The sequence below is a fragment of the Ambystoma mexicanum genome, chromosome 2p (genome assembly GCF_040938575.1).
Source record: "Ambystoma mexicanum isolate Mex_15411 chromosome 2p, UKY_AmexF1_1, whole genome shotgun sequence".
Lineage (NCBI taxonomy): Eukaryota > Metazoa > Chordata > Amphibia > Caudata > Ambystomatidae > Ambystoma > Ambystoma mexicanum.
The window spans coordinates 922833518-922905606 of NC_090923.1; positions in this window are offsets into that span (position 1 = coordinate 922833518).

A 72089-nucleotide genomic window follows, 5' to 3' on the forward strand; every position below is an offset into this window, starting at 1 on the left:
ATTTGAATGGACCAGATAGTTCTGTGTCCGATTGATTTTTTCAGAGTTTCTGTTCCTTCTTTGTAGAAGCGCTTGATTTACTTTCACTAATAGGCTCTTCTTTGCTTGTGGTAATTGATGAAGTATTAGCTTCTTTTGTTTTCTTTGAAGGATTTGCAGTCAGATCCTGTTGCATTTCTGTTTGAATTAGTTTTCTTTTACAACGTTTTCCTTTTTCTGGAACAGGATATGATTTCAGATGGGGGGTGTACAGTGAACGCAGTCTATTGTATTCTAAAATGCAAGGAATATCAGCGTTCACTTTACTTGCATCAAAGTTGATTAGAAATATGCTGTCAAGTGTACGTAAGCGTGATAGTGCTACATAGCCCATGCCTTCTTTAAAGACTGTGTTTCCAATATCTATCAATGCTTTGTCTAGGGTAAGACCTTGGGATTTATGAATGGTGACTGCATATGCAAGAGTTAGAGAAAATTGTTCTCTACGTACATACATGTCTTTGAAGAGAAGGAATCAAGCTGTTGAGCGCCGTATCCTTTTTACTTCTGAAAGTTTGTCAAAGAGAATATTAACAAACTGAATGTTGTTGTCATGTGAATTTTCTAAGGTATTTAGCCTTGTTGTGGCTTGCTGACACATGGGTAGTGTCATACCATGTACGTCCAGTTTGTCTGTGGAGCAAATTTCAATTATTGGTTGCATTTCTTTTTTTGACATTGTTTCATTGACTTTGAAACAGCTTGCAAGAGTTGGCATTAAGGCCATACAATGTACCTTTTTGTGCGCTAATTGTTCCATAACATCAGTAGCACATGCGTTATCGCCATAAAGTGCATGGATGTGCCGGTTTTTCAATATTGCTTGTGCTTCTTGAGATAGTACACCAATTCTAATACTTTTTAAAATGTTGGCGTAAGTGAGGTCTGCAGATATACGCATGTTTTCTGTTAATTCTCTTCATTGGAAATGTTGCAAAAGTTGACATTTCCTATGCTGCCAACAGTTTTATGGCAGAGTTTGTGTCCTAAGGTTTTAAAAATAGGTTCACCTTTCACTGGTGTCGATTGTAGAAGATCTCCGAAAACGATAATGTGTTTTCCTGAAAAGAGATCTTCGTGGTTTATTTTAAGTACTTCTTGCAATCTGAGGTGAATCAAAGCCAACATTATGTTGGAGATCATGCTCACTTCATTTATTAGTAGCATTTTCATTTGTTTTAATAGTCAGCGTAGTTCTATTGCAGCTTCTGCAGAAAGTTTGTAATAGTATAATTTGTTTTGGTGTTCTACTGGAAGCAGTAGTAATCGGTGTAAAGTGACACCGCCTATGTTGTAGGCAGCTAAACCTGTGGGGGCAGTTACAACAGCTGACAGTTTGTTGTTTGTCAATTGTTGAAGGAACTTGCTGAGGATTTTGATTAAGAATGTTTTTCCTGAACCAGCTTCACCACTGACGTACAGCAGTATAGGTTTGTAATTTTGGCAGGTACATTCTTTATTTTCGTGTTGTACACCATGTGCAATTTCTTTTGTTACTTCTTCAAAAATGGTGCTCTGATCTTTATTAAGTTTTGATTGTAGTACAGTTAAGTCTTCTATATGTTCTTCATAGTGACACATGGTGTTTTCCACTTCTGTCATAGCTAATTCTAACTCATTTGCTATTAGTGGCTGTCCTAGTGGTTCTTGACTTCCTGTTACAGAAGGTTGACTACTGTTGGAACTGTCTAGTTGGGCCTGGAGTTTATCTTCGTGTTGCTGTTCATTGTGCAACATTGTTTTGTACTGCGTAAAGTTCACATCGGTGATAGCGCTTTCATTTGCTTTGAAAGCGTCGTCATAGCAGTCATAGTTATCTAGTATCTCTTCCTCTTTTCTCCATGGTTTAAAAAGTTGTAGCAGGGACATGTAATATAGTTCTTTCTGTTGAGGAGTTTTTAATGACAATTTGACATGATTAATTAAGCTTTGTTTGCTGAGTTTCACTAAGATGCCCTCACAATCTGTCACTCTATATCTACCTTTGCTTTCATCGGGTTTTATATTATTTTTGTATGCAAGGTTTTGGGCTATGTGGTATAGACACATGGTTTCCAAAGTGGTACTCCTGTTCGGGTAGTATGTGTCTAGTAAATTGTTTTTTAAAATTTCTTGGCTGTTGGGATCATTTTTGGCAATTGTTTATATGTCCTCATATGATTTGAGAACTCTTTTTCTATATTTAGCAGGACCAAGACTTAGCCATACTATATTTTCAGATTTTCCATACAAAGCAGTACCGGTTAAACGATCTGCAGCTTCATAGGCACCACATTCTTTATGAGAGAGCATTTTTATGCCTAGGCTGTACAATTTCTGAGATAGTGTTTTGTCTGATGATAGGTAATTCCAGAGGTCTTGAAGCTCTGTTTTTTCTGCTTTTGTTAAGTAGGCTGTAACATATCGTGCAACTGCGGTGGAATTGTCTGCAATGTACTGCACATCTATGTTTGCATTCCATAAGACGGCAATGATTGCATTGCAATCATTGATATATTTTGATTCTTCTGTTCTTTTTATGTAATACGTGTTCTTAGGTGATTTACCTTTAACACTATGTCGAACTGAAGACATGAAGTTGTTCACTTCACCTGTTTCTGTAACTGGTCTAGGGAAACCAAAGCAGCATTTGGTGTAGTATTTCCCTTTGATTTTGTATTTGTGACAATATTTGCCACATTTGTGTCTTTGAAATTGTACAATCTGTCCATGAAGGTTGTCACGATCACGGGCCTGAATTCCGGGGGCCTGGTCTCTTGCCCCAGTCATAGCGTCCCAAAACACCATCTGAAGCACTGTGGGTGGTCTCGGGACGGGTTACAGGCAGGGGCAAGGTGGGTTAGAGCATGGCGGGTTTGGGGACATACCAGAAGCACTTGAGTACATTGCATTCATGGATTTATTCACTGAGTGGCAATTATGGGCATGCATTGGTTAATATTGGAGTCTGGAAGGCTTTCAGGGGTTAATACAATCACGATAGGTGCATCCTGTGTATGCAGTTCCTGTTAGCCCCTCCAAGATGAAGCACTACTTTTGCTGTAACAGGCCAGTCTCCTGGGCGTGGCTGGGCTGGCTCACTATAAATAGCCACGCCCAAACCACGATCCCTGCTTCGCGTCATTCTGCTTCAGCATCGTGACGCTCCTGGCATCGTTCCCTGCAAAAGAAAAGAAAAAGGACATTACAGTCTGCAAGCGCGCGGCCTTAGGTTCTTGTCAGCTGTTATCTGCACTCGCTCGTCACTGCAACGCCTCTAGAACCACCGTCTTCTTGGAATCAGCTGCAGTCTGCAGGAATCCTTCCGGCTCTTCAGACATCACCCGCTCATCAGCTGTTGTAGCCGCGGACCGCGTTCAGCTTCTTACGAAACAGCTTCTTCACGACATATGATGGCAATCTAGCAGCGTTCACGTCATTAAGGAAAAACAAACAAGAAGGTTAGTGAAAGACTCTGACCTTTCGTGCTCTCACCATAAGCACAAAAGAAACACAATTAAGCGCCTGTGAGGACGCTATGGACAAGAGGCGCTATAGCCAGCCAAAGGCATATTTGAACACGCATTAAGGAGCCTAGGCTCCAGTATTGGAACCCGATAGACTCCTAAAGACACTGCATTGACATAAAAGTGCAAGACTGTATCAAAGGCACAAGTTTTACGGATTCAAGGACCTTCACTAGAGAACTGTTACGTGAGCATTTGCACCAAAACCCTTGGGGAAATTCCTCATTAAAGAACTGTCACACGGCAGCAGGTCTGGGAGGGACCCCAGCCAGTGAAGTAACTGGTCCCATCTACAAGTGCCCCTGTTGTGATATAGCAGGATGGAGAACTTCCTGATACATTAAAAAAGGTGAGAGAGGACTCCAGAGGTTGGGTATCGAGTGGTTGTGGGTGGTGGGTTCTCCCTGAACATAGCATCAGCTGACATTTGTGCACATTCTCTTTCAGATACATGTTTCACTATCCAGTGCCCCAGTGCATACCAGAGCAGTAGCGGAGGTCTCCATGGGCCCCTGCGGAGCAAAGGTGAGCGTTACAAAGGTCACTATGTGTCCTTTGTGAAGGGATTTCACAATTGACATATTTTTGGATGAACTGCAAAACAGTGGCATCACTGTCCTGACCAAATCTAGGTGCACCTTTAATCCATAAAAGCATGTGGATATGTGGTGCTCCTCTGGCTTGCTATTCTTTTCTCCAAAAGAAGTGTTGCACTTCTCCAAGGGGAGGAACAGTTTTATTACAAATAAAGTGTGGCATAGCAATGAAACGATGGTGGAAATATCTTGAAACATTAACAGGATCTAGAGAGCAGAAGTTCTCCAGGTGTTAGTATATCTAATTTGCTTTTGTTGTTGTTTGATATGTATAGGAAATCATGTAAATCTTCCCAGGCTCATTCTGCACAACTTATTGTAACAAACCAAGTGGGTGGTCCAAGGCTTCTGATCATACAACGTACATCTCCGTGCCGTCGGAGCCAGTATTCTTTCGTACCACGCATGTTTACAAACAGATTTGTTCTGCTTGATTGTGAAATCTCATCTTTTTCTTGCACTTTTTGTATTAATTACGTAGCTGACATATTTTGAAAGTGGGTTCCAGATTTCAATATGTGTGCAACTCTGTAACATAGGGTTGCTAGTTCACTTTCAAAGAGTAGGTGGAATATGTATTCCACATTTTTTCTAAATCTGGGGTCTTCAGAATACATTTGTAATGAGCGGTATATGCTCATTGATGACCCTTTGGTTTGTCACATTTGGTAAGTTTCTAGTGCATCATCTATGCTCTCATTAGAGTGCAATGGATGAATTGTATAATGGTCCAAAAGAGTGGATACTGCAGCAGGATCCAGAAGTTCAAATTGACCAGTTTCTGATGACTCTTGAATTATTTCAGTTGTTTCCCTTAAGCTTTCTTCAATATTTATTTCTTTGTAGTATTCATTATTGTCTTTCAGATATTGCAAGGCTTGTCTAACTTTATGTAAGTCCACGAGTTGTTGCCAATTCTTTTTGTCTTTTGTTGGTATACCATTTACTAAAACAATTAAAGAATGCTCTATCGGATGTTGCACTCCTAGAGTGTGCACATTTTCTGTCAGATCTAATGGCAAATAAACTATTTTGCCACGAATGCCTTTCACCAATTCAGAGGTAGGTAATTTTGCTGTTTTTGGTTGAAGTCGTATTATTGCTTGAAATGGGTGTACTGTTTGAATTATGATGCTCTCATACAAATTGAGTTGTTGCAGGGGTTTTGGTATTGGGAATAATTCCAAATTATTTGTGATAGCACATGAAGGAGTTTGGTTGTTGTCAGGTTTTGTAGTGCAGTAACTGCAACATATTAGGGGTTCACTTATTTCGTATTTGTTTTCTGCTAAAAGGCAGAGAGCTAATTCAAGCCATTTGGAATCTTCATTGTCTTCTATTTTGTATGTTACATCTATAGTTTTTGTGTTACTTTTGTAAAAAGGTCTGCGGCAACACACACACACACATGGTTTGGTACTTCAGCAGATGTACTTTTAAATTTTAGTATTTCTTTTTTGTATGTGTGTAATAGAAGGTTGCCATGTGCAGAATTGTTGCTAGTCTGTTCTAAAACTATTGCATTTTGTAAGTGGCTTTCACTTCCAAAATACTTTCTCTGGATACGGTCGATTTCTTCTTGTAGGTATTTGGATGTACCATGCAGAAGAGTGTTATTTAAATTGGCTAGTTCTAAAGCTGGACTTTTAGCATAGTACAGTTTATACACTAGATTTCTTACATTTGAATGATGTATTGATATCATTTTGATATCATGGAAGGTGCTTTTGCAAATAGGTCCTGAAATGCAGGCTAATGAATGTCCTTGTAGTCCTGTGTATTTGCGCACTGGACAGGTATCCATATTTTGCAGCACTTTCATTTTCATTTTGTCTTTAGCTTTCACATGCTGATTGAGGAACTGGCATAAAGATTTGAAAGATTTGTTAGGAATGTTACACATTGACTTGCACGGCCATTTGTATACTGGACAGTCTGGTTCAGTCGAATGGAGAGGTAATTCTGAGTTTTCTGGGGATACTTTTGTAAGCAGTGTTTCTTGTTCCATGATGGTATTTTTGATCTTTTCATATCCTCGTCCACTGCTATGGATGGCAATTGTGTTTGTTTGATTTTGTTTGTATGCTTCTTCATTAAAATATGGTTCTGTGGTCATTGTGGGACTCCATTCACCTCCACAAATATTTAAGAAGTTATTTTTGTTGACATTCCTTTTATTGAGAAGTTTCTTTTGTAGTTTAGTACTTAGTTTCGTTAGTGGTTTCAGCCTATTTAACACTAAAATAAATAACTTCCTTTTGAGAAGGATTGCACTGTCTATGAGAGCTTGTAGGATTAATTTTCCACGGTAGGTTTTAAGGGTTGAGGATGATTTCGCTCCTCTTCTTATTAGATTCTGAAGGACTCTGTGGCGGAACATTTTTGCTAAAATACTTTTTTTACTATAGTTTCTAGCTAGTATATCAGGATTTATAGGAGCATTGTTAGCAGTAGTGGTAGCCGAATTCTTGTAAAGCATTTTCTGTTTCGTGCCACATTTTGATTGAGGAGGCAAAGATTCTGTAGTTGAAGCTTCCTTTATTTCGCTAAATGACTGTATTAGCTGTTTTGTTTCAATGTTTTGTACAAACTCTGGTAGAGATGAATGCTTACTTTGGACATTTTCATTTTAATTTGGTCTATTTCTGCGTTCCTTTCTACGGACTTGCTTTTTGGTAGGCATTCTTTGGGGTCTGTTGAAAAAAAAGAAGGTATGGTTTGGTCTGTTTTACAATGTATGTGTGCTGTGTGCATGAGTGTATGAGTTTGATGGGGAAGATGTTTGCGGCGGTGTGTGAATGTGCATTGGGCAGTTACAATGAGTTGGGAAGGCTATTTTTCTGTTTGTATATTACTGCACTGTGCTTCAGATGACAGTAGAAAGTGAGCTAGTGGTGAGGAGAAGCATTAATAGTAAACATAATGGTTTAAAATTAAAATAGCTATTTGTTTTGTAGTACTTACATTCTAAGGCTTGTGTATGTTATTTGTGTTCCAAAAACACAGGGATTTGTGTGCCATTCTGTTACACCCCGATGTTCACCTCATCACACTCCCCAGTGTCTGCCCCATGCCCCTTCAGTCTCCCGCATTAACAAGGACAGTTGGGGAGCTCTATGTAAGGCCAGAAAGAGGGACAAGAAAGTGGTTGCTCTTCATAAGGTGCTACGGCGCTGTCATGCACCTTTTTTCTCACGGTGGCAGCTGCCATGGAGAATAGCTGCAACAAACTACATTTCCCAGAAAACCTGCCATGGGTTGTAGTTCCCGACATTAATACGGGAGCCTCGTTTTCGATTATGTTCCGACTCCTTGTTGTATTTAAACCACAGCGGTTTTCAGAACACCGCTTCTGTTTATAGTTACAACCGGCATTTTCTGAAGTGCTACTTTCTGTACCTTAATTCCGGAAGTCTCCTGTTTTCTCCGTGTACCGACCTTGCCTGCACACGGACTCCTAAATCTTGATTCTACTTGGTATTGTTTGCTGTCCGCCTGTGTACCAACCTTGCCTGCACACGGACTTCTAATTCCTGATCCTGTCTTGGTTTTGTTTGCTGACCGTCCGTGTACCAGACCCCTTGCCTGCTCCTGGACTCCTGGATTGTGATTTTGTTTTGTTTGCTGACCGCCCATGTACCAGACCTTTTGCCTGCTCCTGGACCTCTGGTTTAAGACTTTGCTACTGCTACTTCCTGTATGAATACCATCTCTCACTTGACCACGGACTCTTGAACCCATTCCTCACAGTGCTTGCGTTCTCCTGGGGAATAACACTGGTAAGAACAATTCTTCATTTTGGAATCCTGTCTTCATCGAACTGTTACCTCATCTTTGGATAACATTGCTTCATTTCTAAAGTGCATTTTGGAACGCTTTGCTGTGGTGCACCATCCCGAAACCAGCGCGACCCTCGTTCCGTCCGGGGATAGCTACCCTACTAACCTTCCTTTTTTTTGTTTTATACTTTCGTTGTTGCCCAGGATTCATTGCACTATTCTTAGCTCCACCAGTGGTAAAGTATATTTCCTTGATTACCATCATTGGGCAGTTTTCACATTTAGCTAGTATCTAAAGTCTCTTCTGCTTTATAGGTTGCTCCAGGTCCTTTTCTGCGGCTTAAGGGGATATCACTCAGGTACTCTATTAAGGGTAATAGTCTTGGGGAAAGCCAGGGTTGAATCCGATAGAATATTCATCTCTTGTCTTTTCTTTACAGCTGGGTCCGTGGCGGTGTGTTCTCCCCGCTCTTTTGATTGATCGGTCCCCTTGTCTGTATAGTTCAGCAGGTGGTCATATCAGTTTAAAGAGTTCATTCCCTCACAGAGAGGAGGCTCAGGTGGAGGCTCCAACCCGAGCTCTTCAAGCAAATCCCCAGCACAAGAGGACCGGTCTGTTTTTAACGCACTCCCCATACCGGTGAGTAACACATTCTGCCTGTTAATCTTTGTTTAATAAATGGGGATTTGTGGGCAGAATGGTTCAGAAATCGATGTTTTTTTTTGGTGCGCAAATTACATAAATAACCCACACAGTCTCTTTGAGGAACAGTAAGAATATAAAGGGAGTACTGTACTTATTTTGTTTTGTGGAATGACCAGGTTTCTTCGGATATGTTGTTTGCAGTGTAGATTCTGTTGATTTTCAGGAGAGTGGTCTTCACTGCAATTGTAAAAGGAAGAAGTTAGTAATTTTGTCTGTTTAAAGCAGTGATGTTAATGTACACGTTCATTTTTCAGCTTTCGTGGGAGTATTCTCGTTTGTTATCTCAACACAGTGTATGCGTGCATTTCATTTCACTATGTCCAGCTTTTATATGTTAGTTGCAGTATGTTAGTTGAACCTGCTTTGCAAATGAGTCCAATTTTCAGTTCATGAAATTCCCTTGTTTTCTTTTCAGCTGTGTTGTACATAGCAGAGAGGTTTGGAAGTGATAGGTCATTATAGTAGATGGGAAACATTTGAATACTTTCATATTATAAGTAGGAATGTGAAAAATCGGGAGCACCTGAGAGGGAGATGTCACCACAGCAATCAGGAACGTTTATTTTTCTCATACGATCGCATTGGAAGAAGCATTAATTTAGGCAGGAGACAGTAAAAAATTGTGATTTTTTTTAATGGAAAATCGAGTTTCGCGCGTAAATCGGGAGGTTTGGTACGTATGTATAGGTTATGCGGGGGATAGTAAGAAGTAGTGGGATTTTTCAATGAAAAATCGGAAGTCTTGCGCTTAAAGCGGGAGCATTGGTATGTATGTATTGGCCATGCAGATTTAGTGGCATTAATTTGTTTAAATGGAATCACAAGAGTTGCACATGTACTCTGAATAAAATATGCATACTTATACTTTGTAATCATGCATGTGGGTATGCATGGAGCTGTAAGTAGAAATCCGTGACACTTGCACAGTAGTTTTTATAGTAGGTGCTTTGCAATGATATGAGACTTGTATTCAGAGTGATCAACAATACATTTGAAGTGCGGAACTCTGATGACAGAGTTAGATGTAGAGGTCTTGGATGTGATTGGTGGATGGTTGCGTAACTGCTTAGCTGTGTCCAATGAGGGAATGTATTTGCGAGTGATGTGGAAAGGGTAGGACTGGCTAAGAGTTACGTGCCGCACGGACACCGCGCTTGTCCGCGGGTAGGGCGTGCCACATACAGGGTTTTACAGCAAATCCAGCATGCAAAGGGGACTGTAGGCATCAGCCAATCGGATGTTGACATTGTTGATTTGTGTAGAAAGAAAGTGTGTGTAGTGAAGAGGGCAGAGGTGGAGACAGTCAGGGTGTTGGTGCTCGGAGATATTTTTGTCCATGGTTTACAGCACTATTCAGAATGTAGGCATGTGGTAAACAATTTCGATGTCAGAGGAGTGGAGGTGGTGTGGAACGCTGTGACTGATTGCAATGTAGCGGCAATTCTCCAAGTTTGCAGAGATATGCGTAGGATGACCAGTCCCCATGTGGTAGCTTTGCACTATGGTGCTTGCCATTTGGGCTACGTGAGTTGACCTACTTTGTTGAGAGATTTGGAACAGTTGGTTTAAGCAGTCATTAACATCTTTCCAACTACGAAAGTAATTGTTTCCGGCTTACTCCCTAGAGCAAAATGGGACAACAGTTCTGTGTTTTGTCCTGATCAAAGTAGTGGTAGGTGTGCCATCAATCGCAGCATGCGTGCTTTCATGTTAAGAGCTGGTATGTTTCCTGCAGCCACGAGAACATTGTTTCCAGTAATGCAGCTTATTTTGAAGCAGATGGTGTTTCTTTATCTTTTTTGGGAAATGCCATGTTCTTTTGGAATGTAAGGCTTGCTTTGGAGAAGGTTATGTGATGATTGTAGGAGTAAACTAAGAAGAAAAAAACCCCCAAAAAATACAAAATAACAGGTGTCTGTCAGGCATCTGCAAAAAGACCAAACAAAAGTCTCTTTTCAGAGCCCACCTTAAAGGGGAATACTATTTATATGTACAGTCGCCACGCTCAGATTTTCTACATGTCCGTGGACATGGCGGTAGTCTGCAGGCAGCGCGTATTACATACAGGGATTCTGGGGTGGAGGGGCATGCAAATGAGAATGAGCGAAGCTAGGGATTGGTCAGTAAAGTTCAGTGGGTGTATTCTGAATGGAGAGATTTAGTGAGAAAGTATTTTTCCTGAGGGGAGAACAGACAGCTATGACTGTGTGTGCTCAAAAACAGATGATCTGGATTTTGGGAGACTCATGTATACATTGGTTGAAGGTGCATGCAGAACGTTGCGGTATATCTGCAGATCTTGGATTCCCTCATGTGGAAGTGCACCTGCATGGAGTGTGTGGAATGAAGTGGCTGGACTTGGTACCTCTCTGTGCTACTTTACAGACGGAGCGTCATCCTGATATAATTATCATTCATTGTGGAGGAAACAGTTTAGGGCATGTCTCTGGAATTTCTTTGCAATTTGCAATGAAGAAAGGACTTGAGAAGGTCATGGACATGTTTCCAAATTGCCAAGTAATTTTTTCTCTTATTGCACCAAGACAAATATGGCTGCGTTCTGCTTTATTTGGTCCACAAATGGAGAAAGCGAGGCATAATATCAATAAGTCTGTTTGTGCCTTTCTAAGAGATGTTGGCATGTCCTCTTTCCACATTGAAAATATTTTGTTGTGTAGCACATTCATTTTTCGCATAGATGGAGTCCATCTTACATATGCTGGCAATCAGATTTTTCTTCGAAATGTACAAAATGCATTGCAAGCTTTTTTGGATTCATGGTTACCTATTTTGCATTACCTTTTGACGAATCCAAGTTTTTCAAACACACAAAACTCCACCAAAAGGCTCTTTTGAGAGCCACCACTTACTCCCACAGAAAAGTGCATTGGTTTTGCTAGGACTGCATCCCAAATTTTGATCTGTCCTAGGACTGTCTGCAGCCTTTTAAAAAATGCGCACGGCCCTGCACTGTTTATTTGACACTTCTATTTTTAAACTGTGAAAGGTGGCTCTGAAAAGAGCCTTTTTTTGTGCTTTTATATTTTTTGGATTTTTTTTTTACACACGACACACTAGGAGAGGAGGGGAAAAGAGGGTAAGGAAGGGACACCAACCACAGAGATAAGAAAGGGCAGGTGGAGAGAGAAAGATGTAGAGTGGGCCTTATTTAGGTAGGTAGCAGTTCTTCTTGTGCTCTGTGATCGTAGTCTCGAAAGCACTTCGAAGACTCTCCCCCCTGCAGAGTACTGCCTCGCTGTACATAAACAATATTGTGACCCTCGAAAGGTAAGGGTCAACAGCATCACAAATGGCCTGTGAGGCAGCTGGAGGGATGCGCTCTCCCACAGGAGTGTCTCTTGTGGTGAGAGGATCGGAAACGGAGGATGCTGCGGAGGAACTCAACCTACTACGTTCTTTACATGGTACCACCTTGCGAATGTCCGCACCCTGGAACAAAGTTAGGTGTCGCTTCATGGTTGTCGTACCAAAGCTGTACGCACCAGGTCTCCCACAACTCAGCACCAAGTTCACTGTTTACAGGTGATCAGGTTCGCATGTGATTTTGGTACGTTACCAAAAACGCTAAACAACTGCCACACCCACGACTCCCGGCGAGTGCTGGTAGTAGGGAGTTCCTCCACCTCATTCTCTTCATCCTCTTCTTCCTCGCTCTCTACATCCTCACACGTATTCCCCTCTGCAGGCCCTTGGGGAGGTGGTGGCAGTGGAGGGTTTGGGGGTGGTGCTGAGGCTGATGTAGCAACTACAGCCATGGATGCTATTAGGGTTGGTGAGATAATCTCTGCTACAGCACTAAAGGCAGCCAAACTCAATCTACACTCGCCAGAAGTACAATGAAGATGAGCTCGGGGGTGTTGCCTTTTATAGGGGTGGAAGGGTGCACCTCGTGACCATATCTATCACTCAAAAGCGTTGAAAAAGTTCCAAACAATATGTTGAAAGCTAGGGCCATTGGATGGGACATGTGAAATGGTGATTTTGTATTGTAAAATAATTTGGCATGTTTGCATAAGTTCTTTTGAAATGTTGCGGAAGCAGACAAAGTGCGCAAATTAGGACACACGCTCAGCGTGGGTGTGGTCACATGATGATGTTGTGAACACATCCGCGAAGGAAATGGGTGCCCGCAGGACACCAAATGCACAGGAATGGTTGTGCGCATGCGCGCAGGTACAGGGTGTTAGTCCTGGGTGTTAGTGTTAGCAGTGTACGGTGGTGAGGCGAGTTATGGTTGCTTAGCCTACCATAACTGGTGAATTTCAGGGGTTTTTCGGTTTTACTTAGAACCATAACGTTCTGTTTATAAAGTTTTTTTTGAGTGAATTTCACAGGTTTTTAGTAGCACAACCTAACCATAACGTCCCTTTAACAATTTCTTTTACTGATATATTGTATATGCTGTTTATCTGCCCATCATGTATAATTATTTTGTATAAGCCATTGTATAGACTGTATATCTGCCTATCCTGTTTTAATCATCGTGTATAATTCACTGTACACATGGTTTACCTGCACATCCTGTATAATTCACTTTATATTGGATCCACTGTAACTAAGTTGAAAGCTTTCTTGTAACCTCTTGGAAAAAGGCACCCAGATACGGGTGTGCCATACAAATAAATAAACAAACAAACATATCCATAAACATAGTTCAACATCCACTGCTGCATAACACCAAGTGCATGCAAATGTAACCTGCCACAGAACACCTTACTCAATGACACAGGCTGCATGTAGGGGTCAGATCATGCATGTCCCTAAAGATGATGGATGTATACCAATCTGCCAATGACATTGCGTGTACCCGTTGCACACATAGAGGACCGCAGTGCATAGTGTATTGATGTGTATCCCTTGCACACCCAGTGAAGCAACCTAGGCTTAATGTACACATTTCATCCCCTGCAGGTGATTCCGATACCCGCTGCTCACATGGCTGATGACCCCTGTGCGGAATGCACAAACTCCAGCAGAGCTGGCATATAACAATTCCCACTGTCTACCCGCATATGTGTGGAAAGGACATTTGGTTTGTTGAAGGCACATTTCCGGTGCCTAGACTGTACCGGTGGGGCACAGATGTATGCGCCAGATAAAGTTGTAAAGATAGTACTCACCTGTGCCATGCTGCACAACATCTGCTGCCGGAGGCATGTGCCACTACTCCCGGAAAGTCCATTTAAAACAGTACTTCCAAGACAAACAATTTGAAAGTGATAATGGAACCACAGGACTTCATAATAAATCTCATTTCAGTGTACCTATTAGTGAGAGGACAGCTGAGGCAGTGGTCTTTGAAAGAAGAGTAATGCGTGATTTAAAGAATCTGGAGTCACAGGCGAATAAGAGGTCTATTTTTCATAACATCAGTAATCGTGAAAAGGTAGCCACGAGGGCTCTTTTCGAGAATAAAGCGATTATTATCCGTAAAGCAGATAAGGGAGGTGCAATAGTACTCCAGAATCGTGAATCTTATCTAACAGAATGCTATAGACAACTTCTCGACTTACAGTGTTATACACCCTTACCAGGTGATCCCACGCTAGAATTACAACAACGAATCAGTGTAAAAGTTATGAAGGCTAAAGAACGCGGTTGGATTACAACGAAAGAGTCCGACTTCTTGTGCGCCGTGAAACCACAGATTCCGCAATTTTATACGCTGCCTAAGATCCATAAAAATATATCACCCCCACCAGGAAGACCGATTGTCTCCGGGGTGAATTCAGTCCTAGAACCTCTATCTAGGTTCACTGACTTTTTTCTCCAACCCCTTGTACGTAAAATGCAATCTTACGTACAGGACACGATACAAATGATTAACGAGGTTGAAAATCTAGCTTTTGATCCAAGCTGTGAATTACTAGTGGGTCTAGATGTAGTGGCTCTCTATACTAGTATACCCCGACAAGCCACATTAGAAATGTTGGAAGAACGTTTATTGTCTGAATACCCGGACTCTGCAGTACCCATGTCATTTGTGCTATGGTGCGCCGAAATGGCTCTCACTGAGAGCTATTTCCATTTCAACGGTGAGTATTTCAGGCAAATTCAGGGGACAGCAATGGGGGCCACCCTAGCTCCAAGCGTGGCTAATCTCTATATGGAGCAGTTTTAAACCTATAAAATTCTATCTCCAGTTAATACCTTTAGACACAAGATTAGAACATGGAAAAGGTATATAGACGATATTTTCGTCATATGGCATGGGACTGTAGAAGAATTAGATGAGTTTTTTAAATGGCTCAATGTACAAGATCAGTTCTTGAAGTTTACGATGAGTCACAACAATGTTGAACTGAACTTCTTAGACATTACAATAACGTCGAACGTTAACACACAAGTGCTTAGTGTCAAACCGTTCCATAAGAAAACTGATAAGAACTCCCTTCTGCACTATGAGAGTTTTCATCCGAAGCACGTCAAAGATAATTTGCCGTTGGGCCAGTTTTTACGTTTGAAAAGAAATAGTTCCTCTATATCGAACTTTAAAGAAGAAGCAGAGGACCTCAGTAAAAGACTATCTGCAAGAGGCTATCCAACCAAACTGACTTACCTTGCCAAAAAGCGAGCCTTTAACAACAATAGGCAAGCACTATTGGAATATAAAACGAATGCCAAAACCAAGGATGAAGAGAAATTGGTATTTGTTAATACCTTTAGCCATTGTTCTAATCAGATTAAAAAGATCATGCTGAAAAATTGGAACGTTCTTAAGTTTGGGGAAAAACCACTCGCAAGACCTATAGTTGCGTTTAAAAGGAGCCATAACTTAAAGGAATTAATCACACGTAATGACGTGAGTTTGAAAAATTTAAAACAGAGCACACTCCCCGAGAAATGGGGCTTCCCGAAACTAATTGGCCACTCAGCTTGTGGCCACTGTACCTGCTGTAGCTCTACCTCCAGAAGCACAGAAGTGAATTTGGGTTTGAAAACTCCGTGGCGACAAACACATTTTAGTAATTGTAACTCCACGATGCTTATCTATGCAATCTGGTGCCCGTGTAATCGATTTTACATTGGTAAAACGGAGCAGAAAATCAAAATAAGAATAGGCGAACATAAGAGCTGTATTAGGAATAGGATCCAGAATGCCCCCTTGGTAGACCATTGGGTGGAGTTTATACACAAAATAGAAGATCTACGGTGGAGTGTCCTTTGGAAAATCAACCCTTCTGGTGACTCTAACCGCGATAAAGTTAGATTATTGCTTAAGGAACAACGCATGATTTTCCTTACCAGTAGTTCAGTAACAGGTCTCAATGAGAGACTTGACTGGCTAAACTAGGTTGACATTGAACATAAGATTCCAACACAATGATCTACTGTATAAATTTGTAGCTATATGCTCGTAATAGCTAGCCGCAGGATGCGGCCAATGACCTCTGTTATCAACAGTGGGCCAATCATGTTTACTTTCCATGCTTATGGGACCTCCCACATGAGTCGTTCCGCACTTCTGGTATATTTCTTTCCTCTTTTTCGTCTTTTTCAGATTATGCACTGTTTGAAGTCTTAATCTCTGATTTTTAACAACCGCGCAGCACCATGTATTTCTATTGACTTCACCTCGGTGTTCAGTTCCCGTTATACGTTTGCATACTCGCGGACTCCCCTGGGGGTTTAGGTACCTTTATTAGGCGGGCTCCTTTAAATCAAGGCAGGGAACCGTGTAAAAACATTTATGTGAAAACCGGCATCAATATAGTGATGTCGAGTTAGGTCGACACCATGGCTAAATATCCATTAAAATCAAGCAAAAACAAATTGTATCCTCGCAACAATACGAGGTCTTTGTTCTCAGATGTTTAGAACCGCTTTAACAACAGCGTGTTAAACTGCTGAATTGAACACATCCAGCGCGAAACGGGGACTACAAGTCCCTTCAGCCTCTGAGCTCTAGACGCCCTTGGGCGTGCCAGCAATTACAGCTGCCCCCAATTGAGTCAAGCACATAGGTTAATGTTGCACACGCCTATTTAAACGAAAGGGCTAAGCAGTGTTTTCTTGCTGGCCCCTTACCGACGAACACAACGCAACACCGAATTGGGCTGCATTCCATCTGAAGACCCGCCAGCTTACGGGCCGTGTTTAAAACGACTTCATAACGGTAAGCATCGCTTGTTGTGAGTCCGATGTGCACATCGGCCATATGCTGTTTGTACTGAATTGGAAGTGAGTTAATACGAGGGAGGGAGGGCAACATATTGTTTGTTTCCTCATATTTATAAACGACGGGTGTGCACTAATTATTAATCCGTTTGTAAGACGGCAGACGTTTGTGCATAAGACCTCTCAGACGGTTATACCCTTAACATCTTATCAGAGTCTGTTTTGTTTGCCCGTAGACTTATTTGTGAGCTCGCTATGGATAGTGCCTCTTAATCCGGGAATGATCTGATAGTTGCCTATATTTGAAGCAAGGTTAACTTGACCTAATTGGACATATTCATTTGTTCTCCACCCGTGTAGATAGACTGGACTGGGAGGGGCAACACGGAAAAATCCTCTCCCCATCCTTTTCCCTACGCGCAGAAATACATTTGAGGTATGCACGACGCTTTTAACTTAAGGTAAGACAGAGTGACTGCTTGAAGGTATTTACTTTCAGGGCAGCATTATTTTGGAATTAGAGTCCACCGCGTTTCTAAATCTCCCTTCTCCTTCTTTTCCACTTTCAATACATAGTTTATCAGATACCGTTTAGTGCCATCACAGTGGATTTTGCGCAGTAAGCAGATAGCGGACACGGGATATTATCCAGACATCCATTGTATACCGTCCTGTGTCTAAGTATTGAGCAAGCCACTGTAAGGTAAGCTATAAGTTTAGTTAAGACGTCTCCAAACATCCTTTAACGATATGCTGGTATATGAGTAATTAAGCCCTGTAGAGAGGGCCTTGCCCCACAGTTCTTGATATTAAGTTGAGACTAATTTTAACATAAGGAGCCCGAGTTTCGCTTGACCAGACACTTAATGTTGACTAGGTTTGAGCTATTGCCAGCTCTTTTGACTCTGTAATATAAACAGTTATATGCAAGAGAGACTATAACTTTTGGTCTATCTTCCCTTGTCTGTCCATAGGTATCACGTGTCCGTTCTCTCGCTGGTGAGCAGCTGGAATTTATTCTAACTTCAAGAAATCAACCGCTGCCGCATCAGAGACGTCAATAGTTCATCTCTGAATTAATTGCTAAGTGTATGGGCCCAGGTGCCCGTATTGAAGCCAGTACCTGTTTATTTATTTTTCAATGCGAGAGCATGCTAAATAGGTGTGGATTATTAAAAAATTCTACTTAAACATCTAGGCTGTGAGGCGGGAACTGTGGCCCGGCCGAGAAAAACGACAAATAGAGACACATCGTGTTTTTTAGTATATACCCCTGATGAATTTCCCTTGACTGTGTGTGTATGATAAGAGTGAGGAATGAAACATGTTGGGTTGAATGGGAGTGAAGTAGTGTGGAAGTTATTAGTTTTTTTAGTTGTATTAATGTTTTCTTTAACCCCACGTTAGTGGTTAAGCTCATTAGTAATTAATTGTTTCACTATTCTTGTGTTGATTGTAATCCCCAATTTTGTGGTTGTTTAGGTTATATTCGCACTTCTGTCTCCCGGTATACATATATTGCCACTGGTGTGTTTTTGTTGTTTTTCTGTTTACCCATTTCTTCTTATTTTCTTGTTTTAATGTATAACAAATTTTTTTTTTATGGATCATGCCAGCTCTTTATTAAATATTGTATTATGCTATGTTGGCATTTTTAAGCTTTACATCTGCCTTTGATGGTTTAATAAAATTAACATTGTATAATTGGTTCTATCTGCTGTGTGAAGTTTAGCATGTATGCTTAGATATATGCCCAATCGGGCAGTTCTTTTCTTGCCCTCCTGATGGTGAGGCTGGACACGTGATGCCGTGAGACTATACTGAGGACCAATTTTTCTGTTTTGTTTCTTTAGGTGTTCCTAAAATTAGGGGGTGCTTTGGTCCTCAGTTTAATCCCCCTACCTCCCCTGTGTATTTTGCCGTAAAGATAGTACTCACCTGTGCCATGCTACACAACATCTGCTGCCGGAGGCATGTGCCACTACTCCCTGATGCTGACGCGCAACAGCCAGGGGAAGAAGTGACAATGACCATGTGCCCGTTGCTGGGGCAATGCACACAGGGATGGGGTGGGAGGGTGGGGAGGTTGACCAGACAGGTGTTGGTTGACAATTTCTTTTGAGTTGGTGGATAGGTACATGTTACAAAGAACACTTGTGAAATAAACAGCACTTGAGCACCAATATGAATGTCCAAGCTTTCTGTCAATGGGCTTCAATTAGAGTGGAACAAACCCCCTCCCCCAGCAACTCCCAGGCACACATTGCCCACCTCGCCCCAGCAACTCCCTGGCACACATTTCCCCCCTCCCCCAGCATCTCCCCGGCACACATTCCCCCTCCCCCCAGCCACTCCCCGGCACACATTTCCCCCTCCTCCCAGCACACATTCCTCCCCTCCCCCCAGCAACTCCCCGGCACACATTCCCCCCTCCCCCCAGCAACTCTCTGGCACACATTCCACCCCCTCCCCCCCAGCAACTCCTCGGTACACATTCCCCCTCCCCCCAGCAACTCCCCGGCACACATTCTCCCCCTGCCCCCCACCAACTCCCCGGCACACATTTCCCTTCTCTCCCCCCAACTTCCCAGCACACATTCCCCCCTCCCCAACACAGTGCATATGGGTCAATGTGCCCAGCCCTCAGTCCAACAGTGCATTGTCCATCTAACAAGGACGTTGTTGCTTTCCATGTCCTCCACCTTCAGGTGAGCACCGTTGGGAATGGCGCAGTGAACGACGCCTGCGTGACCCCTGTAGGGAGCCCTCGGTGGGGGTTGTTGAGGTTGATGACAGCGATGCAGCCAACTGCAGCTGCTGGTGGAGGAGATTTTTGGCCTCACGCATCTGTTCTGCATGCACAGATTGCACCTTGCATAGTTCTCGGACTCTCTGCCCAAACCCTGTGAGTGCCGCAGTACATCCCTCCACCACTTTGCGGGTGCAGGCATTGTCTCGCGCCATGGTTTTTGCTGCCCCCCCGAATCGCACTGCTGATGGCCTTGATGTTGCGGTTATGTTGGATGGCCATGCCCTCGATCCGCATCTGGCATGCTTCAATCACATCCAAGTGTGCCATGACTGCAGAGTCCGGAGCTGTTCCTGTGTTATGTGCCGGGCTGCTGTGCCTGGCAGGTCTATGCAGGGTAGTGGGGTTGCTGTTGCTTGTCGCGGTGGCCTGTCTTGTGGGGCTGCCGTGGATGGAGGGGCTGCCAGCAGGTGACCCATATGAGGGCGTGTCCTCATCCACCACTGATTTATGTGCGCAATGGCAGCATGCACACATGCACAGACTTGGAGACTGTGTCTTGGACTCTGCACATGCTGCGGGGTCCTTTGGGGTGTAGCCATTTGCTGCTCCGGACTGTGGATCGGTGACAACACAGGTACGGCATGCTGCTCTTCACAGGATGAGCTGCCGTCCTCTGGGGTGGTTGCACTGGTGGCACCTTCAGCATCCTCTGAGCCGCTGCTGGCTTGGGGGCAGTGAGGTGGTGAGCCCCTGCTGGCTTGGGGGTGTTGAGGTGGTGATCCCCTGCTGGCTTGTGGGCGTTGAGGTGGTGAACCCCTGGTGCAGTGGGGTGTGTCCTCCGCCTTGGCGTATCCTGCATGGCCCTTCGCAGGGTGGTGGTGCTGGTGGAGGCGCATCTGGGAAGACATCAGGATGGGCCTGCCTCCTCATCATCATCCATGTTGCCCTCTGATAATGCCTGCGTGCCTGTAGGGTACATACGGAATGGCATTAGGACAGGTCACCTACAATTATTTTCATGCATTTCATGGTTTGCAGGGGGGGGGGGCATACAGTTTCAATCATGCTTGGCCCTAACCTGTTTAGTATTCACAATGTTGGTATTGCTGGGGCATACTACGTGGGTGGGGAACACAGTTCTGACTTGTAGGGATGGCATTTTCATGTATCTGATGCAAATGCACAGCTGACATGCTGCTGTCAGTGAGGGGTTGCTGGTAATATACACACTCACCTGACGTTGCTGTGCCCACGCCATGGATGTGTGTGCCATGGTGCTTGGATGCCCTACTCTGGATACCTGGGGTTGCTTTGGTGCACTTATGGAGGGTGCTGTTGTGGGTGGCTGTGGTCGGTCACATGCACTGCACCCACTCACAGTGCCCGTATGTCAGACATTCCCACTGGGAATGGATTGGTGGACTAGTTACAATGCTATTTGCAAGGGGGGGTGACTCACCTGCAACCTCATGGGTGCCGGTGCCTGCCTCCACTCCTCCCACTTCCTCAATGGATGTCCTGTCAATGAGGGTGGTGCACTGCTCTTTCCATGGTGTCAGATCCAGTGGTGGTGGCCATGGACTCACTCCTGTGCTGGGCCAGGAGGCCCCGGACACGGACCCGCAGGTCAAAGAAGCGCTTACAGCAGTCCTCTCCATCCCTGGGAAACGGCCCCCCGCTGTGACCTTCTGGCTGATGGAAGTCCAGATCTCGGTGCGCCGCTGTGAGCCTGTCTTTTTTTGTTGTGGGCCATAGAGCTCATCCGGGTGGGAGATGACCTCCTCCACCAGTATTGCCAGTTCTGAGTCGGAAAACCTGGGTTTCCGCACCCTGTCCAGGGCAGACTTGCCCCTGACATGCTCCTGAGACATTTTCCGGTGTTTTTTGGTGTGGATGGCTTCTAGGGGCTGCAAGTTTGGGTGGATTTCCAAAATGGCAGCTACTTTGTTTCACGTTCCGGTGGTGATGCATTTCCCACAGCACTATTAGCGTGCGTGTGCTAATAGCACTGGACATCGACAGTAACGCAAGGTGCGCTGGGTTTTCGGGTTTGCAGCCACTTTTACCGCCGGACACTATTCGCTTTAACGCCTGGCGCATGTGTGCGTGCCCACAAACTCGTGATGGGGCATTGTTTGCGCCACAACTCACGCCGTTAACGCAAATTCCACTCAGCTGTATATGCGCCCAGATACCACCAAACCTGTGATGAGGCTGAAAGTATCTTATAAAATTTCCTAGCAATAGACATAGGAATGTTTTCTTAAGATCGAGGTTAAACATTCTGCCTACAAAAGAGGTCATTTTGACTAGAAGGGAGAGGGAGACCTTAACCCCCTTGTGCAGATTATGTACGGTACTGGACTCTGTAGAATCAGTAAAAAAATCTCCTGTTGGACTGTGTGGCCCTAATCGTGACCAGAAGCAAATGTATTAGTGAAACAGTGTCCCAGCACAGGTCACTTACTAGTGAGGAATGGTGGGAATTGTCTATTTTGGGGGAAAAGATACCAGTGATATTATCAATAACAACATTTTTTATAGATGTTCTAGCATTTTAATGGGACAGTAGCGGGTCCTGGCATGGGGGGATGTAGGTGACAACAACGAAAGGTTTTGGGAGACAAATTAAGAATTCTGTTGGGAATGGTGTTCTTATGGAATGTGGTGATGCCCTTTTTCTTTAGCATATTTTTATTTTTTATTTTAGGCTTTATTCTTGTTGTTGAACGGGGGATGAGGGATGGATGTTACCTTCTTTTTCTACCACCTCTCTGTTTATTTTTTACTTGTTTTTAAGGATTAGGGATGGATTTTCTGTTAAAGGGAATGATTCATGAAAGGTTTGTAATAAACCATAACATGTTAAATAAAAATTAAAAAAAAAGAAAATCTCATCAACATTTTAAAACTGTAAAAGTGGAAATGCTCTTTAGACGGAACTGCTCGAAACCCTCCTCGCTTCACACAACATCCACATCCACCAATACTCATATGACAAGCAGCTGTACCTCAAGATAGCCTCCATCAAGACGGGCAGTCTCTGCCCATGCCCCAAGACCCATGAACCTCCTCCCAGTCAACATTGTGAAGTCTGGACCCCCAGGGTGACAAGACCATGACGTGGCTGTAGGTAGGGCAATAAAAGTGTCTGAGACTACCAAAATGAGGTCAGAGGCCATAACGGCATCCAGTGTGTGTATAGCTGTGTCATTCTGCTGTGCGCTGCCGCAGTCACATGAGTCTACACCTCACATTGGCGATGAGCAAGTCGTTCCACACGCAGTCCCCTACGACACAGCGCCATCTGCTGGTGGTGCCGAGAGAGTCTGCTTTACGAGTGGTGGCCAAGACACCGGGGCTGCCAGTCAACCCAGATGCCACGATAGCTGCTGTCGACACGAGAAGCCTTGGCCGGGGAAGGGGCTGAGGTAACCCAACACCGAAACAAAAGGAGATGTGTGAGTTGTGTGTGATGGCCCCTGGAACAAGTGGGAAACATGCCCGGCACAGTCTGTCTGAGTTCTGCCCCAAAGAAGAACACAGGAAGAGAAGAACGGAGAAGCCAACACAAGAAAAGCAAAGGTAAAGCCAGGGCCAGAGCAAACAAGATGAGCAGCTGTAATAGCAATGAGGAGGAACAGTCGGATGAAGAGTGCCCAGAAAGGCCAACAAGGCCTACCTGCAGAAGAAGCAAGAAAATCCACATGATATCAGCAGTGATACTAAAGGGAAGAAGGCAAAGCATTGGGCACAACCGACCTGCAAAGACATAGCAGACGAAATGCCCACATGCATGGTCATAGACACGGGAGCCACAGTCAATGTCATGCCAACCTCTAAGGTTGAGAAACTTCCTGGAGGACCCCAACAGAAATCCGTATGACTGTTTGCCTATGGAAGCAAGTAGCCCCTACCAGTAAAAGGGTTGTTCAAGAAAAACATCACAACAGAGAAACCTGCCGCACTGCATATATGTGGTGTACGTAGGGATCGAGACCCTGCTCAGCTGCAAGACGGCTGAACGACTTAAACTGATACATTTCTCCTTCAGCATCACAATGCTGACATCGCACACCTGCTGGACATTGGGTGCCTCAAAAACTGGACAGTGACCTTGCACATTGACCCCACAGTGGAGCCAAAAGCAGTACGATACAGGAGAGTGCCATTCCACACTAGGATGGCAGTGGAAGCCGAACTAAAAAAGCTAGAAGATTGGCCGGAAGAGGCACATCACGCCAACTATAAACAAACTCATAGTCGACCCCACTGGTGCCAAGGTATTCAGTAATTTGGACCTGTGTTCTCAGTATCACCAGAACAAACTAGCCAAGGAGTCACGCTGCATAACAACCTTCTCCTCCCACATATGGATGCGACGATACCACAGACTAAATTTCAGAATTTCCTCAGCAACTGAGGTGTTCCAGAATGAGACCCTGAAGGTGCTCCAATGTGACCTGGCCCAATAGGATCGCTGTCTTTGTCTTCCCTCTGTTTCCCCTCCCAGGCCTCGTCACGTCTTGAAACACTTGTGTATAGACGCGCTATAAATGACATATCATATATCATATCATGGGTCAGGGCTTTGGCATTTCTTTGTCCTGTAGACTGTAGTGTGTGTCTATGCGGAGGCATGACTAAACAGAAGTCAAAAGGCATACAAAGCAATGCCAGGACTGGCGTCCTTACTCGAGGGGCAGTTCACCCTATTGACACAGTAAATAGTCTGTTGTTAGCACAGCAGGGTTTGGTTAAACTATCCGAAAGGGCTGTTCAAGAGACCAATTTGTTTCTACACCAACCCCTCAATGGTAATTTCTGTTGTTATGTTAAGTCTGTCCATTCACTGACCATTTGTGTCTAACGCTCACCAGGGGCTATGTTAGTCCTGATGCAGAAACACTCCACCTCTTCAAGGACTTTGCTCATGAATCAATGATCCACACAAACATTGCATATCTGCACCAACAGTTGTATGAAAGGGGCTTCCCTCTACAATACCTAAATGAGTTGCCTCCCCTGAAATTTAGAAATAAAACAACGTCTTGTGCAATAATATAGGTATGGGAACTCTTTCCAGAACAACTTATACCTGAGCCTTCTGCTCACTTCTGCACCGAAACAGGTCCTGCTAGAACAAACCTGCAAAATAATGTACTCTGACAGGTCACTGCAGCCGTCAGTCAGCCTCCTAGGGTACGTGATGACAGCAGGTAACGCTTTGCAATCACAGTTGACCTAAGTATTCTCTGAAAAATCCACCCACCACACTGGACTTCATGGCCCTCATTACGACCCTGGCGGAAATCGCGGTGCAAAATGCACCATGGAGCACGGCGGAAAGCTGCCGATAGCGCCATGGGGGATGGCGGATTTTCCGCCCCATTCCGACCTTGGCGGGGCGGTAAATCCCCATTCCCCATTTTACCCTTCCCCATTCCCATTTTTGCCCCATAGGGTATAATGGGAGTGGGGAAGGCGTTAATTACGCCACCGTAAAATACGGTGGCGTAATTAACAACAAGGTCCCGTAGCGCCATGGATTTCTCCGCCCGGAAAAACCAGGCGGAAAACGCTCCATGGCGCTACGGGAACTCGTAGTAGGGCGGACGGGTCCGCCGCGAATAACGCTGGCGTAAACCCACTCCGCCAGGGTCCTAATGAGGCCCCATGTGTTCTACCTACAGGGTCCTAAAATTCAAATCCTAACCCACATTTTCTAGAACTGGAGTTGAAATAGTACATTATATCCTACTAGAATATTCAAAGGGAAAAAGACACACATATATCTAAGGATTCTTTGTATAGCGCTGCTCGCCCAAAGGCCTCTCCAGTGGTTTTAATTTAGTCTTCTTCATATAAAAGAACATTTTAAAATGTGGCTGTAATATGCCCCCAAGGTATCCAGTCACGCAGGGGTACTAGTGAGAGAACACTTGGTACTGTGCCTCTGCCATCTGCAGGGATGAATGCTGTATCATCTTTCTCTCAGCTGACCAACGATACTGACCACTGCTTACCACTAAGAAGCCCCAAGAGGAAACACTTGAAAGATATGTCCTATCCCCTGAATCATCAGGTTACATAATGAAGGTATTCCCAGAGAGATAACTACAAAAATTACTTTTTATTTTCCTTCAATCCCTTATTCAATTATACGCCCCTTCCTCCCTTGCCTCTACCTGGGTTTTCTGCCTCAGAGATAGCTATGAACATGTGGGGTCAGACAGTGATCCAGCTTTGAAATGGACCAGAATGAACATAAAGCAGGATGACCACTTGTGCCATTGTGAGTTAACCCCAGGGAGACAGGGGATGCAAATTACCATAGGTGTGTCCAGGCCATGATATCTTGTACCATCACAATCAAAAGGTATGGGGGTGTTCCCGGAGGGGCTAAATGGTGCCTGTATATTGGTTGGGACCAGATAAAACATAAAACAGGAGGACCGCTTGTGTCAGTGTGCGCTAAACCCAGAAAAACAGGGTATGTGAATTACCATAGGTGCGTTTCCCGGCCATGATATCATGCAAACCCACAATGAAAAGGTATGGGGGTGTCCAGGGAGGAGAAAGATGATGCCTATACTTTGGTTGGACCCAAGTAAATATAAAACAGGATGACCACTTGTGTTAGTGTGAGTTAAACCCAGGGAGGCAGGGGATGCAATTGACCATAGGTGCAATCAGGCCATGATATCTTGCACCCCCCACAATCAAAAGGTATGGGGGTGTCCCGGGAGGGGCTAGATGAGCCTCCATATTGGTTGAGACCAGATTAAACATAAAACAGGATGACCATGTGTGTCATTGTGAGTTATCCCCAGGGAGACTGGGGATGCGAATTACCGTAGGTTTGTCCAGGCCATGATATCTTGCACCCCCACAATCAAAAGGTATGGGGTGTGCAGGGAGCAGCTAGATGGTACCTCTACTTCGGTTGAGACCAGATTAAACATAAAACAGGATGACCACTTGTGTTAGTGTGAGTTAACCCCAGGGAGGTAGGGGATGCAAATTACCATAGGTGCGTTCAGGACATGATATCTTGCACCCCCCACAATCAAAAGGTATTGGGGTGTTTCGGGTGGGGCTAGTTGGTGCCTATAGATTTGTTAGGACCAGAGTAAACAAAACAGGATTACCACTTGTGTCAGTTTAAATTACCGCAAGAGACTTTGGGGACGCAAATTACCATGGGTGCAATCAGGCCATGATATCTTGCACCCCTCACAATCAAAAGGTATGGGGTGTCACGGGAGGGGCTAAATGGTGCCTCTACATTTGTTGGGACGTGATTAAACATAAAACAGGATGACCATGTGTGTCATTGTGAGTTAATCCCAGGGAGACAGGGGATGCAAATTACCGTAGGTGTGTTAGGCCATGATATCTTGCACCCCCACAATCAAAAGGTATGGTGATATCCAGGGAGGGGCTAGATGGTGCCCCTACATCATTTGGAACCAGTGTAAACATAAAACAGGATGACCCATTGTTCCAGTGTGAGTTCACCCCAGAAAAACAGGGTATGTGAATTACCATAGGTGCGTTCAGGACATGATGTCATGCACCCCCACAATGAAAAGGTATGGGGGTGTCCAGGGAGGGGATAGATAGTGCTGATACATTGGTTGGGACCTGAGTAAATATAAAACAGGATGACCACTTGTGTTAGTGTGAATTACCGCAAGAGAATTAGGGGACGCAAATTACCACAGGTGCAATCAAGCCATGATATCTTGCACCCCCCTATAATCAAAAGGTATGGGGTGTCCTGTGAGGGGCTAGATGAGCCTCCATATTGGTTGGGACCAGATTAAACATAAAACAGGATGACCATGTGTGTCATTGGGGGTCATTACAACCCAGGCGCTAATTGCGCCAACTTTACCACCATGGTGTAAACTATGTTTACACCATGGTGGATGGCGGATTTACCGCCCCATTCCAAGGTGAGTGGGGCGGTAAATCCCCATTTCCCATTTTCCCTTCCCCTTTCCCATTTTTGCCCCATAGGGCATAATGGGAGTGGGGAAGGCGCTAATTACGCCACCGTAAATTACGGTGGCGTAATTAGCATCATGGCAGGTTAGCGCCATGGATTTTAACGGCTGCTAAAAGCAGCCGTTAAAATCAGAATAGGCGTTAAGGGTTAACGACGGCGTTAACCCTTAACGCCTGGGTCGTAATGAGGCCCATTGTGAGTTAACCCCAGGGAGACAGGGGATGCAAATTAACTTAGGTGTGTCAGGCCATGATATCTTGCACCCCCACGATCAAAAGGTATGGGGGTGTCCAGGGAGGTGATAGATGATGTCTATACTTCGGTTGGGAACCGAGTAAATATAAAAAAGGATGACCACTTGTGTTAGTGTGAGTTAAACCCAGGGAGGCAGGGGTTGCAAATTACCATAGGTGCAATCAGGCCATGATATCTTGCACCCCCCACAATCAAAAGGTATGGGGGTGTCCCGCAAGGGGCTAGATGGAGCCTCCATATTGGTTGGGACCAGATTAAACATAAAACAGGATGACCTCTTGCATCAGTGTGAGTTAACCCCAGAAAAACAAGGGATGCAAATTGCCATAAGTATGACCAGGCCACGATATATTACACCACCGCAATCAAAAGGTATTGGGGTTGTGCAGAGAGGGGCTAGCTGGTGCCTCTACATTGGTTGGGACCAGAGTAAATACAAAACAGGATGACCACTGGTGTCAGTGTTAATTACCCACAGGAAGGCAGGGGATGTGAATTACCATAGGTGCATTCAGGCCATGATATCATGCACCCCCACAATCAAAAGGTATGGGAGTGTCCCGGGAGGGGCTACATAGTGCCTTTGCATTGGTGGGACCAGATTAAACATAAAACAGGATGACCACTTGTGTCAGTGTAAATTAAACCAAGGGAGGCAAGGGATACAAATTACCATTGGCGTGTTCAGGCCATGATACCTTGCACCCCCACAATTAAAAGGTATGGGGGTGTCCAGGTAAGGGATAGATGGTGCCTCTACATTGGTTGGGACCTGAGTAAATATAAAACAGGGTGACCACTTGTGTTAGTGTGAATTAACCTCAGGGAGTCAGGGATGCGAAATTACTGTAGGTTAATTCAGGCCATGATATCTTGCACCACCACTATAAAAATTGTTTGTACTGGTCTTGTAAGTGTATGAATGCTGCACCTCTAGTACATGTGCATAGTATTCAACGTTATGACGTGCGGTATGTCAGGGCAAAATAGTTTCGATGTAGTGGTGAACATAGGTCTGATATAATGTCTTCTCTAAACATAATGGAATATTCTCTGCAGTCCCGGGTGAAGATGTGTGGGGGACCATTTCAACATGATGGTTGGGGCTCCCCTTGCTTAGAGCAGAAAGCAGTCTGAGGCTCCTGTGGGGTGGAGGGCATACATTATAATGTAGATAAAGATAAGGTTAATAGCCGCCAATTATCAAGAGCCAGCAAGTAGCTGAAAACACTGAATGACCGCTGAATAGTTGTGAATGATCCTTCTACATAAGAAAGTGGCTGACGTGGAGGAAACAGTGTTGAAAGTAGGTGATAATATTTCTGTTTTCCTCAAAGTGACGCCAGGACGGGCTCCAGCAGCAGCTTGTATGGCGAGCACTGCAAGCGCACACTGTAAGACTCCGAAAGTGAGCAACACAGAAAGGAATATATTGCTGTGTTATTACACAGCTGAGTGGCAATATGGAGGCTGTTGCTGGCGGCCCCCTGAGGCTCGAGGCCCCTTTCATTTGAAAAGGCTGAAAGGCCCTGCCGTTGTCCCTGATTCTCTGCTAATGTGTTGTCCCTGTTGCTTACTAGCAAAGTATAAAGCAAACATGGCTGGGAAGAACCTTGCAGCTACGCACAAGGGCTATACAGCTGCAGAGTCCTGTTAACATAAAATGATAAGTTCATAACTGGTTTATAAATACACAAGTACAAGCTGAGCTAAATACAACTCTTCCATTGGCCTAGATGTGGATGTTTGGCAGTAAATTGTGTTGTTGCAGAGCTTGCTTGGTGCCCCCATCTTTCCTCCAAGACTAGCTTGCAGAGTGTAAGTAAAAGGTATTATTACGTGCAGACGTAATGTTCTAGTTCCTGCGCACTGTTTGTTTTGAAGGGCTATTCCTGGCACCTTTGCTCCCAATGTCTGGTCCAACTCTTAGAGGCTCAATATCCTTGCATAACAGGACATAGCCGAGTGTGGGGCAGTATTCTGGAGGGCTCGAGCAACTTCATTGGCTGGGAGCAACAGGGGAGAACATGTAATGTTGGTTCTACCACAGTTACTGGCTGGTGAGACTATGGAACAGTATATGGACCAATAGGTCAAAGATAACAGGACTCTATTGTAGTTTTATCAACCTAAAAAATGTTTTTTTCTATGATGTAGTATTTATTTCACAGAACATAGACAGTAGGTATTTATTTATACATTCTTAACATGCAAAAAAATTAAAAAGATTAGGCTCAACCTTGTATCAGTTTTCCCAACATTCACACTTCACTCATACATATCATCTTCATGATCACATCAATTCAAAACAATGGGTGATAGTTGTTCCCAAACAAAACATTAATTCGTAATATCAAGTCCAGCACTCTTGTGTCTTCTAGATGTGCCACTCTGTGTAATTACAGGGGATTACTTTCTTGTCTACACGTGTTTCGGTTGTAGTTGAAATATGGGCTGACACTACTGAGCCCCAGAGTTCTAGCCAAACCTTCATCAGGACGGGATGCAACAAGTCTGTAAGTGTTGCATCTTGATAGGATTGGTGAGCCTTTCAATCTAAAAACAAAGTAAATACGCTAGTTATCGTCTCTTCTTTTGAGTCCTGTTATCTTAAATATTTATTAACAATTAATGTCTGTGAACTGACAACATTTTCAATTTGTTGCTTGTCTCAAAAACTCACCTCCACTGTTTGTTCAGCGGGCGGTTGCTTGAGAATGGGACAGATCCCTACTGCGGGATAAATCTTCACTCGATTTATATCCCGCAAATCTGTGTATATGCCTCTATAGGTGACACAAAAATAAAATGTGCAAAGTTCTGATCAGAATATTCCTTTGTCAATAACTGGTAACTTAGATGTCTACATCAACAAAATGAAAATAAAAATAAAATAACACTCATTCTTTATTGGTTTAGTTGTGCCAGGTCAAGATAAGTTCATTGACGAGATCCATAAAGCCCTTGGTATGGTTTTAAATCAATTGGTAACAATGGTCGGGTCACAGAATGTATTATCACCCTGCAGAGAAAGAGACAAGTACACAGGAGCCTGAGTATAGGGCTATCCATAGACCTATTTATAAGGGTATGGCCTGGAGCAATCACCATACTCACATGTAAGCTGTTATCTTGGCCTCTGTGTAAAGTCCACACTATTAGTCTCCCGGTCAAATCCAAAAGCATTCAATCTCTACGTCTGGTGAAAAGGGGTAAACATAACACAGAACGTCCGTGAGTCAAGACGTTCTTGGGCAACACGGTATAGGGACGTCATTTCACCAAAATGCCAGGGGTAGCGGAAGTGACATCACAGGACCCTTGACCCCCTGATGATATCACAGGAAGTGATGTCATTTGAGGCCCCCCACCACCTGAAGTGATATTGCGGGACAAAACAGGAAGTGGCATCACATAGCAGAACATAGCATTGTACACTACGAAAAATGTGGTTACAATATCACTATAATGTGATGTACATTTCATACAAGAATGGATCGCCATATGTATCGTTAAGATCAGTGTGTATAGGACCATATTACCAAATTACTGTGAATGCAAGCAGACGTCCATGACCAAATGATAATGATGTGTGACGCTTAAGCGCTTTATATAGAAAAAATATACACCCAATATCACCCAACCTGTGTTGGTACTCATTTATCGACCTCAGAAGGATGAAAGGCTGAGTTGTGGTTTTGAAGAACAGAATAAATAATTGACTCACCCCCTGAAGTGTGCCTGAAATAAACCTTTAATGAGTCTAGCAATTATTGTATAGAATTCCAGAAAGACACAGACACATTATTTGGTATTCCTATTCTTTCTTATTTAGGGTCATTGCTGAAAGTGTTAGACTTGTGGCACTCCTGTTCTTATTTTTCTTCTTTTTTTTAAGGGGCCTGAACAAGAAAGCCAGCCACTCCAGAAGTAAATTGCCACATGGTGCTGGCCACAGGTCAGGAGCTTGCATTAAAAAAAAAATCAAAAACAATCGTTTTTTTTCTTTTTTCTAGAGGTCGCAAGGGAGACCTCAGAGGTCGCAGTTGCGACCTCTGGCGACCCCTAAATGACGTCCCAGGGTATGGCTCATGCAAAATGTCACGTGGAGTCGACCTAATAAGCTGCTACTTACCTCTCTGTTCGTGAGGGTACCGTACACGTCTGGTCACAGATGTCGGGCAGTAGAAGTCTCTCTGTTTGCAGTGCCATTATCTTAGTAGGGTAATGGAGGTAGAAAGAGGATGGGACTTTGAATCCTCACAATCAAAAGGTATGGTGATATCCAGGGAGGGATATCCTTTGCGTGCATTGTGCGAGTCCACCTCCTGACATGCAGTTTCAGCAAGGTAAACATATTCTATAACGTGAACATGTGGGTCCCTCCGTCCCCATGTTAAACGCAATGCATATTGGGACACGTAGTGTGCTCTTGTTCATGATAGCCCAACCTAGTTCTAAAAACTGTGACGGGTACTCATATATCTTTAAATGTGTAGCATGATCCAAATCGTTTGGTGTTTGGATGGAAAACATCTACCTCTGATGCCAGCCGAATCAAGGAAACAAGCTGGTATTCTATGTCAAAAGCCCTCACATATACTATGGATGGGATTTATACTCTGCGTGTTGGGCGCAGTGAGTATATTGAACGCGTGTGCCTCGTGCCGGGTCTTCTATACAGCTGTGTCGCTTACTGCATGAATTTAGCCCTAATCGTAACAGGGTGGGTCCACAGATCCCAGTGCATGCTGGACTATGTAATTCATTCCCACAGGTTTTTGTTTACTGTTTTTTGTTTATATATACTCACCTGGAGGACCATAGGTAGTGACCAGAGACCCTTATATATTTTTGAAATGTTGATACTATGGGCCTCATTACAAGTTTGCCGGTCTGGAAACAATGGTACTGGTAAGCTTGCCGGTACTGTTGATTTTAGACTGGCAAACTACGAGTTCTGCGAGCAGGTCACCCGCTCGCAGACCTTGACGGATGCACTGGCACTGTTGGACACAGAGCCGGTGCATCCGTCCTCCCCATTCCCATTGAGTCCAATGCAACTCGAATGGGAACGGGAATTTTCTTTTGCCGTAATGCCCTGGTAAATCCCCATTGCCGGGCGGCGGAAAAAAAATGACTCTGGCGGCAGCCGTGCCGTTTTTACTGGCACGGCTACCGCCGGACTCATAATGAGGCACTATGTCTGCCTGTCAAATCAAGTGATACGAGACTGGGGGAGGGCCAGTGCAGCAATGATGCAATTCTATGTGACAGTATTAGGGCCACTAGCAGAGGAGAACCAGGGTAAACTAATTTGTCCCTACACTTATTAAAACGGTCCTATTGTGAGGGTGTGAACGTAATGACTTATTAGAGCTCCAATTTTTGCAGTTGAAGTCAGTGGGCCTCATTACGAGTGTGCTGGTCCGGTAACAACGGTGCCGGTAAGCGTACCGGCACCGATGTCCGGCCCGCCAGGGTCAGATATGGCGGGCAGAAAGGCAACCGCCTGTAGACTTTCATGGATGCCGGTGCTTCCGTCATCCCCATTCCCATTGAGTCCTATTGGACTCAAATGGGAATGGGGATTTATCATTTACCGGCGCTTGACTTCCTGGAACACCGGGGTCGTAATCCCCCGGTGTTTATGGCAAGCCAGGTGCCAGTAAATATTGTAAATCCGGCAGCAATGCGCCGCTTGCACCGACTGGGTTACTGCCAGACTTGTAATGGGGCCCAGTGTGAGATTACATTATTTGCCCAGGATCACACACTTTCGCTAAACAGTGAAGCAGGGATTTTAAACCACTGTGCAATTTGGGCACGGCCACCTTCTTCCACGCTTTACTTGAAACAAATATTTAAGTTTTGGGTGTCAAGGCCTACAATAATACTGTGCTATCGAGTTTACTTGTAAAATCCACAAATTGCATAGTAAAGCATCATGACAACATGTAAATCTTTATAGTAGCATGTTAGGCCAAAATAATATCAGCGTACCTTTATTTTCCACATCCTGAATGTAAAACCATAAGATGCCAAAGGCAAAATATCCATTTAGCCACTTTATTTTCTGCGTTTTCAGACACACAATAAAAGAGGCCTAAAAAACTCACTTAGGTTTGGAGATTTGTCACAAACCTCCAGCGTGTTGTTATGTATGGTTTTAAGAACATTCAACTAAGGACATGAAAGCACACTTTACGTTTTGGGATATCAATCTATTAGACGTTATGGGTGTGAAAACATTTTGAAATGGTGCTTTATTGTGTTGCTCGCTTTAACTGTCACAGATTTGCAGGGTGACTGGGGCCTTTCAGTTGGAAAGTCACCATCATGCATAAGAAAGCCTCTGCTGCTTATGATACAAGAAACGTTTTGTCGGGTTTATTACGCAACCTGTGTGTCTCAGGGGGGCTGTGTGTTGTATAATTCTCACAATGAAAGATATGAGGCGGAGTTGTTGCAGGTGATGCCTTTTTATTCATATGTGACATCAAGGTAAATCTGCACCATTAGTGATGTGTTTAACAAAAGGGGCAGCAGGCCCCAGAACTGTTGCACAGCTGGTATGAGTCTTTGGAGCCTCTCTTCAAGCATTGAAGCCTCTGCTGTGAAGGAGCACACAGGAGCTGATGTTGCTCCGTGGCTCTCTGCTCCAATCTGCCGCACTCGGAGCGCGGGGCCGCACTCGGAGCGCGGGGCCGCACTCGAAGCACGAGGCCGCACTTCTGTGTTCTCCTCGAGATCTCGCGAGACCGGGAGGTCTCGCGATATCTCTACACACCTCCCTCTGATAATGCAAAGGCAGTTTATTGCAGGACATAGTCATTGTATCTCACCGGTCTTCTGTTTTCCCTTTGCGGCTGGTCGCCTCTCTCACTACATGCATCCTGCTTCTGGTCATCTTCCCGCTCTACTGTGGGTGCATCCGCTTCAAACTCATTTTCTTCAACTTCTCTTCTATCTGTCTCCGGCTCTCGTTCTTCCTCTCTCTCATTGTCCATTACCCCTTCAGTTTTGGGTCTTTCAAGGGTCTTTTCTCTCTCTTGCCTCTTTTCAAACATGGCTACTATTTCCATGTTCCATGTGCGCCCATCTTCGGTGCGAACGTGGTTGGCTCCTTATGAATCACTTTCACAGGTCTGCTGAACCTTCAGCCCGTCATTTGATCCTTGGTCGGTAGCCGTATTTTGATCCAATCTCCTTCTTTTACGTCTGACCCTTGTTCTGTCCTTCTTCTTCTGTCGCTCCACCTTTTCATGCATGCCTTGCTGTTCTCTATTCTTCACACCACTTCCGACATGTCTACTTCTTCGTCTTCTCTTACTCTGGCCAACCATGGTGGCACTAGCGTGGAGGCTGCCCTCCTCCCTCTCAACATGCAAAAAGGGGAGATTTGGGTGATCCCATTGGGAGTCAGTCTGTGAGCTGCAATGGCCTCTTTTGTTGTTTTGAGGGGATCCATTCCCGAGGCAGTCGCTAATTGGATGGCTCCCTTGATAAACCTGTTGGCCCTCTCTACAAGCCCATTGGCTTGGGGATGATACAGTGCTGCTTTCTTCTGGTGCATATTGTGCTTCTTCAGGAACAGTTCCATATCTCTGGATATTAGTTGTACCCCGTTGTCTATTACTAACTCATTGGGGAGCCCTTCCCTCTGGAAGATGGCAGTGAGGACCTCTATTACGGTGGCGGTCGTGATGTTGGGGACAAACTCGGCCTCGACCAACTTCGATAAGTAGTCCACTGGCACTATGCCGTAACGATGTTCGGGAGCCATCGCTTCCAATGGTCCAGTGGGTAGCTGTCTGTGATAACTTCCAAGTTTAGGCTGCGGAGATCAATGCATACTCTTAGCTCTTGTGAATTCTGTTTCTTTATAAGTACCACTGGGCCAGTGCAGCAATGATGCAATTCTATGTGACAGTATTAGGGCCACTAGCAGAGGAGAACCAGGGTAAACTAATTTGTCCCTACACTTATTAAAACGGTCCTATTGTGAGGGTGTGAACGTAATGACTTATTAGAGCTCCAATTTTTGCAGTTGAAGTCAGTGGGCCTCATTACGAGTGTGCTGGTCCGGTAACAACGGTGCCGGTAAGCGTACCGGCACCGATGTCCGGCCCGCCAGGGTCAGATATGGCGGGCAGAAAGGCAACCGCCTGTAGACTTTCATGGATGCCGGTGCTTCCGTCATCCCCATTCCCATTGAGTCCTATTGGACTCAAATGGGAATGGGGATTTATCATTTACCGGCGCTTGACTTCCTGGAACACCGGGGTCGTAATCCCCCGGTGTTTATGGCAAGCCAGGTGCCAGTAAATATTGTAAATCCGGCAGCAATGCGCCGCTTGCACCGACTGGGTTACTGCCAGACTTGTAATGGGGCCCAGTGTGAGATTACATTATTTGCCCAGGATCACACACTTTCGCTAAACAGTGAAGCAGGGATTTTAAACCACTGTGCAATTTGGGCACGGCCACCTTCTTCCACGCTTTACTTGGAACAAATATTTAAGTTTTGGGTGTCAAGGCCTACAATAATACTGTGCTATCGAGTTTACTTGTAAAATCCACAAATTGCATAGTAAAGCATCATGACAACATGTAAATCTTTATAGTAGCATGTTAGGCCAAAATAATATCAGCGTACCTTTATTTTCCACATCCTGAATGTAAAACCATAAGATGCCAAAGGCAAAATATCCATTTAGCCACTTTATTTTCTGCGTTTTCAGACACACAATAAAAGAGGCCTAAAAAACTCACTTAGGTTTGGAGATTTGTCACAAACCTCCAGCGTGTTGTTATGTATGGTTTTAAGAACATTCAACTAAGGACATGAAAGCACACTTTACGTTTTGGGATATCAATCTATTAGACGTTATGGGTGTGAAAACATTTTGAAATGGTGCTTTATTGTGTTGCTCGCTTTAACTGTCACAGATTTGCAGGGTGACTGGGGCCTTTCAGTTGGAAAGTCACCATCATGCATAAGAAAGCCTCTGCTGCTTATGATACAAGAAACGTTTTGTCGGGTTTATTACGCAACCTGTGTGTCTCAGGGGGGCTGTGTGTTGTATAATTCTCACAATGAAAGATATGAGGCGGAGTTGTTGCAGGTGATGCCTTTTTATTCATATGTGACATCAAGGTAAATCTGCACCATTAGTGATGTGTTTAACAAAAGGGGCAGCAGGCCCCAGAACTGTTGCACAGCTGGTATGAGTCTTTGGAGCCTCTCTTCAAGCATTGAAGCCTCTGCTGTGAAGGAGCACACAGGAGCTGATGTTGCTCCGTGGCTCTCTGCTCCAATCTGCCGCACTCGGAGCGCGGGGCCGCACTCGGAGCGCGGGGCCGCACTCGAAGCACGAGGCCGCACTTCTGTGTTCTCCTCGAGATCTCGCGAGACCGGGAGGTCTCGCGATATCTCTACACACCTCCCTCTGATAATGCAAAGGCAGTTTATTGCAGGACATAGTCATTGTATCTCACCGGTCTTCTGTTTTCCCTTTGCGGCTGGTCGCCTCTCTCACTACATGCATCCTGCTTCTGGTCATCTTCCCGCTCTACTGTGGGTGCATCCGCTTCAAACTCATTTTCTTCAACTTCTCTTCTATCTGTCTCCGGCTCTCGTTCTTCCTCTCTCTCATTGTCCATTACCCCTTCAGTTTTGGGTCTTTCAAGGGTCTTTTCTCTCTCTTGCCTCTTTTCAAACATGGCTACTATTTCCATGTTCCATGTGCGCCCATCTTCGGTGCGAACGTGGTTGGCTCCTTATGAATCACTTTCACAGGTCTGCTGAACCTTCAGCCCGTCATTTGATCCTTGGTCGGTAGCCGTATTTTGATCCAATCTCCTTCTTTTACGTCTGACCCTTGTTTTGTCCTTCTTCTTCTGTCGCTCCACCTTTTCATGCATGCCTTGCTGTTCTCTATTCTTCACACCACTTCCGACATGTCTACTTCTTCGTCTTCTCTTACTCTGGCCAACCATGGTGGCACTAGCGTGGAGGCTGCCCTCCTCCCTCTCAACATGCAAAAAGGGGAGATTTGGGTGATCCCATTGGGAGTCAGTCTGTGAGCTGCAATGGCCTCTTTTGTTGTTTTGAGGGGATCCATTCCCGAGGCAGTCGCTAATTGGATGGCTCCCTTGATAAACCTGTTGGCCCTCTCTACAAGCCCATTGGCTTGGGGATGATACAGTGCTGCTTTCTTCTGGTGCATATTGTGCTTCTTCAGGAACAGTTCCATATCTCTGGATATTAGTTGTACCCCGTTGTCTATTACTAACTCATTGGGGAGCCCTTCCCTCTGGAAGATGGCAGTGAGGACCTCTATTACGGTGGCGGTCGTGATGTTGGGGACAAACTCGGCCTCGACCAACTTCGATAAGTAGTCCACTGGCACTATGCCGTAACGATGTTCGGGAGCCATCGCTTCCAATGGTCCAGTGGGTAGCTGTCTGTGATAACTTCCAAGTTTAGGCTGCGGAGATCAATGCATACTCTTAGCTCTTGTGAATTCTGTTTCTTTATAAGTACCACTGGGCTCAGCCACTCAGATGCTTCAATTTCTTCGATGATGCCGTCTTTCCTCATTCTGTCCAATTGGCTTCTGAGTGTGTCTCTTGCAGTTGCCGGTACTGGTCTTACTCTGTGCTTGACTGGGGCTGCGTTGGTTTTGAGTAATATTTTGTGGACAAAGCCCTTGATGTGTCCTGGTTCTTCCGAAAATAGTTTTGGATAATCTCCTTTCGCTACTGGCGCTCCTCTCCAACTGACTGACAGTACCTGATCCTCCGTGCTGGGGTCCACCTTAATTTTCAGTTTTGCCTGGTCGTCCCACCCTAGTACCACTGGGCCTCCTTGACTAAAATAAACTTTTGTGGTGGTCTCTCTTCCTTTAAACTCTACTTTCCCTTTGATGTAGCCTAGCAGGTCTACTGACGCACCGCCAAAAACCATAGTCCTGTGCTGCATGCTGAGCACTTGTACCGTCTCTGTACCCATCATCTCTTTGTACGTGCACAGGGGTATTATGGTGAGATCAGAACCCGAGTCGGCCATGACTCTTGTTTCCAACCCATTGATTTTGATTGCACAATGGGGCTTTTCTCTTCTGGCCCGTAGGCTGTTCACCATTATGACTGTAGGTCTCCCTTCATCTTCCGAGGACGATTGCCTCTCCGTATTGTGTTCAGCGTTGACGCTCGTGATTTTCTTGTTGCGCCAACGGCACACGATTGAGAAGTGTCCAATCTTTTTCAATACAGAGCACTCCTTGTCCCTTGCTGGGCACTCTCTATCGAAAGCTAAATGCTTTAGGCTTGTGCACCTGTGGCATTTTAACGGTTCTTTCCTCCCTCATTTCCCTTCTCTTGCGTCGAGGACCGGCCTCTCCTTTGGGCGGAATGCCACCGCTTGTACTTCGGCAGGGCTGTGGCCGCTTGCAAATTCTTTCCTTCTACCTGCCGTTTCCTCTACTGCTCTCGCTATTTCAGTTGCTTTTTCCAGCTGTAGTTCCTTCTCTAAGATGAACTTGTCTTGCACTTTTCTGCTGTTGGTGTGGACCACCAGCATGTCGCAGATGAGACTCTCCGCGTTGTTACCAAAGTTGCAGAGAGCTGCCAGTTTGCGCAGTTTAGTAACATAGTCATCTACGGGTTCAGACGCCTCCTGTTTGCGGCTATAGAACCGTATCCTGTGTAGGACGGTATTCTCCTTGCTGGCGAGCCTTATGACAATTCTTCCTACAGCTTCCTTGAAAACATCATCGTTGTCGCCGGCCACGGGCTCCGGGGTGAGACTCTCAAACACCCTTTGCCCTTCGACGCCCAGGGCATTTAGTAACATCGCCCTGCGTCTCGCCGCCGAGTAGCCCCCACCGCCCAAGGCCTCCACGTACGTTGTGAATAAGGGTTGCCATTGTGGCCACGGAATGGCAGGCATACCTGGAGTTTGCAGGAAGGGCGGTGGTGGTGTCGCTCCTTGCATGGCTCTGCGTGGGTTTTAGTGGTGATCCTCGTCGCCAATTATGTTGTATAATTATCACAATGAACGATATGAGGCGGATGATGCCTTTTTATTCATATGTGACATCAAGGTAAATCTGCATCATTAATGATGTGTTTAACAAAAGGGGCAACAGGCCCCAGAACTGTTGCACCGCTGGCATGAGTCTTTGGAGTCTCTCTTCAAGCTTTGAAGCCTCTGCTGTGAAGGAGCGCACAGGAGCTGATGTTGCTCCGTGGCTCTCTGCTCCAATCTGCTGCGCTTGTAGCGCGGGGCCACACTTCCGTGTTCTCCTCAAGATCTCGCAAGACCGGGAGGTCTCGCGATATATCTCTACACTGACACTGGGAAATGGGTAGTGCTTGATGAGCCGAACAGATGGTAGATTTGCCTCAAAGAAACAAAATGCATCCAGGAGCATGTTCCTGTTCCTTTGAACTGTTAGCAGCTAACATTTCGTTAGGTTTGTATGATATTCTGCATCCCCCACAGATGACAGGAATGGACAGGGGCGGAGCTACAAAGACATCATTGGCCAATCCTAGGAATGGAGCTGTTGGAGATCCGGCTATGCCGCTGTATTTTCTCATTTTTCATTTTTACGCTGTTTGTATGGCTGGAGCCATCTGTGGGTGGGCGGGGTATCAAAGTGAGCGTTGCTCCGAAGATTGCCGAACACTGCCCCCCTCATGCTGCCATGGGGATGCAGGATACCATACAACACCGGGCTTGCACACAGTTTCAGCGCGTTGCTCACACTCGCATTCTCGTGCCGCTCGCTTACTTGGTGTGCTGTCTGTGTAACTTTAAGTATGTAGTCCTGCTTTTGTCTTCCTCTTGCTCATTATTGAGTCCGTTGCTGGTGTCTCGACTAACGTCTCGCTCCCCCCCCACCCGAGACATAGGTTTGCTCTTGTATTTGGTCAACATGCTACGTCCATACTCCCAGTCATGCCTGGACTATGACTGGAGTAAGACTGGAATCCTACTGGACTTATGCGCCTCTGAGGAGTTTTTAAAGGAGGTTCTTTCCAGTTAAAGAAACAGTCAATCCTCAGGAAACACGGGTCCAACGGTCTGCTCTCTGCAAGATTGAAGTAAGACTGGACCCCTGCTCTGACTCACGTGCATGAGATGGTAGTACCAGGCTTTCCTGGAAGTAAAGCAGACAGCGAACATCCTGACAAGAAAGACATACGATTGAGATAAGAAAGAAGTGCCAGACAATTAAAACTTCAAAAACTTTGACGGACTCTTCCCACCAGAGGGCAGAAGCCTAAGGGAGAGATAGAATGACTAAGGACCATGGTATAATAAATAAAATAATAATTGCTGTGCTTGGTGACCCAGTGACCTCAGTTAACCCTAATTCTGTTGAACACCCTTGAACTATACCACTTGGCTTAACATTGTCTGCAGATGCCCAGCCGTGACAATACATAAAGGAGCAACATATCGGGCCTCATTACGACCCTGGCGGAAGACCATGGTGCTATTAGCACCATGGTCCATTCCGGTAAGTTACCGACTCCGCCATGGAGAAAGGGGGAATTACCACCCCATTACAAGGTTGGTGGGGCGGTAATTCCCCCTTCCTCCATGGCCCTTCCCCATTCCTATTTTTGCCCCATAGGGCTCAATGGGAATGGGGAAGGCGCTAAGTACGGTGCCGCAAATTGCGGCACCGAAATTAGCACCAAGGTCCCTTTGCGGGTCCCTACTTTAACGGCTGGTCTACACCAGCCGTTAAGGTCGGGTCCCGCAAAGGGACCTCGTAATTAGGCGCTAATAGGTTAACGGCGCCGCAGCCTTTTACGGCGCCGTTAAGCCATTAGCGCCTGGGTCTTAATGAGTCCCATTGACAGTTAGAGTATTAACTGCTTTCAAATATGTAGTATTTTATCCTTTACGGGGATTTGTAACCAGGGGATCTGCAGGGCATTGAGAAGTATAACACAAGCAAGAGGCTTCCTCTCCTCAATCACATGCCTGCAACCTCCATAGAACTAATAGTTCAGACTTATAGAGTGGTCTAAGGAGCCCAACCAAGAGTTGATATATTTGGTCTCTACTTGATTTCAATAACATGGCACTCTTGCTTGCAGACAATATATAAGCCAAGTTAGAAAATCTAGCTAAATCTTTCTGGCCTTTGTTCTGCTTTATCAAGATTAAAAGATAAAGACAGGGAAAAGCTCTTACCATGCCCATTTTCCCTATGATCACAGTGGCCAGATGTGACCACCTCTCTCAAAACTGCGGAGTTGAAACATATTGTGCTAAGGTGGAAGAATGTTGCATTCTTTACCGGGGCATCTCACACAAGTTGTTGACCTGGTTTTTCATAGCTCTATATAATGTGTGAGATGTTCTATATATGCGCTGTAATTGTCTTGCCACATGTCCTTTCCAATAGTGTCTACCCTAAACCTTTCCTTCATTTCACCTCGGCCTTTATCTCTGGAGGCGTCACACTATGCCATAGCGCTATTAAGAGTACTGGACCCCAGATCTAGTAGGGTTTGCAGAAGTATGTTAGGTTTCGCCTTACTGGGTAGTTTCTGCCAGGGTTTGCTGGGCACATTGCATCGCAGCATGCTGTAGAAATTGTCCCTACCTGAATCGTAACATCTGCACGCAACCATTCCATTGCCTTGAATCCCTCCTCAAGTCAAGTAGGAAATGTTGTTACAATTGGCTAATTTCCACTGTGAAATGTCCAACAGTTTTGTAACCGCTTGAAACTATGCTAGGCCCCAAATAGGTGCCCAGTCATCAACAGGGTACTGTGCTTAATTTTCCTCAGCTATCTGGACAAGGCTCCTTTTACTGCTTTTATAATTATTGGCTAGAACTGGGATGGGGAGTCCACAAGTATTAGCAGTTTGTCCAGTAGTCGAGAGCAACAATCTAGAGCCAACAATTCCCTCTCTGGCATGGGACCACTGGCAAATCCCTTGCTGCATTCTGTAATTGTGGTGCTATGTAGTACACTTAAAAATCAGGGAATTTCACCCTATTCTCCACTTTAGGACATTTAATTTCCTTCATTCGGCTTCTGTCTCTACCATTTCGCCATGCAAATGTAAGCAAAGTGTTGTCCTCAAAGGAAATTTGCCGGATGACCATTGGCATTGTTTGCAACTTAATTTAGTACCCATTTAGGATTTATATGATAACCTAACAGACAGACGTCTTTCTCTCCTGGCTGCAGCCAGCTTGTGCCACCTGTGGCACTAAGGCCATTTCAAAACCCTGTGAAGACCAAAAGGGAAGGGTCTTCAACCTGCGGGGAAGAAGACGCACAAGTCTCCATGGAGGCACGAGGTGCAGTGTTGGCATCAAGAGTGGAGTCCATGAAACCGAACAACTGATTGATTAATTCACGATTTCAAGTACTGTTTTAAGCTGGTGCAGTGATAATATTTGCGGTTGTGCACCAATGGAATTAGTTTTTACAAATGAGCACGGTAGCCTGGTTTTAGTATTCCGTGAATTGTTGTTATTGATAGGGTTACTGATAGTCAGGATTTCACCAATGCTTGACGTGATATAACAAATGTAATAGCTGTGCACAGGATGTCTACCAATTGAATTTTTAAAAATTGAATGAGCTTAATGTAAATATGGGTTTTTAACATAGAATGATGTGTTGCTTTTATGGTATTTTTTTTAACCAAAAATAAAGCTTGATTTGATTTGAAAACCGTGTCTAGTTGCTGGAGGGTTGGGAGATCCAAGAAGCAAGGCAAATGTCAGGGGGCCTGTTGGATTTCAGTTACTGAGCCTTTTAGCAGTGAGAACAATTAACCCTGAAGTTAGCAAGTAAGAGGAAAAGAGCCAAACTGCGTATTACTGATACACCCACTCATATTTGTGGAGCCATAGTTTTTTAATTTTTATTTTTTTTTGGTAACAAAATATTAGTTTTCACCTTTACAAATTGATGTCACTGTGTACATTACATAGTTTCTTAAAATAAATTTGTCAAAGTACAAGACATTTTTTTCCAGGTTTCAATTTACAATATAAAAAATGTACTGATTTACAACCTACGTATTAAATACAATACACTTCAACATGTGGCTCCATCCAAGCTTGAGAGGAAACAGAAAACACTAATGTAAGCACCAATATAGAATTTAAGAAGAATATAAAATGTTCAGACAGTCTCTCTAGTACTGCCGGTTATGAGGTAGATCATGAAATAACAACCTTCTGTGAATCAACTAGTGCATCTGTGGTGACTTTCCTCATATACATTGATTTGTTTAAAGGCAGTAGGACTTTCTCAATCTTGTTGACAAGTCTCACTGTTGCAAGTATAATAGCATTTGACTGACCCCACATACAATGTAACCAAACCAGCTGAAAGCTCGTTGATCGAATGTGAAACCAAAAAAGGTCCCAAGCAGCAAGACCTATCGAGGTCGAATTTTGGACAATACATAAACAGATGTTCCAAGGATTCACGTTCTCCACTCTTTGAGCAAAACCGACAGCAATCCCACAGCCCTGATTCCCTGTAACCTGACCAGCTACCAATGTGAGAGCCAGTACGGACAAGGTCCAACCGAAACCTCATATATGTCCTTCTTGCAATGAGATCGGGAAAACACAAGAGATAGGGCAGGCGGGGCAGAACAGCCTGTCGCAATTTTGCATAAGAGAGAAACATTGAGTAGCCTGCGATTAGATCCGCATTACGTGCCCATGCATTCCCAAGAAAGCGAATTTTAACCTTGCGTGGACAATCAATGAGATCCTGTTGCGTCATGTTCAAAGATTTTAAGATTGTCAACATGCGCAATTTGAATTCACGAATAGAGGCTGGATGTTCCTTGATAAGCAATAATCCAAAATCTTCATACAGAGAGTTGGCCGGAGGACGGATCATTTTGTAGAAGGAATTTAACAACCGCCAATTATGTTTCTCTGCCAGAGAGTAGAGACCCAATTCATGGAGGAGAATTGGATTAGGCAGGTAGCCCGGAAGGCCAAGTACCCTTTTCCAAATCCTACCTTGGAGGGAGTTAAGTAGCGGGCCCAGATTCACTAGGCAAATATCCAAGGCATAGAGTAGAATGGGCTCTACTTTCATAGTATAGTAGTGAAGAAAAGGGAGAAGCGAAAATCTACAGTACCTCGCAAAAATGATCCTCATTTGAACAGTTAGTTGGTCTAACTTAGAGGTCAACACAAGGCGCCACCTGCTGACAGTTATGCCATTTGACATTGAGTACCCCAAATAGGTAATTTCTTCCTTCCTCATAATTTGATGTGAGTTCACGACATACTTAAATGTCATGTTTTTCTTTTTAGGTCCGAAAACTATGATGTGTGATTTAGCTGAGTTGATGGTTAAGTTATTCAGGGTACAGTATTCGTTAAAGATGTTAAGTTTGTTTTGTAACCCAAATGGGACCTTGTCAAATAGTATGACGTCGTCAGCAAATGCCAACCAGTGGAGACGTAGCTTGCCTAAATTTACTGCAAAGGTATTTGATCCCTCCCATATCTGCTCTATGTCAGCGAGATACAGATTAAAAAGTATTGCGGCGAGGTTGCAGCCTTGCTTGACGCCAATTCTTGTCGGAATGCTGTCAGACAGCAAACCCGCCGAGTTGATGCGCACCCTATAAGAGGTGTTCTGATGGAGCGCTGCTATAATCGCAACCAACTCGTGGGGGATGCCATATGACAGCATCTTCTGCCAGAGTCTATTTCTCAATACACTATCAAATGCCGCTGATAGGTCTAAGGATGCCATATAGATCGTCTCATTGGTGGAAGCATGTGATGTTGCTAATACATGGGCAAGAATTGATGCATTTAGCTGCGTACCCATAGCTCTACGAAAACCGACCTGCATTTTGGAGAGGATCTTGGCGGTGTTAACATACGATTCTAATTCACACAAAATCAGCCGTGCAAAGATTTTTGCAGATATGTCAATTAAGGCTATTGGCCTGAAGTTTGCCGGTTCGGATAGGGCTCCCTTTTTGTGAATTGGGATTACAATTGCCGAGAGCCAGGAGGGAGGAATTTTCCCAGATTGGTAAATAGAGTGGTACCAGGGAAGCAAGTAACTGGCCCAAAAGTGCGGGTCGTCCTTGTAGACACAGGGCGGAAGCCCGTCAGGACCCGCAGCCTTAGAAAACTTCAGGGCTGCAATTTCCCATATGATGTCTTTGTTTACCCAACGGCAAACAGACGGAAGTTCCAAGTGCAGAGACACAGACTCCATCCTTTTGTGTATTTCTGGCAATTTGTATTTCGTGAGGAAGAAAGACTTCCATTCCATACCCGAAATGGATGCCATCATACGATTGTCGACCTTGCCCAAGGGATTTCTTAAAATTGCCCATTGATCCCTTGTGTTTCTTTTACATAATAGTTCCACCATATGTTGATTTGTCAGGTTGTAAGCAGCAAATCGCAAACGCTTCATTTTGTGCTTGAAACAGGCGGTAATGACGTTTTTTCCCTTTGTAGGTTTGCCACGCTCAACAGAGATCCTCTTAAGGACCGCATATCGATGTTTTTTTGTCTTTTTATGTTCGCCACCTCTGTCCAATGTGGGCAAACCGATTTTGGAGGCTTGATTGCACTGCCTTCTTTGCAAAGGCACACCAAGTGCCTCCGAATCATCTTCAGATTTAAATAGATGATTCTCTCCCTGTGCCATGGCGCCAGGGACTTATCACAAGGTACAACCAGGTCGTGATTAACACGAAACGCCATTTTGCGACAGATTGTGGGGTTCCATCTGACTGACAATGTGTGTCTGTCACATTCAAGCAGGGCTAAAGATTCCAGATTTTCATATGCGTCAGGCCTTAGATAGGTGGTCAACATCCGATGGTCACTCAATCCCACATTAACAATTCGAATGGGATCGAGTAGACCTGAACATGTGGTTGAGGCAAATACATAGTCAATAAGGGATGACGAAGTGCCACGGTGCCAGGATGTAGTGGGTGACTCAGAGGAAAGTTGGATTGGATAGATGCCCCATGCTTCGAGAAAAGAGGCCCATCGCTCACCTCTAGCCTGGGCTTGGCGAACATATGAAGAGGGCTGGTTAGCAGATCGATCAATGCCCTCCATTTCCAGGTACACGTTTAAGTCACCCCCAATTATAATTTCATGGTTAGAACTATGGAGGGCCACATAGCCCAAAATTTGATTGAGCTCTTCCAGGGCCGAGTCCAAAGAGACTTGACTCGGGTTCCAGTATATCGACATCAAAAGTAGGGGGGAAATTTTAATGTTGTCAAAGGTTAACTCGACCAGAATATAAGATTCCGATCTTTCCAGAGTGCGTGAGGCCACATTAAGAGTGTTGCTAATAAGTATGGCAGTACCTCTGGACGGGCATCCCACACAAGAGCGTCGTGCAGGGGCGTTTAAACAAGTGTACCCATCTAACCCAAAGGCTGCTGACGCCATAGTTTCTTGTAATATTAAAATCTCGGCCCTATAATTGGGGTCTGCCTGATGGTGCCATGATTTAAGATTAGACACACCACAGCAGTTCCAAGAAGCAATTGCAATCCTCTGGTGTTATGATTCCGTTGGAGGAGCTTTCAGAGATGCTGCCACTTTAATCAGAGGCTCGAGCCATGACAGACCACTCAACGCTTGCGTGAGCGATGCGAGTTGTACTGTCAGTCGTTTCGCCTGTGACTCGAAAGGTGCCGCTACTGGACCCTCTGTTCTCACAACTGGGGCTGGAATGACAAAATCCAAAAATGCCCACGCACACTCCATATCCGTAAAGAGGCAAGGAGTGAAGCCCAACAATTCAAAATCGTCAGTGAAATCAAGGATCAGTTTTGTTATAATCTGGGATTGTACTCTGGACAATACCCTGTAGTTGTTATGTGAGGGAAGCTTTACCCAATCAAGGTCCTTTGTCGACAGGTTTCTTAGTGATGGAATCTGAAAAAAAAGATTAATCAAAAAGGACCTATTGATCCTAGCATCACCATTTATGACTGGATTGCTAATCCAGCCCAATATGACCCTCATGTCCTTTGGAGTTTACAAAAAGGACAAAGGTACAGAAGATGGCTCACCCTGATGGGTCTCTTGTGCTGAATCTGATTTTCCTGGCGCGGGTTGGGGCCAGGGCGAGGGAACCTACCCTTCCTCACAAGGAGGCACGATGTCCACTTCCTCTTGCCACTCCTCTAGAGCCCGATCTGGGGGCCACCAATCCAGCGGGCTGCTCTGCCATGTGTGGAATCACAGGCGGCAACGCAGACGCGAAGTATGGATCGTTTGCAAGCTTGGTTTCGCCCACTAGCCGCGTTGCAACTTTCTTGCTTTCAATCGTAGGAAAGAAGCAATGGAGTTGCGGTTGGGACTTAGCAGGTGGGTTCCGCAAAGGAATAGAAACAGCACCTGCACATTGCCACCTTTTATGGCATTAATCTGAAGGTGTTTCTTACACTCCTCGCTTAATTCACGAAGATCTAGGGCCTGATCGTCCTGGCAATTTAAAGGGCACAGGTCGACAGTAGTGGCCATATCAGATTGCTTGTTCAAAACTTTGGGCCTTTTTTTTGCAAGTTTTTTCTGGGAGGCCTTTGCGGTGTTAAGGCGTTTCTGGGCTCTCAGGAATGACTTCTTGGCCTTCCGAGAGGGGAAGTACATTCCTTCCTGTTAGTCTTGTGTTGCTATTGTCTCATACAGGGAGACCGCCCAGCTAGAGGGTGTTCTGGCTATCGATGATAGCTGTCAGAGCAGAGGGACTGTCAGGAGTGGGCTCAACACTATCAACCGGGACGGGAGCTCTGCCAGAGTGTTGGCAATCTTCCATGGGATATGACTTCGCGACCAGTTGGTACAAGGTATGTTCCATCTGGAGCATCTGGTCGTGTTGTAGTTTCATTACGTCCAATAGATCAACAGCCTCAACTCCAGGCTGGTTTGACCCAACCGAGGAAGCTCCTTTCAACACTTGGGAGTAGGATCTTTGTGGCGGGACAGTATTCCAATATAAGGTGTCTGTCTGCGAGCCTTGTGACCGTACTGGAGGCAAGATGGAAGCAGGCGGTATGAACACTGCTGCGCCAGCCAGAATTTTTTCAAATTGTGCGAAGTTAAATGCTTTAGATTGTTCCTCTGCAAATAAGAACCCTTCCAGTTTGGCCAACTTTTCTTTCATGAAGGCTAAAGAGCCTTGCATTTCCCTCATTGAACAATGTGTAAGCTTGTGGCCCTTGTTCAAGAGGTTGAGTATTCGTGTTATAACCGGGAAGTTAGAGGGGTCATTTGGCGGTGTGGCAGCAGGTAAGTCTTCTAGGGATGAAGCAAAACGTGCCTCCTCATTTAATGGAGTGGGGGCAGCCTTGTCATTTCCCAAATTCAGCTTAAAGTCATGGGACAGCAGATTCCCTGATGAATCCATAACCGCCCTATAACTTTTATTGTGTGTCGATGGCCTACCACTGCCTTCTCCCCTTACCAGGGAGGGAGTCTGGTCCTTATCATGAGTACTAAACTTGTTAACAAGATTCCTGTGATAGGTGAAAGGGAACTTGTTCACGGAAAGGAAAGGACATTGAGGCAGGAGAGGAGGGACCCATGGAAAGTCGCACCCTTTTTCCCAATTCAGACATTATTGTCGGGGCTAGCATCGAGGTATCAGAAACATGAGGGAAACCTTCATAGTCAAACCTCGGCGTACAATTGCTATCATGCACATGCGCGACCTCACACGCCTCCATTTCCTCAATTTGATTAGCATCTTGAACCGAGAAAGTAGGAAGCTGCACAGCCGGGGGGGAGCTTGTGCTCAATGGCTCCATGCACAAGACTGAGTCCTCTATTCTTGGAACTTCCATCGCCTCTTTGGGGTTAGGAATTGCCCCCTCCATGGTAGACAAGGATGGCGATAGGATTGACGCTTTGTAGGAGGAGGTAGATTGAATGTGCTTCTCACTATGCAATTTAGACTTTACAGGTTTCCCTTGGAACTTAGGAGTTACCTCAAGATTGGAGTTACTTCTCAAGACCCGGCTCAAAATCTATACCCAGCACCCAATCCCCCTGTAGAAAGTACTACCTAACAGAGGGGTGCTTGGTGTCAACAACAATCGATTTTTATACAAGTATTGGCTGGGGCAGGCACACGGCAACTAGCAAAAGAAAAACCATCTAGTAGGGTGAGTAGCAGAGAAAATATTCAAAAGCCTGACAAAGACGTACCCCACACAACACACATCATTTGGCAGTACCTTTACACCATGTGGATACCAGAGCCCAGCACTGAGGCTTACCCAGGGCACTACACCCCTAAGGATCAAAGGCGTAAAGCCTGCAGTCTCCTAAGGTGGTGTTGACGTGCTCACACTATCGGGCAGGCACACAGTGTGGCGTTACCCCCAACTGCAGGACTCTAGTTACCCACTATACTGTCAACTTTGGGTTGCCGGCCCGAAGAACCAGGGCGTTAAGACTTGGCGCCCCGCGCCACGCACCGCGAACAGCAAACAGTACTTAGCTGGTACCTGGTGCGCAGCGCGGGTGCGCCAGGAGACGTGTATTTAACAAGGCTCGAGGGGCGTAGCTCGTCACAGGGAGGCGGGTCCACCTCGTACAGGAAACGCCTTCAAGAGTAAAGAGAGAGAGGAATAATTAAGAACTTGCGGCTAAAGGTACACATCCAATATGGAGCCACTACCACAGGTACACAACTTCAAGAACACACAACCTGTGGAACACACAACCTGAGAAGCACACAGGTTCAATAGTCCCGAACTGGGTAGTGTGCACAAGGCAAACAATCACCTCAAGGTCAGGCACGCTGGTGTTGCCAACAAAGACGTCCTCCAGGCGGGAATGCCTGCCCTGCAGCACGGCAGCTGTACCAGTCAAACGGGGCTGAAAGAAAGTGAGAGGATCAAAGTCCAAAGCCCAAAGACACAGGGCGGGGCGGCAGCGGCAGCAAACAGTACTTAGCTGGTACTTGGTGCGCGGCGCGGTTGCGCCAGGAGACGTGTATTTAACGAGGCTCGAGGGGCGTAGCTCGTCACAGGGAGGCGGGTCCACCTCGTACAGGAAACGCCTCGAGGTCAGGCACGCTGGTGTTGCCAACAAAGACGTCCTCCAGACGGGAAAGCCTGTCCTGCAGCACGGCAGCTGCACCAGTCAAACGGGGCTGAAAGAAAGTCTGAGGATCAAAGTCCAAAGTCCAAAGACACAGGGCGGGAAGTCAGCGGCAGCAAACAGTACTTAGCTGGTACTTGGTGCGCGGCATATTGGATATAGGAGTACACAATTCCTAAAGCATCAGAAACAAAAGACATTTGGACCCACTAAAGTCAGAACTGTGAAGACTCAATGACATGGACAAGATCTAATCCTGACCACTACACTAAGCTCCACAATACAATTATGATTAACTTTATCCCTAGGTCCTTTGTCAGAGTCCATCATTTTTGTCATCAAATTCTGCCACATGGCCCCAGTCAAGATCACCATTTTACTAAAGGCAACCCTTCCCATTAGTGCTATCTTTGCCAGAAACCAATAGTTTTCTTAGTATAATCCAAAATTCTGTGGTCATTCAATATCAAAGTCCACAGAGAAAGTAATCACTGTGTACTTGAAGGACTCTGTGAAACCAATTATTCAACGTGGAGGGAGTTCCTCTGAGTGAGTGTTCCTCAGTCAGCCCTCCAATGGTTAAATAAAAGACTAATTCCAAAAACTGTCAACAGCAAAATAAGGGCAAGCCTCTTAATTTTTTCTAGAATAAAAAGGGAAGGAAAACACTGGTTGATGCAAGAGCAGTGACAGATCATCAACGTACAAGTAAACTCCACCGTCAATGAATTGTGTTCCAAGCGGACATGGATTTAATAGCAATCACACTAGCAACAGAGGGAGAGTGCATGCTAGACAAGTGCCCCTCCACATCTCCTAGCTCCCTGAGATCTCCCTGACCATGCTTACCCGAGCAATGTGACTGGAGTATGACACTTTCATCCATGCACAAACATAAGGGTCAATGACTGCAAATACATCCACCCCACCAAATCAAAAGCCTTTTCAGCATCTAGTGAGGCAACTGACGAAAGCTCATTGTCTATTACATCAAACTGTCTTGTCAGGTTGATTGTGGTAGCCCCACTTGGAATATACCCAGATTGGTCCGAGTGGATCAATTTAACAACTACACCTGTATTCTATTAGCAATCAATTTACTAAGAATATTCAATTCTAAATTGAATATGGGTAATGCTCTACATGAAGTACAGAGGGTGGTATCCGGCCTTAGCTTGAACCTCTAGCTTACCTACCTCTACTCCATTGGCCTTATTCATTCTCCCTCTCTCCAACCCGTCATGTTTCCCTCTTTCTTGTTCAATCCTTCAATTCAGTGCTGTGCATCTTATGACTAAACATACAGTAGACCTCATTGCCCTCCCCTAGCATGGGTGCAAGAAACCTTTTTGAAGCTTGCCATATTTCGGTTACTGAGCCTTTTAGCAGTGAGGAATGAGGGTGCCAGGCCATAAATGGCTAGTTGGACCACCCAAATAGACAATGGTTCATCAAGCCTCCCCGTATCGGCTTCTGATAACCCCACAGTTCATCCTGCTATTGTATGCAACCTCGTCATGAGACCCCAGCCCAGCAGTGCCTCACAGAGCTCTAATCTAGCCTGCATCGACCTCCTTGTATCCACATCATGCAAAAAGACAAGTTGCACCAACTGATAAAAGAAGTCACAAGAGACTATTTGAAAATGACCTAGTGAATAAAACCAGGAGAGGAACTTTGCAAGAAGCAAAACCCAGGAGAAGGGAGTCATACTCCTGTCTTTAGTGGTTAGAACAGTGGTAGGGTCAGAGTTCATTCGGACTGTGGACAGATGCTTTAAGACATTCACGGACGACTGACGAGCACCGTAGTCAGTTTGTTAGGTAGGGAACACCCCATAGAAGTAGGGAAAGTTAGGCATTATTCTTTTCTTTAATACAAATGTACTTGAAATGTCTTCTAAGAGTCTGCATCCTTCTTCTGGCCTGCCACAGTATCAAGCATTAGCCAGCGACCAGGAGCTACCACTGGTGAACCTGGAGCTAGTATACAGCGGTTCTTAAATCTAACTCCCACATAAGATGCAAACATATAATGTATGACCCCTGCTTTAAATGTTGCATAGATGTATCCAAGTGTTTATTTAGCATTGTCCCCAACATACAGAGGCAAATTCACATAGGTGTGTTTGTTAGGCATCATTAGGCCTGGGGAGCCAAAGGTAGCTCCTGGTAGCTGTTTGGTGTTTAGCTAACCAGGCTCCTCAAGGCCACAAGCAGGAGCTATATAGCTCCCAACTTCCATTCAATTTCGAAACCTGTCACCTCATATAATGTGGAACATAGACGTCTCTACTTACAACTTTAAATGTCTCCCGGGACGTCTCCACATTCACTTCATGATCTCTATTGTTCTGAAATAACTCATTGATACACATGTTGATCTAAATGCCACATCAAGCATAGCCTCTGCTCAGAGTTGCATTGTCAGTATAAGCGCAAGCCTACATCCTTAGTCCAATATAAATACAAACCTGAAATTTGGCATGTGGGTATGTTCCATGGTGCAGACAATGTAACAAGTATAAAAACATAGCTTTTTGGGATTTTATTTATATAACGATCTGCATACCCCTGCCATATGGCTCTTTGCGCCGTAGTTCTGCTGTGGTTCTACGTTCATTGTTCCTAAAGTTCAGCAGTTCATGAAAACTTCAGCAGTTAATTGTTCCTAAAGTTTCCATACTTTCAGCATTCTAGCTGACATTAGCGGCATTCACTTTTGAAGTCATGCGGGTGACAAAACGGTGCTTTTGTAGTAATGCGGGTGACAGGAAATGGTGCATGTCTGTTCAATAGTGTCCGCAATTACGTTTTCCGTCACATCGTGGCAAATCTCTCATGATAATTACAGGAACTTAATTTCCCACGGAAGTTCATGAATGTATGCCACCTCAACTGTGCAATGCTTACATGCTTCAGCTGTACACGTACGTGTACAGCACTTCAAGCTTACATGCTTCAGCCCTAGGAATTACTGTGAGAAGCACAGGTACACCTGCTAGTGGTATATACTGATGAAAACTAGGAATATTCTCACCTTGGGCCTTATTGTGCCCACCTGAGGTCTAGTAGGTTGAAACCTTCCATCACACTATTGAAGGAATCAGCAGATTGATGAATGGAGTGAGTAGGTGGAGATGACATGTCCAGGTCTGCATTCAATACATAATAACAATTGCTGCCCGATGTAAACAAATATAGTGACATAAATTACAGGTATTCCGAACCCGAGAGAAAAAGTAAGCAGTATTTATGTTTGGTCCAATGAAATGTACAGTGAAGTAACACTTATCTCCAAGCTTCTAAACAATTCTGACTCACCGTCCTTTCAGATAAGTGATGAATTAGTGCAAATGATCAATGCAATACTGTGAAACCCTACATTTGGACATCCCATTGTCGAGATCGTGTACCGTGATGCCCTGAGCTATTTCTTTTTGCAATAGCCTACCTGATCCTAGGACTATTGTTCAACCATCATATTCCAATTAGAGCATTTTATTTCTCTTTAAACAACCAAGAAGAGTATAATGTGGGTTTGAACTAAAGAAGAAGCTTGCATGCTGTGCCTGCCCTTTGTTCTTCTAACAGATTCCAGCTTGCTATCCAAACAGCAAGCTTGAAATGGAGGCTCCAACTGCCCGCAAAGGCTTCATTCCAAACTTCTCTTTGTGATGTTTGTGCACTGGACAAGGAGACATGGACAAGCTTTGTCACAGGAAGTCCCAGGAAGTGCGACCCTTTCCACCCTGCACACGCACTAACAGTTTTAGAGCCCTTACCACAAGGCTATATTGTGTTAGGTGAACTTTGCTGATGTCAGAGGATCTCGCCTTCCGCTTGGGAACACCAACTTGGGCAATGGTCACCGACCACACAATAGAGCCTTCTCGTGTGGGTTCTAATGCTTCAGAAATACATTTAAGATTAGCCATTTTTAACTTGAGAGTATCGATTGTATTGCTCTCTGCCAGATCTGAGACTTGGCTTCTTCTTACTATGCTCATCAACTGGCTATTCCTTTCTCTAATCAAGTACCGTTAGGTGAATTAATTTGTTCCATGACCTTTGGTTTCCTTTCAGGCACCTCCCTTGGGACTTACCTTTAGAACTAAAACTTTCCAACAAGCTACTCACTTGTATTGATTTTAAATAAGTGCAGCAAATGTTCCTACTATGTATTGAACCCATATAATGCAGTGACCAGATGGAGATCCTGGTGCCAACAACTCAAGTCACCGAAGTACCCTGCCTCACCACTCCTCAGCACTTACCTCAAATCGATATTAAATTCAAATGTACCTTTATGCTGTGCTGTCATTGCAGCAACCGATAGCAAACCAATCAGAGCAGGGAGACCTCAGCTATCACTCTGTGGATGACTCAGACACAATCAAAACATGTAATAATCATGTAGGTATGAAATGCACCGTCCATCTCACTACAGCCTAAAAACCAGTAAAGAATATAGGGCCTCAATACGAGTTTCGTGGTATCTCGACGGTAATACCACAGAGATACCACAAAACGGTATTACCGTTACCGCCACTTGGTTCGGCGGTATTACCACAGTGGTAATACCGCTGGATTACAAGTGGTGGTTTGGCAGTGTTAGTCCCCATTGTTGGCGTCCACAGGACTCCATGGGGATTTCAGCGGTATTACCACCTCATGTTACAGCCCTACTTATAAGTGGCATGCCCTGTTGGTCACCTTAACACACACTTGTAATCAGGGTTCTATGTCATAATCCCGCCTATTGAAGACGCACTGAAAAAGAAAAAGAAAATGCTTTTTTTCACTGATTTTGTGGGGCCTTCAACAGGTAGGATTATTATGATTTCGGCGGTTTCAGCACCAGGAGCCACGTGGGAGCTGCTCCCCTTCGGCCCCCAATTTCTGCCACAATATTGGAATTTCCTTTCATTAATGGGGTTCACACGCTGAACTCCCCTGCCCCGTCCTTTGCCTACCACAAACATTGCAATCATGGCACTCCCAAGGATCCCACAGACGTGCAGACAAACACTCACATTTATCTGGTCTCCTCATCTGAGACTTCACCTTTCCGGGCTGTGTCTGTCAGCCCCTGCGTGCTCTTGTGTGCGGCAGGCCTTGGTATTTGTTCCTTTTTTTGCCCACAATCAATAGATGGCGGACAAAAGATCTAATACCGTAATCACACATCAGCTCTGAATCTTCCTTGTGCCACATGAATCATTCATTGAAATCCTCTAACCACAATACAGTGGGCCTCATTACGAGTTTGGTGGTAACCAGCCGGTGCTGCCGCCAAACCAGTAACACTGTTTCAGCCACCTGAGATGCCACCGGAACATTGATATCCCTAGCCGCCGGGACTTGTAGGTGGCAGAAAGTGTAAGTCCCCATTCCCATGGTGTCCCAAAGGACTCCATGGAACTGGGGACACGGAAGCACAGGCACCGTTCCTAACAGTGCCGGTGCTTCAGTGACAAATCTGCCTACTGGGGCCGCTGTGAACCTGCCAGGCACAACTGCCCAGAAGGCAGAGTTGGAGTATGGCAGTCGGAAAAGGTGCCGACACGGTGCAACTGGCACCCTTATTTCCAAACCGCCACACTTTTAATGAGTAGGTTACTGGTAAGGGACTTTTTTGTTGACACCAAGCAATACCTCGCAACCAATTTTGAGTTGGTATTAAGAGTTATTAGATATTTGAATTTTGAGGAGTCGTCACGTCGATGTAAGCTGCTACAGAGACATAGAGACCCTCTAGTCTGTTTGTTAATAAGCAGATTTTAAACATTGTAGCCTTTAGGATGACACGTGTTTTGGTAAATTTATATTGCCTTTTTCAAATCCAGGCCTTGCTCATTTGCGTGAATAACAGCATAATGCAATAGAAGGAGGCAAATCATGGGTTTAATCCCACCTCATGCGAATACTTTGGAATATGTTGGAACACGGACTACTTGGCATATGGAGGACGTATTTGCATGAGGTGGGATTAAACCCATGACTTGCCTCCTTCTATTGCATTATGCTGTTATTCACGCAAGTGAGCAAGGCCTGGATTTGAAAAAGGCAATACAAATTTGCTGAAACACGTGTCATCCTAAAGGCTACAATGTTTAAAATCTGCAATCCATGAAGGCTAAAATGTTTAAATTTCTCAAATAAAAATAAAAGCAATTAAAATCTTAATCTAAGAGGATGTCATTTCTTCGTCCTGCGGCACATCGACATTTGTAATCTCATCCAAATAATACACTTTTAATGAGGCCCAGTATTACCCTATTCAAATCCCATCTGCCTCTAACATGGGCAGGAAGGGTATTATGGGATGCTCCAGTATGGCATTACATATTTGGATGATCAAATATAATCTAAGATGATCTTCCTTTTGCGCCTGTTTTTAACACTTATTTTACCACTCTGGGCGACTCAAAAATGAGTGCACTTGAAAGGGAAGGTTCCCCCACAATTTGCAAAAAAGGTCCCACCTGTGTGTAAAGTGCATGTTAAGGAACTCTTCCTGCTATAAACAACAGAAATTCAGCCATGTTTACCAGGCGCATCTAATTTGATCATGATTATTAGTGTGGTGGGAGGTGCATATATATGTGGCTCATTTGCAAGTCCTCAAGAGTGGTTAAAAATGTTTTTTTTAAATTTTATTTAAAAGGGACACATTTTAAAAACGGGTTTACTACCATGCAGGGTTTTGAATGTTTTTTGCATGTATAGTGGGTGCACAGAATGTGATTACTGTGTCTGCATGCCCGTCTGGTTCTGCAAAAACCAGATGTTTCTGCCAGCATGAAACTTCAAAGCTGGCGCAAACGTATTACATTTTGATTGCATCTGCTTAAAGCAGCCAGATTCCATAGGAATTCATTGTAAATGCCTCCTGTGATGTAAAGTGAGGAAGATATTTGCAATGTACAAAAGTGTTAAACTGTTTGCACCAGATTCAGCACTTCTTACTGCACCTGGCCAGGATTTGGCAGACTGTATGCAGGCGCACAGAAGTGTAAAATGCAGGTAGTCTCCACTGTGCCATTTACCCTGTTTAGAAGATGAGTCACAACATGTTGAAACATCAGGCCCTGGAGCTCCAAACAAGATGCACACCAAACATTCATCGTAAATTCAGATTTTCAACACATTCGTTCCAGAAAGTCATAATTCTATCAAAGACACGGAGGCGAAGTATTATGCTTCTCTTTCAATTTACTACTCAAGAAGCAATGACAAACCAATAATATAACTGTTAATAAAGATCAAAACTACAATATCTATTGGAAATAGAGTCTTTGGTAGTCCTGATAGTATTGGTCTCTTAACTGACCACTTGATAAAATTGACCTATCAGTCCAGTCCTTAACCATCACCACACTAAACATCCTCTTCTACTTACTCTTTCTTTGCTTGATCGAAATTGCATCCACTGTTAACCACAATCTCGTTGTATGCTCAAAGTCTTTCTTCAATTCCCCGGTTGTTAGGAATCCACCACCGTACCTAGTAAAACAATATATATATATTTGGTGACTGTAAGTTGAAAAAGGGTGGAACAATCGTATGCTTACAACAGTTCCAATTTCTTATAACTGTATGCCTATATAACATTTAACACCTTTATATCATTCATCTTCAAATCCATGTATGTACCTTTAAAAACAGTTCAATCAGGCCTCCAGATAAGGTGCCTACCTGGCCTTTTTATGCATGAAAATCTTGTAAATACAACAGCTTTATTATTTTCCTGTGTACATTTACACACAGGTTTAGAGCAGAGGGCAGTGCAAAGGTCAATTTACTTGACAGAAACCAGAAGGCTTCTTTTTATTCGTATCTACATGGATGTAATTGCAAGACACCTCTGAAAGAGAATGTATTTCTCTGAAGCCTTTCAAAAAAATAAATTGCACACTGTGATAAAAGGAATGGTTTCTTTCCATTCAGCTTCAGAAGCACTGTGCATATTTTCCTAGAATTTTAGGATTGTATAATTAATACGATGGAAAACTAAGTTGCAATTGAGAATTAATATTTTGCAACAAATTATCGTTTTTTTCTCCAGTGAAAGCAAACCAGTATTGCACAATTGTATTTTTCAGAGTTCCGGTACTGTTTGCATAATCATGCGGAGGCACATCATTTTTACACTTCTAATTTAATTTAAGTATAAAAACAGTGTGTAAAATGATGACTATGCACAGTCTAGTTAACATCCATTCAACCTTGAAGTCAATAGGATACATTACTATAAATGGTCAGTGGCAGCAGAGTCTTTGCTCAAGGGGGAGTAATTGTCATTACACCAATTACAGGTGTTCTAGCCTCTCAAATCTTCAAGGACTGCAATTAAAACATCCAAAACCAGACTCTCCAGGAAGTGCAAGCGCTGTTCAAAAACTACCAAATGAACATTACATTGCTAATTGAAATAGAAACTCAGCAAAACATGTCCCCCTGATAATCCAGATAGGTATTTTACTTTATTTAGCGCTTCAAAAATGGTTCGTCCAACATCTTGGTACTGTGATTATTATACCTCAGTCGATACTGAGTTAACCGACCTCTGAAGGATTTTAGCCAATAAGATAGCTCAGCAAGTTGAGCACTCGTTGCGGCAATCTGTGCGTGATCTGTAAGTTGCAGGTTTGAATCCCGGCAAGTCCAACACAGCCTTTCATCCTTTCAAGGTCGATAAAGGAGTACCGACTATGGTGTGGGGATAATTGTGATAAATATGTTCTATGTACAGCACTTTGCCAAAAGCGCTACATAAATAACCATTTGACCATTAGATTAGGTATAGAATTTAGCAAGGAGACCTTGCCTCTCTGCACTGTTGTATCATATCAGTGGCATACCATTAGGCAGTAACAGCTCCAGGAAATTAGGACTTTCATTAAACATCAAAAGACAATTCTGCTAGCGAACCTCAAAACACAATACAGTTCATGTTTGCTTTACAATGTAATTGGCTAGGTTTTTGTGATTTCAAAATTTAAATATATTCAGGAGAGATCAAATGGTCAGACCTTAGAGAAATAATGAAAGGTGTATTATGTCACAATGCAGAAAGCTGCTGCATTTTCATAATTTACACGCCGTTTTTGCACACGTTGGCTGGATGTCACATACATTTTACTCTCTTGCAAAGAAGAAAAGCCATTTTTACTCTCTTAAAATCAAATTTACTCTCAAAGTTTAAAAATAGGGAGTAAAATACTCCCACCTCAAAATCTTATCTGGAGCACTAAATTCAATACATGTTCAACAGTCCTCATTGATATTTCGATTGACAGTGTGGGATAACGCTTCGCCTCTGTATCTTTAATAGAATTCTGACTTTCTGGAACAAATGTGTTGACAATCTGAACTCTATGTCAAGACCGGAGGCTCGGATTACACTTGTTGAAAGCTTACCCACCACTAACGATGCCATACTCTCCATTGGTTTAAAAAAGAAAGTCTTAAAAGTCGATTCATTCAACCAATCTGCCGATTTCATAATGTCTTCCACTCTGGCTCTTATGTTAAAGGCCTTGGTGGTCATCGCTCCCCTCGCTGAATGAGCACCGTACCTTACTATGTCAATGCCTGCCTGATCCATCATCCATCTAAGCCATCTGGCTATTGTAGCCGATTTAACGGCCTTATATGGTTTGCAGATTGCTATTAATAACTGGGATACCCCTGGTGGCCTCACTTCTCTCGTCATATCCTCATATATTGTCAAACATGTAAATCAGGCATAATTTAGGTTGTCCCGGAAAAGATTTGTATGATTAATCCTGTCTCAGTCCTCCTCGTTATGAGCAAGGTCACCCCATTCGGTGATACACTCTTCCTATTGATCTCTAATGCTCTAATGTCCAATGGTCTTTTACAAGACAGCAGACATAGGAGCATGGATCATTTAATTTAAATGGCCTTCGTGGATATGTCCTGTCCATGATAGAATAAGGTTCAGTTCTGTGTCCACATCCCATAGTTGAGTATATTTCTCTCTAGGGGGTCTAGAGAACGGTCTCATACCTCATACCTGGGTAGAGCCACCGGGTCGTGATATGATAGTTCCAGTAGGCTGGGGAACCAGACCTGTCCCCTCCAGTCTGGCATAATCAGGACTTGCAATGCGTTCTACCTTCTCAGTTGGGCTAGCATCCTCGCAATCATGGAGAAAGGCAGAAACGCATAATTTGTTTGTTGACCCCATGTTTGGAGAAAAGCGTCTGTTGCTTCAGTCTCTGGGTCCGGTTTCCAGCTGAAAAACTGAGGTAGCTGGTTGTTCAATCTCGATGCTGAGAGATCGACCTGGTATGGCCCCACCGAGTCATCTGTTCTCGGAATACCTCTTTGTCCAGCTTCCAATCGCTGGCGTCCCTGAGCTATCTGGAGTTCCAGTTGGCCACCTCGTTCTAATGGCCCTGTAAGTGCTCTGCTGTCACAGCCACTTTTCTCTGAATGCAGAGTTCCCAGAAATCCTTTGCCATTTCTGCCAATAATTTGGACCTCGTCCCTCCCAGTCTGTTTATATATCTGACTGCCGAGACCGTGTCCATCTTGAATAGGACACAACATTGTGCTTTCTCCTGAGTCTAGCATTTCACTGCCAAGGATCCTACTAGTAATTCTAGACAGTTAATGTGAGCAGTCTCCTGATCCGACCACCTGCCCCCTGTCGACAGGTTCCTGCATCAAGCTCCCCAGCCCTGTCTGCTGGCATCGGATTCGATGATCAGGCCTGGGGATGAATCAAATATGGCTCTCCCGTTCCAAGCATCCATGTGGTGTAGCCACCATTCTAACTCTTTCCTTACTTCCTTGGAGAGTGTAACGTTCGATTCATAAAATGCACCCATTCTGAGGTGTCTGATCTTCAATCCCTGTAGGGCTCTGTAATGTAGTGGCCCTGGGAATATAGCCTGGATCGATGACGCTAGGCGCATCACTAGCCTCGCAATGTCTCCCAGCGACATCTCTCTCCTTAATAAGTTATGTCTTATCTGTTTCTTGATGTCGTTCACCTTGGTAATGGGTAAGCTGAGGGATCCCTGTCGAGTCTACTATGAACCCTAGAAATTCCATTGTCTGTTCCGGCAGTATTCTGGATTTCTCCCAATCCTCCCAAACGTCATCCCCCTCCTCTGAGGTATCGGATGATTTATCTTGCCACCTGCTAGGCCCCGCTTTGGTTCTCAATCTCCTTCTCTTACCACCCTTCTTCTTGGGTGGTGTGCCCAGAGGGGGGGTATGGGCTTCATCTGCCCTGCTGACTGTTTTTCTGCCCCTTTTCACTCTCCCTTGTGTTGCATCCCTTTCATTTCTACTAGCCCCTGTGAGAACTTGAGCCAATCCTCCATCAGAGCTATTTGCTTAGGTCCTTGCCCTAACAAGGCTCCCAGGGCTTTTTGAAGGACCCGAGTCATTTCCACGTGGCTCCTATTTTGGCTAATACTGGCCTTAGCCTCATCACTGGAGGAACTCATGTCAGCACAGACACTGGAGATTATATCATAGCCAGTAGTTTCTAATGTATTGTCCCCTTGAGAGATTATATATATAAAAAAACACATGCTTCTGTAAGGTTGTAGCACTTCAAAAAACATTACTATCTGCATGTAAACAAGAACACCCAAGCACTCACGGCCTTGCCACTTTTGAACAATATATTTTAATCAGTAAATGTACAGCACATAACAAAAAATGGTGAACATGTTAAACAAATACACCCAAATGGCAACCACGTGGTTGTAAAACACTCACCCATCGGGTGGAGAAAATCACGTGTTCCGCCTGATTACACAGCCTTCTTCAGACTAATAAAATCCATTTGTGCTGAATGCACCAGTATGTTTTAAAAGGCAATGCTAGAGCGGTCCGTTTCACTTCCCGTCACGTGTCCCATGATCATGTGATCGCATTCTATAGTTACTTTCGTATCAAAAGAATGGCCTCCATATTGGAATGGTCATTCGTATATTCCAATCATGGTTAAATACCCTTATAATTTACCATTGCTTCTTTTAATCTGATAATACCGTGACATGTGGAAATGATTCAGACCCCTCCGCTCTGCCATAACAACTAATTCCATTTTTTGTTCTTTCAGTGCATTTTCATAAAAGTTCACAAGTGTGTCAAAATATTTATGTTTATGACCGCGTGATGCTGTAAAATAGCTACACGCGGTCATATGCCCCTGAAAGGTTTGTATTTCATAGCCAACCTGGCAAGCTACAGTAGTCTGGAAATAAGGCAGGTACCTGTCCACACAAAACCATCACGTGATACCGTTACGTCATTTATCTTACTTTCATACGGTATCTAAAATGACAAAGCTAGTACTCATTACACCAAGGATAGCAGCAAATTGTAATGTGCAAATAACAACTCCTATGGTATCTATAATTTCAGCTCAGACCAAAAAGGTCAATTAACTGTTATTCTAAAGTGCCAAATGCAGAAGTGCAATAGTTATATTCTAATAACTTTCCAAAAGAATTTCTGGAAATACATAATAAGGTATAATGCAGGAAAGTGTGACTTTCTGCACCTGATGGGTGAGTGTTTTACAACCACATTGTTGCCATTTGGGTGAATTTGTTTAACATGTTCACCATTTTTTGTTATGTGCTATACATTTACTGATTAAAAGATATTGGCCCTCATTACGAGTTTGGCGGAAGCCATGCCGCTATTGGCGGCATGGCTGCCGCCGAAATCGCGTCCGGGTCCGGGTCCTCAGAATGATGAATAACCGGGCCATTCCGAGTTCGGAAGGCCCGGTAATTCCTCCCTCCAAGGACCCGGACCTGGTCCTTCCCCATTTACAAACTGGTTGCTAGGTGTTTACAACCGCTGTTGTACCACGCGCAGTCCCCTAATAGGGATGGAACGCATGGCACAACAACAGCGGCTGTAAACACCCAGCAACCAGTTCGTAACTCCGTGCTGACTAATGTTTTTACTTGATGGAATTTTATCAATAATAAAAGTTATGTTTTAGCACAACAAATATGGGATCGAATGCTTGTTTAACTGTGGGCTGTGACAGTATTGTGTGTCAGTCATCTTAAGCACACATCTACAGCACAGCATTGTGTGAATTTGGAAATGTTTTTTCCCCCCTTAAATGGCACATAAGCACCCATTTGAGCAGGCTTGAGCGCCACTATGAGGGAAAGTTATTGAGGTAATGTATATATGATTTGATATATTTATATATTTTAGCATGGCTTGTGTGTGTGTTTGTATATATGTATATGTATATATACATACACACTATCAGGTTTTACCTGGGACTGTGCCCGTCGTGATCCGGGAGCTGTGCTGACTCTCTGTGGCCTGCAGGGGCGCCATGTTCAATAAATTGCGGGTCACGATCTTCTCTCAGCGATCACCGTGATCATATGCTGTGAGCGTTCTTTCACTCTTATATGTATGTAATCTCTAATCATGGGAGTGATCATTTCTAGCACCTTCTCTTTCGTTACATTTGTCGGAATGGAGGAAGCACCGGAACTACGCGGTCCCGTAGCACTCCTCCTTCCAAGACTGTGCTGCCCTCTGTGGGGCTCACCGCATGGATGCGGTCGCTGGAGCACTAGTCCCATCACGACTGTAACTCTCCTGCCCCACTAAATGTTCTAATGACAACATATGAAGTAATGAAAAATGTTGTACTTAACTCACTGCCTAGTAGCAAAGAAAGAGGCAGTAGAAGAGGATGTTCAGTGTGGACATGGTTAAGGACTGGACTGATTGGTTAATTTTGTCACGTGGTCAGTTAAGAGACCAATACTATCAGGACTACCAAAGACTCTATTTCCAATGGATATTGTAGTTTTGATCTTTTTTAACAGTTATATTATTGGTTTGTCATTGCTGCTTGAGTAGTAAATTGAAAGAGAAGCATAACTTGACATAGAATTTAATTCAGGCTTGTGCTAGCATATCCTAGTAGTGAAGTAGCACTGAATTAGGTGCCTATTGAGTATGCAGCAGGTAACCGTTTTAAACGGCAACCATCTTTTCTTGTGCACGTGTTTGCAAACTATGCCTGCCAATCCAAATCAAATGAAAGACTATGGGGGTCATTACGCGTCGAGCGGGAAGGGATACCTATAGGGGCTCAATGGGAATGGGGAATGGCATGTTCAATGGGGACTTACCAGCCCCGCCAGGGTCGGACTACACCGGTAAATCCCCATTGAACGAGACCGGACACGGGCACGGTATGGGAGGCAGCCATGGGGTGCTAGTAGCACCATGGCTACCACCCATCTCGTAATGAGGCCCTATGACTAAGCAAGCAAACTATTTCCAAAATGTCTTATTTAATCATTGACTACACACCACCCAAGTATGTTTAGGGCACGAAAATGTAAGTTAGCTAAATAAAAAGTCATGGAACGTTTTCATAGTATTTTAGTCAATGCTTCGAGAATATATGAACTGTTTGTAGAATATAAATGCGTATCACTGCTTACACTTTTCAAGTGTTTTATAACTTTGAAAACTGGTTGATAAAGACACTTCTCTGGTGTGCTCTGCTTTGGGTTAGTGCAGGCAGCGTTGGGGCCTGTACTGCTTATAATTCCGCAAAGCTTCAGTAAGGCGTGTTTAGAGCCAACCCGGATCTTTACTTGTTGGTGCATAAGGGGCCTGAACAAGGCTTGACATCATGGTTATGGCAAAATATGCCTTATGGAAGACACAATTAGACATAACTGGGGAAAAAGGAGGGAGGTGAGAAAGGAAAAAACACGGTTGATTTACGTTTGGCATTACATAGAAATTAGAAAAAGTACAGAGGAAAAGAAAAGGCCTTTGGGGTAGTAATACACGTTGAAACACTTAAATGGTGTCCTGTGGGAAAAGTGAGTGGAATGAAAAAAAAAACTTTGAATATGGTTTAGTGGTCCGCAAAATTTGGCTCTGAAGATGTCTTGTCACAACGCGGGATGTTGGGAGATGTAGTCAGACATATCTGGAGAACAGAGTGCAGTCCCCTAGAAGGAAACCATGGATCTGAGGTTTAACGAAAGATCGGGGTCCTAGCCAAAGGTAAATAGACATAAACGGGGCGCTATTAACAGTTAGCTAGGCAACAGGAAGAAAACAACTAGGAGACGTGCCCCCATTACATTATCCATATTTGCACAGAGTACCGCCAAAACGTTTTCTGCCTGTCACTGTACCTGGGCGGGGGGGGGGGGGGGGGGGCGGGGGGTCTGAGGGCAGAGAAAGCTGTGGCTTAATGCTGTAGCACCATGGCAGGTCTGTCGGCAAACGTGCCAACTGCTAGACTCAGGAACCAATTTGCTCGGCAATAATGAAGGCTAAGCGGCCCTTTCCTGAGCACTCTTCGGCCCAATTGGCCGAAACAAATTCAAAGTGATAAAACATAGGAATTCACAAATTCGTCAATATGCGGGAGACATCACCTTGGCTTGAAGTTATAAAGAGAGCCATCAGCCGGCAATCCATACCTTCCGAACTATGCCCTTGGGACATCAAATGGCTCTCACTCTTCAGGCTCCTTCAGATTGCAGGCAGCTGGGGTGCAGCGACATAGATTTGCCCACGCCTAGCAGACCGTACTAGTGTGCAAGTCTCAGTTATGGAATTCTGGGCCAGACCCTGATGCTGTTTGTGTGGATCTGATTGGCCAGGAGGCCCGGCTCATTCGCCCCTCACTATTCTGTACTTATTTGAATCTTACAAGTGCAAAGATCTGCATTCGCGTAAAACGTGTCGTGCTGAACCGACGTGAGAGGGCGTGTCTTGATGCTTGTTTGTTGTTGCCTAACATCTCTGTTTTATTTGCCCTCAGTGGTGCTATAATAAGACTGCTCCACTGGAATATAAATTATGCATAACCATTAATACTGATTTTCCATAATAACATTATAGAAAGTCAAGATTCTATTAAAGACACAGAGGCAAAGGATTATGCTTCTTGTTTCTTTACTTTACTCTAGCAGCCTTAAAAACAAACAATAAACATAAACCACTGCAAAAAACGATCCATGGAACAGTCTTTTTTAGTCGTTTATGATAGGTTTTAAATATTAAAGTGTGATTAAATCATCCAATCTCCATTCCTTAAGTCCATAAACCTGACTTCCTTTCCCTTGCCTTCCTCTTTCTTTGTCTGTCTCAAACTTTAGCTCATATGTCCCAACTGGTAGACGCTGAAACTTAATCAACACCTATTTTTTTTTTAAATAAATGTTTTATTGGTTAGGAGTCAAATATGTATAAAACAATCATCAACTTAAAATAAACCTTTAACATTTCACTTCCAAAAGGCATCTATATCCAAACAGCAACAACACCCTTTCCTCTAATTCCCTAGTTCATATGTCAAGACAGACAAATAAACAGTTGAAATCAACATCAACCGACCAAAATCAGTTAAGCCCTCCCTCACTGTTCCCCCCTGATTTGATAACACAACCTCAAGCATTTTCATCACAGCAATAACCAACCTAGGCTGGTCACCAATTAACATCCACTTCCACCATTCCCCTCTTGTGAGAGTTGATCTCGTCCATAAGAGCTCATCTGAGAATAGTGCTTGAATCTTAATCAGAGCTTCACAATTCATTACTAGATGCTCTGGGGTTTCCATAAGTAGGGCACTCTTACAATACCAACAATTTGCATTTTCAACTCCGACCATTTTCCTTCTAAATAAAATCTCTCTTGTGTGTAGGATGTTCAGATGACACCTGACAAGTAGGTCACGGTATTTTGGCGAGGGGAATTAGATCAAAAATGTGGGTAACTCGTTGACTCTCCCCCACTCAATGGGCAAAGATCCTCTAGATTTTAAGCCACCACATTGATCCAAGGTGGTAATCCAATCCCCGAGGAACAGTTTCTTTCTCACACTCATTGGATTAAACAATAACAGATTTACAGAGACGTCCTTGTCCCGCAAAAGGGTGTCCACCTTATTTCTCCATTGTTCTAACAGTCCTTTTACCACCTTTTTATCCAATGCCAAGATCTTAAAAGGCTTCTCAACACTCTCCAAGGTAGATTTCCTGTATAGTGACACGGTCTTCCAAGCCACCATTGACTCCAAAGACTGGAGCCTCAATTCAAACCTAATTATACACATAGGAAGGTCATTTGGAAGATTTAATATCTTACGCCAAAAATGACCCTCAAATTTCTCCCAGCAATCACATGAGAGGCGGAAAACCGCCTCAGCTCCATAGGTCAGAATCTGCGGCACCTTTTGCTTGTAAAAAGTAACAATATGTATTAGTGTGAATTTACCAAATTTCCGGTGGAGCGCCCTACCCTGATTAACCAAAGGAGTCATTCTCTGCCGTAGATATGCATAGTGAGCAGCTTCATCAGCATTTCTACTGACAGTAACCCCCAAGTACACTATTGAGTCCACAGTCTCTAAGGGGGTTCTTTCCACCCTCCAGGTAAATTTCTCTTTCTTAACCATTCTTGCTTTCTTCATCGGGAGAATCTTAGATTTCCTTGCATTAATTTTCATACCATTGATTTTAAGGTACAGTTCGAAGGCTTGAAGGCGGCGCTGCAGCCCTATGGGAGTACAATCAAGGAAGACTAGGTCATCTGCGAAAAGAATCCACGGTGCCTGGGCTCCATTAATTGTCAGTGGAAAGGCCCGAATGTTCACCTGAGACAGTCCCAAGTCAGATGTATAGAGGCAAAACAGGAGCGGAGCAAGAGCACACACCTGTTTCAAGCCCCCATAAGTGAAGATCTTACTGGATAATGTTCACCTTGCACACAACCTAATTTGAACCGAAGTGTCAGTATAAAGCGCTTCCATTGCTTCTACAAGGTCCACCGGACAACCCCACAAGTGCAACTTTGCCCACAAATGACTCCTCACTGTCGAACGCCTGTTAGAGGTCCATGAAGGCCAAGAACAGTGTCGATCCCTTCTGAAGGCTCTTTTCCTTTAAGAGATTCAATAGAAAGAGTTTAAGGAAGTACCCACTCCCCTCACGAATCCAGTTTGCCTAGGATCTAATATTCCACTCACTTCCGCCCATTTTTTCAAGTTGCGCAGCAGGAGGGTAGCAAAGAGTTTACCCAGCGTATCCAAAAGGGTGATAGGACGATAGTTTTTAGGATCAGCCCTATCGCCCATTTTAAAAACGGGTATGATCAGGGCCTCCTTCCAAGACTCAGGAATAGATCTATTAGCCATTATTTGTCTAAACATCGTTAACACGACACCTGCCCAATGGACTTTGTTCTTTTTTAATTTAGAATCCGAAATCCCATCAGGTCCCGCCACGCGGGAGGCACTCAGCTTTCCAATCTTGAGGCTTACATCATGTTCATCCAAAGCAATATTCCATCCCCCCTTACACTGTACTTTAGAAACAGCTGGACCCTCACCAGGGTCAGAGAACATGGACTGGTAATGTTTAATTCAGTCACTCTCTGCCACCATCGCCAGGGACCTCTCCTGGCGGAAGACACCACCATTATTAACTAACTCCAATGTAGATTTGGAGTCTTTCTTACAAAAAGCTTGTAGCATACATTCGGCATCGTGTTGAAGACGCAGATGTTGCGTATTTCTACACCAGTTTTATAGGTCTGGCTGATTAATCTTATCCTTTCTTTTTTCTAAGGACCCGAGTCCCCCTTTATCTGTTTCAATGCTTTGCGCATACCTTTTCTTTTTCTAACTAGATCACCGTCATAGACATGCTTTTTTGACCATGGCAAATCCCCTTTCAGTACTCCCGGCTTTGAAAACTCTTTGAAGAGACCCCTATAGTCAGTATTCCCGGGATCAGTCAACAACTGACTATTGTAATCTCTATTAATCCTCCTTACCTCATACTCTTTCAATCTTAGACGAGTCCCACAGCTCCTTCATTCAACCGCTTCCATTATGTCCTTCTGACCCCTAACTCCCCACTCCCTGAAACATATGGTCAGTAAGTCATGTTCACTGAGGGACTGGAGTCTAACCACAAAGCTCTCAATACTCTCCTTGAGATTTTGAGAAATAAAACAATAGTCAATGCATGATGTCAGGGTTCCACTCCTCCATGTCGAGCGGCCAGTGATAGCTCCCTCTGTTTGACCATTTACCAAGGGCATTTCTCTCAGCTTCATACCCGACATCCATTCCTTCTCTCTTTCCTTCCATTCCTTCTTATCACACACTATCCCTGTCTTATCCAGCAATTTAATATTGAGATCACCACACAACACAATCTTGACTCCTTCCACCTCGCAAACAGCCTCATCAATCAAATTGGTTATAGACTTCGTAAAACCAAAATCATTCCCCATGTTGACTCGCCAATAAACATTAATCAATACCCAAGAGAATTCTGCAGCATCCTACTCATTCTTTAAGTAAATTGCCTGGACATAAGGATTTGGGCATTTTGTGGCAGCCACTGACCATCCCAGGTCGTTCTTCATCATCATCAGTAGACCTGAAAATAGGCAGCCCAACAGCCCTTTTGGAGCCGGGTTTAGGAACACCACATACCCATCACATTGAGGAGGCTCCCTTAACCAAGTTTCTTGGAGCAAGAGGATCTCAAAATCATCCAGAGCCAACATCCCCCCACCAAACAAGCTTCGAAATCCTCTAGTGTTCCAACAGCCCATCCTCCGACGGTTCGGCTTATAAACATCAGCAGTCTAGCACATGGAGGGACGACCCAATGCCCCCGCTAACCATGTCCAAGAAGAAGCGGTAGTGGTAGGTGAAGTTAGGTCCTTCAACTCTCCACGATTCGCAACAGTAAACGTCTGTGAATGTACATCTTTCTTATTTACAACCTCATCCACCACTTTGGATTGCCTCCTGGATCCTTCATTACCACTTTCTTTCCTCTTTTCAACACACGGAACTGGGTTTCCAGAGCTCAGGGCCCTTGTTGAGGTCGCCATTTTCCAGTTCATTTTCAGTTGAGCATGAAAATCTGTTAGTTCAAATCCGAAGGGTAATAATTTTTCTCTGAGAGCCAACAAAGAGTCCTTTTTGACTTGGGAAGAGAGATGTAATATAATCCAATCTGTCTTTTTTTCTTCTACGAACTCCACAATCTCAATATCCTTCGTCACGAATTTGAGGTTAGGGGTTATGGTATTAAACAGCCACGCCACATTTCCTCTATTCAACAAGAACATCTTGGAGTCGCTCTCATTCCTTTCCAAACAGACCTTCGGACTCAATTCTTCAGTTTTATGGTTCAACCGGGATTCTCAATCCTCCCCACCCTCCTGATGACCTCTCATCTCAATTCCTTGTCTGGTCCGTTGATCTTGCTAGACTTAACATTCTTGTACCTATTTCTGGCCTCCCAGCCGCCTCTTCTCATTTCCTCCAAGGACCTCAAACCGAGACCCATTTTATCAATGTTTCTTTGGTTGGCTCTGTCCAATCTCTCCATAGTTTTAGTGGGATCACTAAGCACATCATTCCTTCTTTGTTCCAGCGTTTTGAACAGCCCCAGATCTTTTTCCAACTTAGTCTCACCCTTTTTAAGGTTTGCGGATGCTCCACCGGTCTTCATTTTTGCTTCAATATTTTGACCCTGGGGCAGACTCTTTACAGGCGTAGTGACCATTGAGGGCTTTTCTTTTACCACTTGGTCCAACAAAGGCGCCCTTGGGACCCTCAATTCCGAGAGGCCTTCCATTGTTTCCCATTCTGAGTTGCTTACATCTTTCCATTTGGCGTCCTCATCCGCTGTCTCAAGTTCTTCCACTAGCAGACTCAGTTCCCCTATGGAGGTATCTGGTAGGGGGGGAGATGTCGCCTGGGTTTCTTAGGAGCCGGGAGACTTAGCTGCATAGGAGGAGATCTAATATTCCCGAGGAAGGCTCAGGAATCCTTTGCCTTCCTTCTTGCATTCATTGGCATATTTTTGTTTTTTTTTGCTAATTTTGATTTTTGCTTTGCCCGTAGCACCCCAGCGCACTATCCAAACAGACCTTTAGAGGTCCTTCCTCAGTTACAACCACGGGCTTAGGATCGTTTGCTCTGGCTCATGCAGCCCAGGTGGTGGTGCCCTGGTGGGTTTAACCGCACTTTCTTTCACAGGGGAGGACATTCTAATCACCCCTTTCATCTGTGATCTCATCCACTTACAATCTTGTAGGAGGGTCTTGTCCACTGA